General features: G+C 34.7%; 4 protein-coding genes and 1 pseudogene across 4 annotated transcripts; 4 read left to right on the plus strand and 1 right to left on the minus strand.

The window, feature by feature from the left end:
* Window positions 1-4,133: 4,133 nt before the first annotated feature.
* LOC134234609 (uncharacterized) lies at window positions 4,134-6,266 on the minus strand. The gene has a single exon (XM_062716687.1). It carries the CDS (start codon window positions 6,132-6,134, stop codon window positions 4,650-4,652), a length of 1,485 nt encoding a protein of 494 aa, XP_062572671.1. The 5' UTR covers window positions 6,135-6,266; the 3' UTR covers window positions 4,134-4,649.
* Window positions 6,267-6,782: 516 nt separating this feature from the next.
* On the plus strand, window positions 6,783-23,263 carry LOC134234591 (uncharacterized). Its single transcript, XM_062716667.1, has 2 exons — window positions 6,783-6,952; window positions 20,961-23,263. The coding sequence occupies exons 1-2, from the start codon at window positions 6,783-6,785 to the stop codon at window positions 22,972-22,974; spliced, it is 2,184 nt and encodes a 727-aa protein (XP_062572651.1). The 3' UTR covers window positions 22,975-23,263.
* Window positions 23,264-29,057: 5,794 nt separating this feature from the next.
* LOC134234592 (uncharacterized) lies at window positions 29,058-31,130 on the plus strand. Its single transcript, XM_062716668.1, has one exon. It carries the CDS (start codon window positions 29,058-29,060, stop codon window positions 31,128-31,130), a length of 2,073 nt encoding a protein of 690 aa, XP_062572652.1.
* Window positions 31,131-43,247: 12,117 nt separating this feature from the next.
* On the plus strand, window positions 43,248-47,640 carry LOC134234593 (uncharacterized; annotated as a pseudogene).
* Window positions 47,641-55,757: 8,117 nt separating this feature from the next.
* LOC134234594 (uncharacterized) lies at window positions 55,758-58,993 on the plus strand. The gene is made up of 2 exons (XM_062716669.1): window positions 55,758-55,792; window positions 56,676-58,993. Exons 1-2 carry the CDS (start codon window positions 55,758-55,760, stop codon window positions 58,693-58,695), a joined length of 2,055 nt encoding a protein of 684 aa, XP_062572653.1. The 3' UTR covers window positions 58,696-58,993.
* The last annotated feature ends 8,277 nt before the right edge of the window (window positions 58,994-67,270 follow it).

A 67,270-nucleotide genomic window follows, 5' to 3' on the forward strand; every position in this document is an offset into this window, starting at 1 on the left:
TTCTAACATACATAATTTATTCCGTTGTGTTTTTATTTTGATGAATGTTGTTGCCATGGTTACTAACAATCTGATCCTTTGATTCGCTCACATAGATCGCTACACATATGTTTGGAGCTCTAAATCAGTCGTTTATCTTGACAACTAAAATTCAATTTTTGATGATCGTTAGAAACACTTTAGTTAACTATTTGTAAAATGGAATTTTTTTAGCTGAATCTGCACCATGTCCATTTAAAAGTCCATTGAAACAATACAAACCGGGAGAATGCAAACATAAACCTCTTAAACATCAGAGATGGGATTATGTGCCATGAAGGAGTGAGCATCTCATGCCGACCGGTTACACCCGCCGTATGCTCCTTGTCATTGTCGGGCATATAGAAAATCTCCGTAGACAATTTAGTACGTGAACAAAAGTCCAAAATTATTTCAGATCATTTTTCTTCTTCTATTTTTAAATTAAACATGTAAAATTATTAAATAGCTATAGGGTTTAGTATTTTAATCGTAGAACTACTTTGTTCTTCCCTTTCCTTTGTTTTTGTGACTTAATTTCTAGTCATTTCCTAGTTTGACCCGAGGAAGGGGCAAAGAATTGTAATTCTCTTGATAGTAAACAGTACTACTAGTAGTAGCCTTTGTGCTGTTAACACAAATCTCCCTTTTCAGTCAATTGATTGTTGGCATAAAAGGCCAGAAATGAAAACAATGTTCGCACATATCGAATATATTTAATGGGGTTGGTCACGACAAAGTAAGCATCTATTCAAATGACGTATAAACAAAAAGTTATTTTTGACGTATGGAGCAGGTTGAAAAGTTTTTCTGTTGAATTCGATTTTCTATTTAAACAAAACTTAGAACAACACTGAATACATTGATTGATTTATCGACAATTAGTAAAATTAGTTAGCAGAATTACAACTACAAAGAAGATTTGTTTACTTTCATTAGGTTTTTAAAGTTAAGGCAAACAATTAGATTAAAAAGCGCCGCCAAAGTGCACATTCTATATCGAGTGTGTACACATTTAGGAAAAGGATTAGAAAAAAGGGTCGATTTCAAAAACTCCCATATACTGTGGAGATTAGTTTTGATTGGGTTAAGATCCTCCATTTTGAGCACCAACTTCCGGTTTTGTGTGAATTTAAGAAAAGTGAATAAGATAGAAACAAACTTGACATTTTTTATTTCTCAAAAAAGTAAATAAATAAAAATAAAAGAGTAAAAAAAAAATTACAATGGTAACATTTGAGAACAAATAGTTGTATCAAATAGCGAGTGATTAGGTTGTGCTTCAAATGTATAGTACGTCACGTGACACAACACACTTAACTGGGCTATAAAGCAAATACAATAAAACACATAATATACTGAAATTAGTTGACTGAAACATTAAAACTAAAATGCAAATAACATTTTTAAAGTAGAACATGTATACACATTACAATATCTAAAGAAAGTTAAGATTATCGAAAAAAAAATCCGTCAAATAAAGCAAATGACAAGGGGCCACTTTCAGATCATAAACTTAATACAATTACATAAATTTAATTATAATGGACAAATAAAAACCGAAGCAGTGAGATAAAAGACAATGACAACATATTTATTTGTGAACCAACTACATATATCTTTGTTATACAACAAAAGGTTCCAAACAAAAGTGATCTGGAATAAATTATATTTCAAAAAGGTTTTACGAAAAAAACGAGAACTTAATTCATTCAAATAGTAGAAAGTTTGTAACTGAAATAACACACGATTAATTTACATCGATCTTGCTGATTAATGAGCGTGTGAAGAAATAGCTTTTGACTAATTATCTTTCATAAGCTTAAGTCTAAAAAAAGAGAATGTTAATATGATTCTTAGTTTTATAATACATAGTCGGTATTTTTTGTTTTAATTCGTTCCAAGTACAGTGTACAAGTATCTGATAATTTTCGTGATAAATATCTATAAATATCGTAAACAAGCAGTCGTGGGTACAATTAACGCACTTATGAAAATAATACTTTGCCCTACATTTAAACAACAACATATATTTAATACAAAAAATATACTAGTAATGTCTCAATAATTTTTGTTTTGAATAATGAAAATATTAACAAAAATCAACAATTTTGTATGATGAAAAATGTATGCTTTTATAATGATTATTACTTCAGAATGCTTTTCTATTTTTTTTTTATAAGTTCTTCTATTTATTTTTAATAGCTGAAATTATTCTTGAAGAGATAAAACAAGTGTGAAGAGTTTTTTTTGAACAAACAAGATACAAAAAATAAATATAAGTTTTCTACAATTTTTAAACAGTTTTATATAATTAAATATATCTGACCAAAATTAAATTTTTAAATATATAGCCATTTTAATTTTCTGAATTTCTTTTTTTCAGAATATTCAAAAATACACATGCATATATATACTTCTAGACACGATTGGTTTAGAGCAATTGCACTCATAGCAGTTGCATCTATAGTCCTATGAACGCAGTTGATGACTACATGTTCATTGGGAGAGAGCAATCGATATGCAAATATATATATATGCAGTGGGTACAATGCACTTATGAAAAATAATACTTTGCCCTAAAACATTTAAGGAATAATTGTAAAGATAATTTTTCAATTTGATTAACAGAGTAAAAAATAAAAGACATATATCTTTGCAGGTTAATTTTCATACAGCATGTCTCAGCGCACATACCTCTAAAAACTCAACAGCCAAAATTGAACATAGAAAAGTGTGATATCATATTTCTCTCAATTATGCACCAAATCACATCAAATTTATGTTAAAACTTATGAAGATCAAAAATATATATTTGAGAAGAGAATATTTGAAATCTTTTGCAAAACATTAACAAATTGGTGTTGAACATGTCTTTCAGAAAAAAATCTCAAAATATCTTTATTTTTTATACTTCTCAAAAATCAAAATGTTTAGTGCCATTTTTTCTTTAAAACTATTAAGAATTATATCTAATTTTAACAAAAACAGCTACTTTATATTACCAGAGAATTTTCAAAACAGTGAAGACATAAACCCCCATTTTTGGAATATCAATTTTTTCAATCATTCAATGCAAAATTTTTAAAAAGTAAAAATTAAATGGATGATATAGGCTCTAAATCAATAAAAATAAATCTCAGGTTAGTTTGCTTTAAAAGCAATTAAGAATTTTGTGTTTGTGTGTGTACTAAATGACAAATAGATCTTATGGACAGAGTGTAAAGTGTTAATTTCCTAAATAATGTATATTAAATGCTTCATATGCACAATAACACTATAATAAACAAATATATACTTGCTAAATCATTTTCAATCACCCAAAAAGATTTATATCAATAGAAAAGTGCAAATCAGAATTTTATATTGATGTGTAAAATTAGAACCTGATCCGTAAAAGTGTGGGCCTTCCTTAAACAACGACATATATTTAATACAAAAAGATACTAGTAATGTCTCAATAATGGAATAATGAAAATATTAATACATATTTTATAATAAGTAAATAGAAAAGTACTTTTTGACTCGAACAATAAAGAGATAAAACGTTTTTTTAAAAAGTATTAAGTAATATAATTAGATTCTATATATAGATTTTCAACTCAATCGAAAATACACAGCAAGGATTGGGTACTTCTTATTGGATGACTACATTTCAGAATTAAAACTGCGTATGCAGATCGAAAGTACAGGAATAATTGTAAAGCTATTTGATTAAGAGAATAAAATGGACGGGATTGCTTTCTTATACAGTCTCATTAACCAATGCTTGATTAATTTACACGGGACCTTTGCATCAGACATGCACGCATTCTATGCTTCTCATTGAGTGCTTTTTCTTCTGTATATTATGAATATTATCAATTCCAGGGAAGTGTACCCTTTTACATTACGTCACAACCCTGTTTTTATATATTGCGCTCACATTTCTGCAAACTTTATCACTGGTACTCCATTGAACCTTTAGATCAGATGATGTGATACTTTTAGCATATTTAACGCCATATTCGGTCATAAGGTTAATTTTTTCTAAAAAAAAAAAATAATTTCTAGTGTTTAGCTGGTATAGCTCACATTTACATATATTAAATGATGTTGAAAGTTTCAGTCTCAGGATGAAAATTTTACCACTCAATAAAAATATAAAATTTTACACCACACACAAACTGACTAACGTTAACATCCAAAACTCTCATTAATTGATTAACTAATAAAATACAATAATCAAAATGTATACATATAAGATAACACGCTAAATATTCTTTAAATTTCTTGGTTTTGCAAAGTGGGTCTGTAGAATATTTTGCAACCAATAACGTAAAACACAACAATATAAAGCCAAAATAAGATTCTTCGCCGCCATTTCCTTATCATAATATGTGAAGTACATTTTTCCATTTCCCTGGGTATATAATGTAATACTAGAACACCGCTCGTTATCTATTGAATCGGTTATCATGGAAACGGCGTTGGTAATCGTTGATTTCTGCCTTATTGCATAAAATGTAAAGCAAGTAACAAAACTAGAACTGAGACTCGATTTTCTCTTGTGCGATGATAACACTATACTTATAAAGGGACGAGCAGGAGTATTGTGGCTCTCGGTCTAAAACGGTTCGAGGAAATTCTGGCTAAGACAGCTCGGCCATTTCAAAGTTTTTTAGGACATCCTCGGTCAACGTGAATGAATCTAATGAATCGTTGTCTTTGTCGCTGTTTGGCTTGGTGAATTTTTTAATGCGGTCTAAACACGACTCGCTCCTAAAGACCCCTATCAGAGTTTTATACGGCCCGGGTTTACTGTTTCGGATAAACATGCCCCTTTTTCCACTTCTGAGCTGAGTTTGGCATTGGAGATTCTTCTGAGCGGTCACGTTGTCCAGCGTCACCAGCACATGCTTATCGCTGCTTTCCTCGTCACAGAGATCAATGCAGCTTTGTGGGTACAGCCTCCTCTTCATTGTGAGCCCCCGCGTATCTGACCGCGAGAGGTCGCTTGTAAAACTTCTCGAGGATGAAATGTGACCGCTTGAGAACGTTCGACAACTGTCGTCTGTTGTATTACACGATACAGAATGAATAATTTTTCCGTTTGGAATCTCGTGATAATCCACTTGAACCGAGATGTTAGTGAGATCAACTTCCAAAGTATCAGGGGTCGAGGGAGGACTTACCTGAATTTGTGGGGGCAATTTCTCCTGCGGAGGAGAAGTCCTATAAGCAGGGTTATCAAAACACGATCCCCGATCATCTTTGTCCGTGTCCACAGATTTACTCTGCATGTCATGGTGATCACAACTCTTGGAAAGACGATCCTGAAAAACCGCCCGTCTATGAACGCGTCTTTCGTTGCGTAACGCTTGTCGTTGTCCAGCGCGCGCGCGAATATTTGGCAAAGACGAAGTCTTTAACCAAGTGTCGTAGATATATTTCTTCCTTCTTGATCGACTCGGGTTCGGTGACGCTTCACAGCTGTTCTTCCACTTCCGCTGAATTTCAGGTGTGATGATTAGTGCAGGTGTACTGATGCTGAGAGCTTTGAACAAAGTCGGGTATCGTTCTTCCACCGACTTTTGCCTTTTCGTTCGTTTCTGGATCGGAACTTGAATTCCTCTGAAGTAATTCTTCCTGAATTCGTCAATGATCATGTCGTACAGGACATCTTTCTGGACCTGTTTGACATTGACGTTCTGCTGAGGTAGAATGTTACACACGTACTTTTCTTTGATTTCACAATACAATACAACGGCGATAATCATGACAAAGAACCCCACACCCATAAACACTGGGCCTACGTACGCTAAGACCTTTAACCCCTCAACAGACACGGCGGTTGTGTCAGTCACGTTACTTCTGAAGCGATTGGTGTGGTCCTCCTCAGGTATCCCTAGAAACGCTCTGGGGTTATATCCAATAAAACTCATGAGAGTCCCACTGATTAAAATCAGAACTCCTATCGCTGTTCCCACAAGGGTAGGCATCAAACAGGGCATGCGCACACATTCGTACCATTTCAATTTTCGTTGTATTACGTTTCGTCTTGATGGTCGACGGGAAAACCATAATCTCTTAGAATCAGGATTACTGAGGTGGACATGCGCACGAGGCACAAACATTGCGCGTTAAACGTCAGAGTCATATGGGCGCTTTCTTACACCATTTCGAATTTTTCTTGTTGTAGACATTTCTGAATCTGGGATAGATCTCTGATGTTTACAAATTCAAAAACTGAGCTGAATCCAGTGTCGAAACCTAGGAGAAAAAGAAAAAAAAAAGGAATTATCCTTCAGTTTACTGAGTATATTGTAAATATCTACTCACTTTGCTTCAAGCAGTATACCTATTTTTTAATTCATACGTAAGGGTGATCAAATCATAAAATGTTCATCAGCTCAAATTATAGATATGATTTTAGAAATTAAAAATGTCTTTTTTTTAATTTGAGTTAACAATTTATCGTATTGACTTGTTCATGTGGCGCGGTACGTAAAGCGTTAAGTTGACGGAGATTCCGTAATACAATAAATATGTTCGAGACCAGTGAAGCCGCTTCTTTTAACATATTAAATTATCCTGATTATAACTCGTCTCTCGTTAATCGATAGATTTACACCGAGAAATCAAACAAGAGCCAGTTTTTATGTGTTGTTACAATTCGCCACCTTCAACGTGAACAATCAAGACTTGTGAATTATTAATACCACTGTTATGAAACGCCGTCATGAAAAATTTCTATGTTTGTCTGTTAAATGACTAATGATAAAATGGCTCCTGTGAGAAACACAGCAAAGCTGAAACAGACTCTTAACGAATTAGATAACACTGCCTCTCCAAACACAGGAGAAAATCGTTACACAGGGTGTGACATAATGTCTGTTGTCACTGAAAAAAATCTATCAGAACTAAGACAGCTGGAACTTTGGAATCTGCACAAGTATGTACAGTTCTCAAGAAACCCAGCTCCTGGGTGCAAGAATTACTTGCTGAAGTGCATTTAATGGGACACTAATATTTAACACGATCCTCTTCAACTTAATAACAAGATGAATTATGTCATTCATAACACATTAGATTTACTACTGAATGCACTAGTGGATGAGAAGCAACACAAAAGACACACATTAGATGACCGCTAAAAACTACAGCAAGATTAATTCAAAAGAAAACCCGTAGAAAACTGAGATTCTTATCTTTAAAACCACCAGTTTCTTTTGATAGTTTCTTCTGAATCATCAACTGAAAGTTTTAATGCATTTCTCTCAGAACCTGATATTCCAGTCGTTTTTGTTTACATTTGAAAATGGAAAATTCCACGTGATTTGAGAAAAATAATCAGGAACAAAGTTGTGGCAAAATAATAGTGCTTCATAGAACAATATAGTGCTTCATACGGCAGGGGATGCTCACTCCTCCCGGGCACCTGATTCCAACTCTGGGATTTTCAGGGATGGTTGAAAATTTCTTTTGTTTACTTTAAATATATTTTTAGATAGATCACTGTTCATTAGCTTAGGGGCAATAAGATGAAATTCATTCTTATTCCGCAGACACAAAAAACTATTGAATTTGAGAATATGTATTGGAAAAATTAGTTCTAAACCAATGGTTATTAAAGACCTCAATAAACTTAAGTAATGCCTTAACAGCTATATGCATGTAGATTCAAATGACAAAGAACAGCAACATACTCAATTATCTTGCAATGTCTCAAAAAAATTTCAAAAACCTAAAAGCTCTAGCTGAGATTTTAAAAGTACTCAATGTTTGAATGGGGAATACTGATCCACAATCCACGCCGAGCTCGACTAAAAGGTGGGAGTAAGATGGATTAAGAGAAGCTCCACTATACACGCAAAACAGACAAACATTTGGTACCGAGTAATACATGTACTTCTCTGTTTACCGAGTCTAGTAAAGACCTTCAACAACAGTCTGTGATAGAGTCAACTATTTACCACGAAAGACGCATATACGCCCCCAAGTAAAAATGTCACAGCATTAACAAATAATAATGTCAGAACTTATAGATCATTACACGAGTCAAATTTCCCTGACGGAATGTTAAACAATTAATCGTTCTGAACCGTTTCCTGAGCTAGACTGCCATTCAAATACTCCGAAATCCCCGGGGAATGTTTTCACTTGAAAAAATCGACGCCAATTAGTATTTCAGGGAGTAATTTATCAGAAAAGGAGTCTTCATCTGATAATTTGCAACAATGAAAACATCTAATAGATACGTATATACTTTGTGACAGATTACGGTTTCTGAGGAATTATTTTAATTCGCGGAAGTTCAATGGTCGTTAGTAACCAAATTTTTACTGGTTTAAAGGCACTTGATTTCGTTGGCAACTCTCTAATACGAAATATTATATCACCTGTCCCCTGATTTAAATGCTTATTTGTGAGTAAGGGTCCCTTCCCTTGAAGTAATGTTTTCGAAGTATGTTTTATCACATTTAAACCTTCTCTTCTTCTTATTTGTCAGAATGGGAAATACAACAAATTGCGCAAATCTGGAAAACCTTTTTTTAATTTATGATAGACTGCATATACCTATATTATCTCAGGAAAATAGCCTAAGTTTGTCGTACATAATCAAACGTGCCCTGTTTACTGTCTGTCGAAATCTTCAACTGAAGCCGTGTATTTAGCACCCCCTTTGAATCTACGTTATAGGAAAGAGTGCGAAGACCTCTGTAATGAAAAGAAAGTTTAGATGTTTCTATTAATATTACAAATTATTGATGAAACTTTTTAATTTTAATTTTACTCACTGGTTAAAAAAAACCTACTCTGGTGCGTATTAATTTCTATCTCATTACGTTGAGGCTTGAAATTCACTGCGGGACTTGGAGATGGTTCCTTCTCATGAGACCGTACAAACTTAAGTTCAGTAGGTGCTTGCACGAAAAATACACCCCCACTGCTCCAAGGCACCAAGTGCCGAGTATAACTTTAAATTTACAGTCATTCACCCGTAAGTGGTGGCGTCTGAATGTGAGTGAAAAATTCTCAAAGGAACGTAAAACAAACAAAAACAATGCTTTAAATTTGATTATCAGAGCCATTTGTAATATAAATGATATCCCCAAAAGATATTTAAAAATCATCATTATAACACTATGTAGACAGAACACATCTGGTTATACGTGTTGTTGCAAACCTTGACCTTAAACATCCTCAAGGCGCTTGTTTAGGGTACATTACTACGTCATATTTCTCCACAGCTATACATTACTCTAGCATAGCTACCTCTTGTTGTTAGCATCGATGCCTCTAGCATTTAGCAAAGCTACTTCTCGTAGTTAACAGCTTCCTCAAGCAGTAAGCAAAGTTACCTCCAGAAAATAGCACAATTACCTCTAGCTGTTATAACAACCTCAAGAAATTAGCATAGCTTTCACTAGCAGTCTAGAAGTCGACAAAGCTTTCTGTAGTTGTTAGCACAGCTACCTATAGCTACCTCAAGCAGCATGGAGATTCACACACTAAGAAAAGAATTGAGTGCATATCTATTATGGCATAAGATGCTTTGTGGCAACTAAAATCTGTTGGCATTTGCTTACATTGAATCTGGACTATTACATGTCCTCAATGTTACTGTATACAACAAGTCAAGACTATTACATGTCATCAATGTAACTGTATACAGCTAGTCTGGACTATAACATGTCCTCAATATAACCCTATACAGCTAGTCTGGACTATAACATGCCCTCAATATAACCGTATATACAGCTAGTCTGGACTATTACATGTCCTCAATATAACTGTATACAGCTAGTCTTGACTATTACACGTCATCAATGTAACTGTACACAGCTAGTCGAGACTATTACATGTCATCAATGTTACTGTATACAGCTAGTCTGGACTATTACATGTCCTCATTATAACCGTATACAGCTAGTCTGGACTATAACATGTCCTCAATATAACCGTATACAGCTAGTCTGGACTTTAACATGTCCTCAATATATACCGTATATACAGCTAATCGGGACTATTTCATGTCATCAATGTAACTGTATACAGCTAGTCTGGAATATAACATGTCCTCAATATAACCGTATACAGCTAGTCTGGACTATAACATGTCCTCAATATAACCGTATACAGCTAGTCTGGACTATAACATGTCATCAATGTAACTGTATACAGCTAGTCTGAACTATTACGTGACCTCAATATAACCGTATACAGCTAGTCTGGACTATTACATGTCTATAATGTACCGTATACAGCCAGTCTGGACTATTACATGTCCTCAATATAACCGTATACAGCTAGTCTGGACTATTACATGTCCTCAATATAACCGTATACAGCTAGTCTGGACTATTACATGTCCTCAATATAACCGTATACAGCTAGTCTGTACTATTACATGTCATCAATGTAACTGTATACAGCTAGTCTGGAATATAACATGTCCTCAATGTTACCGTTTACAGCTAATCTGGACTATAACATGTCCTCAATATAACCGTATACAGCTAGTCTGGACTATTACACGTCATCAATGTAACTGTACACAGCTAGTCGGGACTATTACATGTCATCAATGTTACTGTATACAGCTAGTCTGGACTATAACATGTCCTCATTATAACCGTATACAGCTAGTCTGGACTATAACATGTCCTCAATATAACCGTATACAGCTAGTCTGGACTATAACATGTCCTCAATATGTATACCGTTTATACAGCTATTCGGGACTATTTCATGTCATCAGTGTAACTGTATACAGCTAGTCTGGAATATAACATGTCCTCAATATAACCGTATACAGCTAGTCTGGACTATAACATGTCCTCAATACCGTAAATCTGGAAAATTTTACGTCGATTTTATTTTGCGAATTCGGATGAAAATGCTGTTGATTAATTTTTACGTTTCAAAATTTTGCGAAGAACCACTGCTTTGTTTACATTTTCTTATTGGCATTTTATTTTTAAGAAAAATATTTCTGCGAATGCAATAAACTCGCAAATTTGCTAAAAATTTATCTACAGCAAAAATTTCCAGATTTACGGTATACCCGTATATACAGCTAATCGGGACTATTTCATGTCATCAATGTAACTGTATACAGCTAGTCTGGAATATAACATGTCCTCAATATAACCGTATACAGCTAGTCTGGACTATAACATGTCCTCATTATAACCGTATACAGCTAGTCTGGACTATAACATGTCCTCAATATAACCGTATACAGCTAGTCTGGACTTTAACATGTCCTCAATACCGGGGTATACCGTATATACAGCTAATCGGGACTATTTCATGTCATCAATGTAACTGTATACAGCTAGTCTGGAATATAACATGTCCTCAATATAACCGTATACAGCTAGTCTGGACTATAACATGTCCTCAATATAACCGTATACAGCTAGTCTGGACTATAACATGTCATCAATGTAACTGTATACAGCTAGTCTGAACTATTACGTCCTCAATATAACCGTATACAGCTAGTCTGGACTATTACATGTCTATAATGTACCGTATACAGCTAGTCTGGACTATAACATGTCCTCAATATAACCGTATACAGCTAGTCTGGACTATAACATGTCCTCAATATAACCGTATACAGCAGTCTGGACTATTACATGTCCTCAATATAACCGTATACAGCTAGTCTGTACTATTACATGTCATCAATGTAACTGTATACAGCTAGTCTGGAATATAACATGTCCTCAATGTTACCGTTTACAGCTAATCTGGACTATAACATGTCCTCAATATAACCGTATACAGCAGTCTGGACTATTACACGTCATCAATGTAACTGTATACAGCAGTCTGGACTATTACATGTCCTCAATGTTACCGTATACAGCCAGTCTGGACTATTAACATGTCCTCAATATAACCGTATACATCTAGTCTGGACTATAACATGTCCTCAATATAACCGTATACAGCTAGTCTGGACTATTACATGTCCTCAATGTATACCGTATATACAGCTAATCTGGACTATTTCATGTCATCAATGTAACTGTATACAGCTAGTCTGGAATATAACATGTCCTCAATATAACCGTATACAGCCAGTCTGGACTATAACATGTCCTCAATACCGTAAATCTGGAAAATTTGTCCTCAATTTTATTTTGCGAATTCAGAAAATGCTGTTGATTAATTTTTACGTTTCAAAATTTTGCGAAGAACCACTGCTTTGTTTACATTTTCCTCATTTTATTTTTAAGAAAAATATTTCTGCGAATGCAATATAACCAAATTTGTATACAGCAAAAATTTCCAGATGTTACGGTATACCCGTATATCTGGACTATTACATGTCCTCAATGTAACTGTATACAGCTAGTCTGGAATATAACATGTCCTCAATATAACCGTATACAGCTAGTCTGGACTATTACATGTCCTCAATATAACCGTATACAGCCAGTCTGGACTATTACATGTCCTCAATGTAACCGTATACAGGCAGTCTGGACTATTACATGTCCTCAATGTTACCGTATACAGTCAGTCTGGACTATTACATGTCCTCAATATAACCGTATACAGCCAGTCTGGACTATTACATGTCCTCAATGTAACCGTATACAGCTAGTCTGGACTATTACATGTCCTCAATGTAACCGTATACAGCTAGTCTGGACTATTACCGTATACAGCTAGTCTGGACTATTACATGTCCTCAATATAACCGTATACAGCCAGTCTGGACTATTACATGTCCTCAATATAACCGTATACAGCTAGTCTGGACTATTACATGTCCTCAATATAACCGTATACAGCCAGTCTGGACTATTACATGTCCTCAATATAACCGTATACAGTCAGTCTGGACTATTACATGTCCTCAATGTTACCGTATACAGCCAGTCTGGACTATTACATGTCCTCAATATAACCGTATACAGTCAGTCTGGACTATTACATGTCATCAATGTTACCGTATACAGTCAGTCTGGACTATTACATGTCCTCAATGTAACCGTATGCAGCTAGTCTGGACTATTACATGTCCTCAATATAACCGTATACAGTCAGTCTGGACTATTACATGTCCTCAATGTTACCGTATACAGCAGTCTGGACTATTACATGTCCTCAATATAACCGTATATACAGCTAGTCTGGACTATTACATGTCTCAATATAACTGTATACAGCTAGTCTGGAATATAACATGTCCTCAATATACCGTATACAGCAGTCTGGACTATTACATGTCCTCTACCGTAAATCTGGAAAATTTATACCGTATACAGAAAATCTGGACTATTTTTACATGTCCTCAAAATTTTGCGTATACAACCACTGCTTTGTTTACATTTTCTTATATGGCATTTTATTTTTAAGAAAAATATTTCTGCGAATGCAATGAACTTGCAAATTTGCAAAAAATTTATCTACAGCAAAAATGCCCAGATTTACAATATAACCGTATACAGCCAGTCTGGACTATTACATGTCCTCAATGTAACCGTATACAGCCAGTCTGGACTATTACATATCCTCAATATAACCGTATACAGTCAGTCTGGACTATTACATGTCCTCAATGTTACCGTATACAGCTAGTCTGGACTATTACATGTCCTCAATATAACCGTATACAGTCAGTCTGGACTATTACATGTCCTCAATGTTACCGTATACAGCCAGTCTGGACTATTACATGTCCTCAATGTAACCGTATGCAGCTAGTCTGGACTATTACATGTCCTCAATATAACCGAATGCAGTTAGTCTGGACTATTACATGTCCTCAATATAACCGTATACAGCTAGTCTGGACTATTACATGTCCTCAATATAACCGTATACAGCCAGTCTGGACTATTACATGTCCTCAATGTTACCGTATACAGTCAGTCTGGACTATTACATGTCCTCAATATAACCGTATACAGCCAGTCTGGACTATTATAACCGTATACAGTCAGTCTGGACTATTACATGTCCTCAATGTTACCGTATACAGCCAGTCTGGACTATTTCATGTCCTCAATGTTACCGTATACAGCCAGTCTGGACTATTACATGTCCTCAATATAACCGTATACAGCTAGTCTGGACTATTTCATGTCCTCAATGTTACTGTACGCAGTTAGTCTGGACTATCACGTGTCATCAATATAACCGTATACAGCTAGTCTGGACTATTACATGTCTACCAATCTGAACATGTTGCTTCATGTCTGCAAAAATCACAAGTTTGACTTTCCAATGTAATTAGTTTACATTATCATGAATTATTAATGAAACACGGAATCTATGAGCATTAACTAGGAATCCCATTCAAAGCAGTGGACGACGGGTAAATTGAATAAACTTGTAGGATGGAGAATCGGAGCTATTGATTCGCTGGGATTAGGGAATTCTGAGAGACCAACGAAAGCTTCTTCCTGAATGTCTGTACACCAAAAATATATATTTTCAAAAAAAACTTCGAGAGGATTTCTTTGGCAGTATATATTTTTGAATACTGCGATTAGTTTTTCATTCAAATTTTGAAATTATATGGAAGTTGTGTCTTCTAAAGAAGTGGTTGTGTGTGTGTTATGGGGAAAGGGGCATGAATTGAATATACTTGAATCTTTAGACCTGGATTACACTTGATTAACCTTGAAACAAAATTCTCATCATTTTTGTTCCGATGGTTTTTAAGATTTTTAAAATATGCCTTTAAATTTCCTCTGATTCCTAATTATCTCTCGTTTAAAGATAATAGAAGGATGTGGCCCTTCATTTGCACACACCTGAATCCTCTAGACGCAAGTTGTGGCATGTCTGCTGAAATTGGCAAAGTATATTAATGGTTCTTAGTCGAAATTGTGAAAAAGTTTACAGACGGGCGGACGGACAGATAACATGTCAGAAAAACCCACTTTAGATTCAGCCCGACAAGTAAAGGGCTTGTTGTTGTAATAGTTATATTAAGTTACACTTATATAAAGCTCGAAACAAAGTTAAATTCACAGACAGGTGTAATATTATTTTCCTTCCATTTAAAAAAAAAATATTGAAATATGTACATGTATTGTGCATCTAAGTATTTTACTTGTTTAATTAATGAAATTACGTAATTAGCCTTTCTTTCATTATTTTTAAACAGGCATGTATATTTTGTGTTTTACCCACCGAAATTCTTCCTTTTATACACGGTATCTTTCCCTTTCATTTTTCTTTATATTTCTTTATTATATTGGTTTATATTCTTAAATAATATTATAATGCTTATGTGCAGTGAAATATTTTAAAAGAATTTCCCTTTGATCCATCGAGGTAGACTGTTAAACAATTCGTGTATAATTAAATTTTCAGCAGTGGGATTCAGGTGAATTTTACATTTTTTAATTAGAAAGACATAGAAACACTCTAATAAATCTTTAAAAGAGGAAGGTTTTTCTATGATGACGGTTTTGGTGACATTCCTACTTTATTGCATTTTTAATATGGTTTTTTGACGTACATTCTCGCCACTGCAGACCACTTTCAGACAATCATCATAAAAAAGTAGGTTTGGGATTTTTATGTCCGAAGGTGATAGTCCGCAATTTAGGAGGACACTGTCCTTTATAAACTCATTTAAGTAGGTTGGCTTTATAATTCTTGAGCATGATGCTAAAAATTTAATTCAATGTTAGAATTTTTTTTAAACAAGACTTCTTTTATCAAAAAAATGTTTAAAATAATAAAAAAAGATTTTATATATAATAAAGCCTGATTAAATATTTCAATTGTTTCTTCCTTTGTGAATAAAAATCTATGTGATCTGATTATTTCTTTTAAGAAAAATTAAATGCATTATGGTAAGTAGTTCTGATCACACAGTTGCAATCATTTCTCGTCAAATAGTACTCACCTCGACGAAATCCTCGATAAGAAGTGATCCTGATAGAAAGGACAAAACACTTGTCACTGGTGTTACCTTTGCTTGTAGTGACATATAATTAAAACAGAGGGCTGAACGCGCCCCTGATTGAGCTAACAAGTATACGATATTTACCGATAACAATCGAACGCACCGAAATCCGATACACGGTCTAGTCTACTCCAAACATTGCGGTAACTAACACATAATTCCACTGCCTCAACATCACTCCAAAATCAATTTAGTATACTTTTGGTAAAAATCAATTACCTTATAATTTTACAGTCTGTATCGTGCTTTACATCACCTAGGAAATGTTCAATTGCGAATTACTAAGCGTATTGCTCCTGAACAACAACTCGAGTACGATTAGATCTTACTATATCAGTACCCCCAACAAAGAGACCCCGCGTCAGCTGGTGGATAGTTACCCCCTCAGCTGCTGGTGGACAGACATCACATACAGCGACGTTCATCGGTGACAATGATCTTTTTTTTTGTAAAAATCGATCTATAATTCGTCAGAGTTAATGATACAAACAGGAATATACCTGCGTTGTCACTCGACTGTAGTAAGTATATACATTATTAACTTGATGACGTCGGTCAAAAAACCTATATGTTATATATTTGTCTATTTTTAGGTGCTGTGTGCGTGGGGAAAACTATATTAGGAAGAATTAAAATTGAAATACCAACACAGGTGGAATAGAACGTAAGATGCTATAAATTTTATAAATAACTTCAAATGAAATGGAATTTAAAAAGAAAGATTTTCCTGGAATCTCTTTGAACCACCTCGTGAATTGCGGGCCGGAAATAAATACTAGTAATCAGTCTGCAACAAAATATAAAAGATACAGAGATGAGGGAGCACACAGTTCATTAACAGCTAATAATTTAATTAAGAGTCAAAAATATTATATATCCATTGGATTTCCCCCACAGTATTACGGAGTGTTATATAATGAAATATATGGAAATATATATGTAATGAAAAGTATTCAAGTCCAGAAGTCCTTTAAACAATATAAAATGGGAGCAAAGCAAACACGGACCTCCAAAATTCCAGAAATGGGATCAGGTGCCATGGACGAGTGAGCATCCCTATACTAGATTAACTTAAACTCATCGGTCTGGTCATACTCAAAACTACAAAACAATGTCACATAGTAAAATTCCTTAATATGTAAGTGAAATCATTAAATGTCGGTATTACTTTAAAATGACCACAAAGTTATCATATTTCATCCAATCATATATTTTAAAAAGCAGAAATCAAAAATATCTTAAAACCTTGTAGAGCAGTTTATTATGACGACGTATATGTCTGCATTAATTAAAAATCAAAAACTGGCGTAGATATGATTGCTAAAACAATAGAAGACTCTACAATACAGTAGGATTTTCCTCTTTTGAATGACGAAAACTGCTTTTGCTTACGCACAATAATTTATTTCAGATACTGATTCCAGATTGGTTTAATGCAAAAATAAATCAATTTTAGATCAGTTATGAAACCTAGCTCAAAAATATATCGACACTCAAAAACATTTCCGTGATATTTATTAATGTACGTCCTTATCTCTTAAAAGTTCTAGGGTTCACAACAAGCTTACAACTGACCTGATCTTCATATAGAATTGAAACTATAGGAAATTTGATTTTATACAACTCTTGTAAGAGACTTGCAGAAACCGGTCTTATAACCTCAGAAACGTGAGTTTGATAATGCATAATTTCTAAAATTCGTCATCGTGTACTTTACCAATATTTTGACCATACCCGGTGTAAGCTGAATACATTGTATTTGGCTGTATTCACTATCATAAAATAAATACGCCTTCTCTATTTTTCACGAATTAATATACTTAAAATTTATTTTAAACATGACTTTGTGTCGTAAATGTCTGTTTATTTTTTATCGATATTTAGTAATGCAACTTCATTGTGAAGAGATAATACAGTAGTCCATCGCATGCGCACAAATGGTTACATTTCCTGAAGAGGAGTCAGTTGTGATCGCCGAAAGCCAGTGATAAAAATCACAAACTACAACTAAAGTGGAATGACCAGTGATAAAGACTGTACACAGACATTTTATATAACGTCAAATATTGCACAAGAAATCTAAGGTTAAAAGACAACTAATCTGAGCTTTAAAACATTAAAATTCAGGCTGTATATTTTGTCTTCTGCCAAACCTCAAACAACACGATGATATCGCAAAATCTCGCAAGCATTCCCGATACAAAGAAAATGGACTAAATCTGAGAGCAACGCAGGTAGTAATAACGATCTTGTATGTAAAATAGGTGGTAAATCTCATCGAAAGCCCAGCACCAAAGTAATTATGCGAAAATAAAGTTCTCGCAAATAAAATGTTATTCTCAGTACTCATTAAAAAGAACTTCCCGAATCGATGGTAATTCGGAAAGGGCTCTAAAACTGAAATCAAACTTTGAAAAGTATAAAGGCAATTATATCATATCAGGAAATAGAAGAAAAAAGTAAAATAAAGAGCACAATTGTACATATAAAATTGCCAAAGACATGAAAACTGGTTGAAGACATTTTGAGATTAATTAAGAATCGAAGCCTTATAGTAGCGAAGTTTAATGTTGAAGACGGAAAACTGATGAAACATTTAAATGACCAAAGAAAATAACTGTAAAAGCAAATTAAACATTAAAAAATCATTAAGCATTGATCAAGAAATGAAATTTGAGAGAAAGAAACTTAGACAAAGGCAATGTTTCCAAAATTAATGCAAACTCGTCGTTGAAAGAGTTGTGCAAGTGGTATTTAAATTTAATTTGAAAATTTATTATTTTTTCAGATAAAATGAATAATAAGTGGCAATTCAAAATTCAAGGAAAGCATGACGGGAAAGAAAATCTCAGATCATCAAATATTTTCTTCCATTTTATATGCAAATCAGTAGGTCTTCTCCCTTCCTAATTCAATCATTGTTACATCTTGATACCTATAGGGATAGTAATACCATATAAAAGATTGATTGTATTTCAATCATCATTTACTTAATAGATTGTATCAAAACGTCATGGCAGTGTGTCTTTGAATTTGATTTTACTGCAATTTGTGTTATGATATTTGGCCTTGTGAAATACGTAATAACTTCATCAAATCATAGTTAACAACATATCCAAATGCCTACGATCTTGACCCTTGCAAAAGCCACATGGTTTCGTGTAATTCTATACCTGTAGTCATTCTTTACCAGAGCCCCCCCCCCCCTTGTAATACCTATTGTGGCTCTGCCATCCCCACCCCCTGGGTTATGATATTTACAATTAGGAATCTACACTAACCAAGGATTAAAGTTTTTTCCTACATATTTCTTTGTTAATTTGGATTCCCTATTGTGGTCCCACCCTACCCCAGGGGGTCATGATTTTAAAAATTTGGAATCTTAACTAACCCAGGATGAATTCCAAATTTTCTGGCCAAGTTGTTCCTGAGAAGTTTTCTTAAGATTTTTTTTCTATATATATTTTAATATAAAAATATGGATTTCCTACGTGGTCCCGCCCTACCCCCGGGGGTCATGATGTTTACAATTTAGAAACTACACTACCTAAGAATGCTTTCACATAAGTTTCAGCTTTTCTGGCTAAATGTTTTGGGAAGATTTCTAAGATTTTTCTTATGTACATTTCTATGTAAAACTTCGTATCCTTTTTGTGGCACTGCTCTACCCAAAAAGGTAATTTGTATTAAATTAATACTTTTTCAGGTACATGTAATAAAATCTTGATGTACATATGGAAAATCAAGCTCAAAAGTCAATTAAAACCTAATAAATCGGTAGCGGAGCATATACGGACCTTTAAATCATCAGAGATGAGATCACATGCCATGGAGGGGTAAGCATCCCCTCTGTAGGTAGTATCCAAACAGTGAGTAAAGAGAACCAGGATATTTGTTAGGAGGGTGGGATTTTCTCAGAAGCAGGGGTCTGGGAAGTCACCTTTAGACCCAAAGTAGGTAGCCCTTGTGGAAGTCAATAGAAAAGGTTTTTGTTCTTCTCTTGATTTAATTCAAACTATTCTGTCTTTATCAAAGCTTGCCTGGTTTCAATTAAAACTAAGACTGTTTTTGTAGACCACAAACAAGCTACAACATGTACATGCATTTCTTGCACATTTTTTGTTCATTGAAATCTATCTCTTAAAAATTAGCTGTCATAAATGCTATTCCATGCAAAAAGGTAATATAAACCAAAACGAAAGTAGATGGATTTTTCTTTACTAAATATAGCACCTGGAACTTTTCAGATCTTATCTTTCAACATGGATTCCATTAGAGGCTCACACAATTATTTAATGTAAGTTTTATTGAAGAAATGTATGACGTATAAAATGCTTACATTATGTTATTCAGTTTCTTCTTTTAAGACTTTGATAAATAAATAATAACCTTAGAACGATTGAAACATGCGAAGCATTTTATAAGGTAAATAATAGGATTATGGCACAACACTGACCTCTTAGCCAATTCGGACCTGCTACTGTAACACTTTTTTTTCCTAAAAAAGTTCGATTCCATGTTTATCCCATCTTAGACCTAGGCATTAAGATTTATGGAATTTTACTAGACATAGAGATACATTTCAATTTCAACCTGACTTAGCTATGACTATGTTTTGCTTTTCGGGAGATGAAAATGTTTTAGTTCATATTTTCTCAAACTTTCTGTTTAATTTCGTGTTTTATGTGATGCTATACAAGAATTTCATACAAAATTATAATAAAATTCTTATTTAAATTTATTGAAAATTCGAATTTCTGATGGTGCTTGGTCGACACGTCCTTGTATTTTCAAATTATTTAACTTTATCAGAGTACTTCAGAAAACTGCTTTTTTATTGTATATTTATGAAAAAAAAATTAAATTATAATTCATAAAATTTAGAGTAGGAATGATGTAGATATTTCTAAACACTCTTAAAATCTGCAGGTATAAGCCTATTTCTTTGGAATATACATAAGTGTTTTTCTGATGATTACTATAGTGATTTTGTTTTTATTTTTACCAGTAAGAGATTAATACAACACATATCAGAGTCAGTGTTTGTGGGACTATGTCGTAAAGTTGGAACCTCACAATTGGTGGCCATGAGGAGAGAAATGATGGACATCAAGGATATGGTGGAAAATCAAGTGTCAAGGGATGACAAAAGTGTGATTTTGAGTGGAAGTTTCAGAGAAGGATTCAGACTGAAAGGATCAGATATAGACTATATGGTTTGGCCAAATAATCACCGTGTGATCTGGGAATTATCTCAGTCTCAATGTTACAACACACACAGACAAACACTGATCCTCTGTGACTGTTCTGATAGTCCACCCGGATTTACTTTGTTATATTTACTGTCACCAAGCATGGACAGAGGTGTCCAGAGAGCTTGCGTTATAATGTATAATAGACAATGTATATCTAGTTCTAAATTCATTCAGATCGTGTGTTCTGCATCAAGTAAGTCGACTCGGCATGGACCTTGTGCAAGTGGAACAATCAGTAAACTAGAATATGATCAGGCCATCTGTTTTGTTTGTGACTTTTGGCCTCCATGTGCCTCCTCATGGATAGACAGATGTCACTCTTGGCCCCCGCTACATTTTGTTGATGATATAGTAAACAATGGATGTCACTTTGTAGCGATCGGACATAAGCTAGGGTGTCATGAAGACCTGGAATGGAGAATTTCTTTTTCTCTAGCAGAGCAAAAACTTGTGTATGCAATGAACCACTGTCAGTTCTTATCATACGGCCTACTAAAATTGTTCTTAACAGAAATAATTAACAATGGAGTAGGTGATGATGATAAATTACTGTGCTCCTATCACATGAAGACAGCAGTTTTCTGGGTGATTCAACAAAACACAGTATTGCGCTGGTGTCCACAAAATCTCCTGGGGTGTTTCTGGGTCTGTTTTAAACTCATCCTCAAATGGGTGTATGAGGGGGTCTGTCCTAACTTTTTCATTCCAGATAACAACATGTTTCTGAGTAAAATTCATGGTGTCAAGCAACATCAGCTATTTACTAGATTGCATGGGTTGTATGAGAAGGGTTTAGCATTTCTGTTATACATTCCTACCATCCGGTCTTGTATTATAAATGTCCTACATAACCCCAGACTCTCTATCTGTACAGATGAACATACTCTGATTTCTGAGGCTGAGTTTGATAAAAACCTATGTATTGAAATACAGGCACATGAAGTACTACAAAATTTAAACATACACAGTTATATGAGATCTCTACAAACAATAGAACAGATGATAGGTTCACCCCTCCTGACACAGAATCAAAACTTAATGCTTCAGAGTCTTACAGCTTTTGTCCTTCGGAGCACTGCTTTTATATTACACATGGAAACTTGCACACATAAAAACAAACTGAGGTATTTAGCTGACAAAATCTCCCGTCACATGCTGAAATTAGCAGCCAAGTTTGGTTGCTTTACTGACATGTTGTACATAGCCATGTATTATTACAAGACACTTAGATACATTGAAGCTTTATCTATTATAGAGATGATCGAGGTCAAGTTAGCACAGCCATATGTGATTTATAGGTATATTGTAGATACAGAGATGTATACTGAGGCTGTAGGGGGACAGTCCTGGTCTACAAAGATGAGACAGGCTGTAGCGATGGATATCAGACTACAAAATGAAATCCTTTATATCAGTGAATTGATACCAGAACAAAAGTTTTCTCTAGAGAATGGATACAGTATGTTATATATCCCATCCTATATACTGTTGTACATGCTAGAGATTTTGTGCTACATACATGTAGACACGATGAGAGTAAAAACAGCTCTAGATGATCTACAGACCCTAGTTCATTATGATCAGGGACAGCTTATACCTTTAATAGACAGAGGCATATCATGGCAGATTCTGGGGATCTGTCAACAGGTGACAGGAAACCTCCAGGCTGCTCTATACTCATACCAACAATCTCTCAGGCAAGTACCATACAACCATATACAAACAGCGACACATATGAGAATGGAGCAGGGAGGGTTCCCTCTATAAGATCACTTTATTAGTAAAATGCATGACATACATCTATGAAAAATTACCTGATAGGGTTAATGTCCATCTATTTCTCTTTTTATTGTTTCTGATTTATTCTTTAATTTAAAAACCGAGGTCCATGGGTATTAATCAATCAATGAGTTTCCTTGGCTCTGCTGCTCTTCAGCAGATTTGTGGAAACAATTATGACATCTTTATTCCAATGAAAATGGTTGGTCTTATATTGTTTTGATAACAAATTCTGCTGTCCAAAACATGGATATTTTGTAACATTATTGTTTAATGTGAGACTTTGAATTTTTCCCGGTAAACAAATCTAGGCTTTAAAATGTAACTTGAAATTATTTCCAACTTTAGTCCTTTTGTGCACAATACAGAAATAAATGAATTTTATTATTCTTATAAATGAATTTCAGTGTTACTTTTAAGAAGAATCTGCTTTAGAAAATAAGGGAGTAATTTTCACTAATTTCACCTAATTTCATCAGTCATCAAGGCAGTTAATATAAGTTTAATTTTCAATGAAATGAAGAAGAAATGTCATCTTTATACCTTACAATATTTGTTTCTATACAAATTTACGCAAAAAAGCCTAACATTTCTAATGTTTTGCTGAGCGGGGATAAGAAATAGACTTTTGCCCATTTAGTGAGATGTTGGACCAGTCGGTGAAATCATAGACCGCATTCGTTGGTGTTCAACAGTGACGGACCTGATGTTACATCGCGGAAGACAGTACAAAATACATGTATGTCAAACAAATAAATTGAAAGGTATAACAAAATATTTATTGACTGAGTTCTCAGACAAAATATGTTTTGTCAATCCTCGAACAAAACTCTTTGGCTTCGGCCTAACGGCCTCGGGTAGACAGTTGTGTTCTTGGGTCTGATGAAACGCAAGTTGCCCTCAAACTCAGTCAATGTATCATATTAAAAACAGAGCTGTTCAAATAACCAGAACAGGTTATTAAGGTCAGAAGTATTTGTCTGAAGTTACTCTGTTATTCCTCACTCTCTGCAGCCTTCTACATGTATATATTTTATTATGCACTACTGTTAGATAAATAAGACTCAAGATGTGGACCAGTTAACTGAAGCATATTTTCCATTTCATAAAACATTGTTCTGCATAATTTGACAAGAGGCCAAGGGGCAACGTCGCACACCTGAGCAACTAGCTACTAAAAGTAAAAATCGATAGAGTATTGAAGTTATGATATAAAAGTGGGTTCAGGGGAGGTGGGGAGGCTCTTACAGAACAATGATCGTTTTTCGAAATGGCGCAGTTCCATCGCGTTCACGCAAATGGTAACATTTCCTGAAGATGAGTCGGTTGTGATCGCCGAAAGCCAGTGATGAAAATCCCAAACTACAACTAAAGTGGAATGACCAGCGATAAAGACTATACACAGAGATTTTATATAACGTAAGATATTGCACAAGAAATCTGAGGTAAACAGACAACTAATCCGGCCTTTAAAATATTATAATCCAGGTTGAATATATTGTCTTCTACTAAACCCCAAACAACGCGACGATATCGCAAAATCTTGCAGGCATTTCCAATACAAAGAAAATGGAGTAAATCTGAGAGCGACACAGGTAGAAATAATGATCTTGTTTGTAAAATAGGTGGTAAAAACCCCAGCATCAAAGTAATTATGCGAAAATAAAGTTCTCGCAAATAAAATTTTCAGCACTCATTAAAAAGAACTCCGGAATCGATGGTCATTCCTCAAGGGGCTCTTAAACTGTAATCAAACTTTTAAAAATACAAAGGTTACTATGTCATAACAGGAAATACAAGAAGTAAAATAAAGAGTGCAATTGTACAAATAAAACTGAAAAAGACATGAAAACTGGTTGAAGACATTTTGAGATTAAAGATCGAAGCCTTGTAGTAGCGAAGTTTAAAGTAGCTGCAGATCGTTAGCTCTCCGAAAAAACAATATTGATAGACCGGAGAGCTACAGTGGCACCCATTGAAAAATCTGTATATTTATTGCGCACAAAAAAGTGCGCTCGGTTCTCAATTTATTTCTACATGTTTTTTAAACTGTAATCTCAAAATATTCCTAACATATTCTTTCGCTGATTCCACAACCAAACATTTCTCATAATTGTTGTTAATAGTCCTCCTGACCCTGATATTGTAATCATCGAACATTTCGCTTATTAGTCCCTTACCGGTGAAACCGGCGGGACTATAGGTTTCCTCTGCGTCCGTCCGTCTGTCTGTCTGTCCCAATCAGTCTGTCCCACTTGGTTTTCCGCACTTTTTTCTAAACGCTTACAGATATTGAGCTGAATTTTGGTATGTGAGTGATACTTAATGAGTTACAGATCAAGTTTGAATTTTGCATCGCTTCATTGATTTTTGACAGAATTATGGCATTTTGAATATTTTTCATAATCGCTAAATTAAGTTTGGGTTTGAATTGCGCTAACTTCCGATTGTCGACAAAAATAAGAAGCGAGGAAAGGACGGTGAAGAAATGAGTTAAATTTTTGTCTTTATGTGGATTATTTTATTAGTTTTAAGGCATTTACAACTTGAAAATCTTTCAGTTTTACCTTGGACATGACTTTTGCTTATTATAAAATGACATCCTGAAGAAAAAGGGGAACCCGGTAGGGGACATGTATTGCTTATGCAATACTCTCAGAATGCTTGTTTATACTGCCAGTTTGGTTTTAAAAGATAATTCGGTCCAATATGCTTCTTTCAGATGTCAACTACGAGAGGACTTGATTTGAAATCTTTCCTAATTTTCAATTGAGGAAAGAATTTGGAGGAAATAATCTAGAACCGAGCGCACTTTTTTGTGCGCAATAAATTTACAGTTTTTACAACGGGTGGCACTGTAGCTCTCCGGTCTATCAATATATTTTTTTCGGAGAGCTAAAGATCTGCAGCTTAGTTTAATGTTGAAAACGGAAACCTGATAAAACATTCAAATGACCAAAGAAAATAACTTTTAAAGTAAATAAAACATTAAAAAGTCATTCAGCGAAGGTTTATTGATCCAGATATGAAATTGGAGAGGAAGAAACTTAGACAAAGGCCATTTTTCAAAATTAAAGCAAATTTGTCGTCGAAAGAATTGTGCACAGCGGTATCTAAATTTAATTTGAAAATTTGTTATTTTTCAGTTAAAATGAATGATAAGTGGAAATTCAAAATTCAAGGAAAGCATCACGGGAAAGAAAATCTCAGAAGATCATCAAATATGTTCTTCCATTTTATATACAAATCAGGAGGCCCCTCCTTTCCTTATTCAATCATTGAACATTACATCTTGATACCTAAAGGGATAGTAATACCATACAAAAGATTGATTGTATGTCAATCATCATTTACTGAATAGATTGTATCAAAACTTCATGGCAGTGTGTCTTTGAATTTGATATTTGGCCTTGTGAAATAATAACTTCATCAAATCATAGTTAACAACATATCTAAATGCCTATGATCTTGACCTTTGCAAGAGCCACATGGTTTCGTGTAAATCTATACCTGCAGTCCACTTCGATTCAGGTCTTTGTTGCTTTTAGCGTAAGCCTGGGGCAGAACAAACATCATAAACAAGAAATATATGGTGATAACGAACAGTACTCAGGATCAAAAAGTCCATTTAAACAATACAAAATAGGAGCAGAGCAAACACAGACTTCCAAAACATCAGAGGTGGGATCAGGTGCCATGGAGGAGAATGTATCCCCTGCCGAGCGGTCACACCCGCCGTGTGCTCCTTATCAATGTCAGGAAATAACGAGAATTTCCGTCGTCGTCATTGTATCGACCATACGGCATAGAACTTACAAATAAATTGACACTTTTTTGAGGGTGGATAATTACTGTAAAAGCAGAAAATTTCGTTGGGAATCAAATTTCGAGTATATTTGAGCAAAATGACAAAAATGATGGCCAAAACTTACAAATTCTGTAGAAATACAACTAAAGTCATAACAAAGACAAGAATCCTATGGCCTCACCTATGTAGCTTGCGTGATGTCATTCTTTACCGGACCCCCCCCCCCCCTTGTAATACCTATTGTGACTCTGCCACCCAACCCCCTGGGTTATGATTTTTCAATTAGGAATCTACACTAACCAAGGGTGCCTCCACATAAGTTTCACCTTCTTCTCTGGACAATTGGTTCTTGAGAAGAAGATTTCTTAAGTTTTTTCATACATATTTCTTTGTTAAAATTGGATTCCCTATTGTGGTCCCACCATATCCTAGGGGTTCATGATTTTAAAAATTTAGAATCTTAATTACCCCAGGCCCAGTGGTTCTTGAGAATTTTTTTTAAAGATTTTTTTTTTCTATTTATTCATTTCAATGTAAAATATGGATTCTCTCTTGTGGCCCCGCCCTACCACCGGGGGTCATGATGTTTACAATTTAGAATCTACACTACCCAAGAATGCTTCGACACGAGTTTCAGCTTTTCTGGCTTATGATTTTTGAGAAGATTTCTAAGATTTTTTTTCGATATACATTTCTATGTAAAATTTCATATCCTTATTGAGGCACTGCTCTACCCGAAGGGGTAATTTGTATTAAATTAATACCTTTTTAGGTACATGTAATAAAATCTTGATGTACAAATGGAAAATCAAGCTCAAAATTCAATTAAAACCTAATAAATTGGTAGGAGAGCAAATACGGACCTCTAAAACATCAGAGATGAGATCACGTGCCATGGAGGGGTAAGCATCCCCTCAATAGGTAGTATCCAGAAAGTTGGTTGAAAAGAACCAGGATATTTGTTCGGAATGCGGGATTTTTTCACAAGCAGGGGTCTGGGAGGTTGCCTTTAGGCCCAAATTAAAGTAGGTAGCCCTAGTGCAGGTCCATAGAAAAGTTTTTTCCTCTCTTGTTTTAATTTAAGTATTTAATCTATTCTACCTTTATCAAAGCTTAACAGGTTTCATTTAAAACTATGACTGTTTTTGTAGACCACAAACAAAATATTATATGTGCATGCATTTCCTACGTATTTTTTGTTCATTGAAATTTATCTCTTAAGGTTCATTGATACTCCGATAAGAGATATAATTCTTAACACTTATTTTTTTATTATTCCTTTATGGATTTGCCAAGTTGGTGTCTTTTTTGCCCAATTTTCCCCGCAAGCTATGCTATAATTCTTTTATTTTATTAAAAGACACATTTTTTGGAAAATCATTAAGGCTCAAGCAACATTTTATATGAGTGAGCAGGGAGTTTATGAACCTTAAATATTAGCTGTCATAAATGCCATTCACTGATTTTATCTTCAATGATACAAAAAGGTAATATAAATCAAAACGAAAGTAGACGGATTTTTTTCTTCTAAATATTTCACCTGGAACTTTTCAGATTTATCTTTTAACATGGACTCCATTAGAGGTTCTCAAAATTATTTAATGTAAGTTTTAATGACGAATGTATGACTTATAAAAATGCTTATATCATGTTAATCAGTTTCTTTTAGGACTTTGATAAATAGATATTAACCTTAGAACGATTGAAACATGCCAAGCATTTTATAAGGTAAATAATAGTGCTATGGCACAGCACTGACCTCTTAGCCAATTTGGACCTGCTATTTTGACATTTATTTTCCTTGAAAAGGTTCGATTCCATGTGTATCCCATCATAGACCTAGGCATTAAGAATTAAGACTACAGTATACATGGAGATACATTTCAATTTCAGCATGACTATGCTATGACTATGTTTTGCTTTTCTGGAGATGAGAATATTTTGGTTCATATTTTCTCAACTTTCTATATAATTTCATGACTTATGGGATGCTATATAAGCATTTCATACAAAAGTTTTTAATAAAATTCTTATTTAAAGTTATTGACAATGCGAATTGTTAATGGTGTTTGATCGACACATCCTTGTACTTTCAAAATATCTCATTTTAACTTTATCAGAATACTTCAGATAACAGCTATTTTATTGTATATTTATGAAAAAATATTAAAACTTTAATTCAGAAAATTTGAGTAGGAATTATGGAGATATTTCTAAACATTCTTAAAATCTGCAGGTATGAGGTTATTTTTTTTTTTGGAATATGAATAAATGTTTTTCTGATGAATACGATATTGATTTTTTTTATTTTACCAGTAAGAGAGCCATACAACAGATATCAGAGTCAGTGTTTGTGGGACTGTGTCGTAAAGTGGGGACCTCACAAGTGGTGGCCATGAGGAGAGATGTGATGGACATCAGTGAGATAGTGGAAAATCAAGTGACAAAAAGTGATGAAGACAGTGTGATGGTGAGTGGAAGTCAAAGAGAAGGATTCAGACTAGAAAGTTCAGATGTAGACTTTATGTTTTGGCCAAATAATCACCGTGTGATCTGGGACTTATCTCAGTCTCAATATTACAACACACGCAGACAAACACTGATCCTCTGTGACTGTTCTAATAGTCCACCAGGATACACTTTGTTATATTTACTGTCACCAAGCATGGATAGAGGAATCCAGAGAGCTTGCAATATAATGTATAATAGACAATACATATCTAGTTCTAATTACATACAGGTGATGTGTTCTGCATTAATAAGCAAGATGAGTCGGCATGGACCTTGTGCAAGTGGGACAATCAGAACAATAGAATATGATACTGCCCACTGTTTTGTATGTGACTTTTGGCCGCCATCTGCCTCCTCATGGATAGACAGATGTCACTCTTGGCCCCCACCTTATTTTGTGGATAACATAATTAAAAAAGGATGTCACTTTGTAGCTATCGGGCATAAGCTAGGATGTCATGAAGACCTTGAATGGAGAATTTCTTTTTCTCTAGCAGAGCAAATACTTGTGTATGCAATGAACCATTGTCAGTTCTTAACATACGGCCTACTAAAATTGTTCTTAACAGAAATATTCAACAATGGAGTAGGTGATGAAGATAAATTACTGTGTTCCTATCACATGAAGACGGCAGTTTTCTGGGTGATTCAACAAAATACAATACCTCACTGGTGTCCACAAAATCTCTTGGAGTGTTTCTGGGTCTGTTTTAAACTCATCCTCAAATGGGTGTATGAGGGGGTCTGTCCCAACTTTTTCATTCCAGATAACAACATGTTTCTGAGTAAAATTCATGGAAAAAAACAATATGAATTATTTATGAGACTGCATGGGTTGTATGAAAAGGGTCTAACATTCCTGCTACACAGTCCGACCATCCGGCCTTATATTATAAATGTCCTTCATAACCCCAGACTCTCCATCTGTACAGATGAACATACTCTGATTTCTGAGGCTGAGTTTGATAACAACCTATACAGTGAAATACAGGCACATGAAGCACTACACAAATTAAACATACATAGTTATATGAGATCTCTAGAAACAAAACAACAGATGATAGGTTTACCCTTCCTGACACAGTATCAAAACTTACTGATTCAGAGTCGTACAGTTTATGTCCTTCGGAGCATTGCTTTTATATTTCACATGGAAACATACACACATAAAAACAAACTGAGGTATAGAGCTGATAAAAATTCCTGTCACATGCTGAAATTAGCAACCAAATTTGGTTGTATTACTGATATGCTGTTCATAGCCATGTATTATTACAAGACACTTAGATACATGGAGGCTTTATCTATTATAGAGATGATAAAGGTCAAGTTAGCAAAGCCATATGTGATGTATATGTTACATGTAGATAAAGAGATGTATAATAAGGCTGTAGGAGGACGGTCCTGGTCTACAAAGATGAGACAGACTGTAGCAAGGAATATCACTCTTGACAATGAAATCCATTATATCAGTGAATTGATACCAGAACAACAGTCTGCTCTACAGAATGAGGAGGCCACCTTATATGTCCCACCCTTTATACTGTTATACATGTTAGAGATTTTGTGCTACAGACATGTAGACACAATGAGAGTACAAACAGCTCTAGATGATCTACAAACCCTAGTTCAATATGATCAGGGACAGCTTATACCTTTACCTTACAGAGACATATCGTGGCAGATTCTGGGGATCTGTCAGCAGGTGACAGGGAACCTCCAGGCTGCTCTATACTCATACCAACAATCTCTCAGACAAGATCCATTCAACTGCATACAAACAGCTACACAAATGAGAATAGAACAGGCAGGATCACTTAATTAGTAAAATAAATACCAAACACTTGTGAAAAATTACCTGACAGTGTTTACATTCTTGTATTTCTCATTTAATTGTCTCTGATTTATTCTTTGATTTAAAATACGAGGTCGTTGGATATCATTGAGTTTCCTTTGCCTAGCTGCTGCTTTTCAGCAGATTTGTTTAAACATTTATCCCATCTTTATTCCAATGAAAATGGTTGTTCTTATACTATGTTAAAAACCAATTCTGTTACCTAAAACATGGAGATGTTGCAATGTCACCGTTTAATGTCAAGCCTTGATGTATTATAGAGATCTTTTGAATTTTTTCCCATTAGACAAATCTGGGCTTTAAAATTTGACTCAAAGTTATGTCTAACTTTAGTTTTATTGTCTATAAGTCAGAAATAAATGAATTTATTATTGTTATAAATGAATTTCAGTGTTTCTTTTAAGAAAAAATCTGCTTTGGAAAATTAGGGAATAATTTTCACTAATTTCACCTTTTGCATCAGTCATCAAGGCAGTTAAAATAAGTTTAATTTTCAATGAAATGAAGAAGAAATATCGTCGTTATACCTTTATTTTTTTTTTAATACAAATTTCTGCGATAAAAGTCTAACATTTCTAATATTTTGATGAGCGGGCATGAGAGATCGATCTTTGACTACTGAGTGAGATGTTGGACCAGTCGTTGGGATGTTTACGTCACAGAATGGGTGGAACTTCATCTCATTTCCATTCGTTGGTGACGGACCTGATGAAATCGACAGTACAAAATACATGTATGTCCAACAAATAAAAACGAAAGGTATAACAAAACATTTATTTCTCAGACAAAATGCGTTTTTTCGACCCTCGAACCAAACTGTCTGCCTTCGGCCTAACGGCTTCAGACAGACAGTTTGGTTCTTGGGTCCGACGAAACGCAAGTTGCCCTCAAATTCAGTCAATAAATGTATCTTATTTAGGAGGCAGGGGGGTCAACAAATTAACTTCTGGAGAGGACTTATATAGGCTGCGTGATGTCCAATCCAATAACTGTATGTAATCTTACTTACATAATAAAATATTGCTTAAATTATTTAACAAATTAACCTCAAATTAACCATCAGATCATTTGGCAAAGAAAAAAAAAATCATACATTTTAGTTTTAAAATTTGATAATTTTTGTATATCTTTAGATGGAGCTCTTCTTTTAAAGGAGATCAAAATAGTTTGAAAATGCTGCCACCCCCAGCCTCTTTAAAAAAAAGAGTTGGTCAAATGACCAGAACAGGTTCTCAAGGTTAGAAGTATTTGCCTGAAGTTAATCTCACTGTTAACCCTAACTATCTGCCTTCAATAATTTTATTGTTCAGTTTACCGTCCACCATCTGCCCCCTCCTGCTGGGTAGATGATTTTGTCCAAGAGTTACAGTGCGCTACCTGCTGTGACGACCAGGAAGTGATTATTGCAGGTGATCTCAATATTGATATGCTTAAAGAACCCCCGCGGAGTTGGTCATCTGCAATTGTAGACTTTGGATTAACACAATTAATTAACACCCCAACAAGAATTACTAATAGCTCTAAAACTCTTATTGACCATTTCTACACTACGCACCCTGCTAACATATGTGAAATAGCAGTACCCCCTGTAATGATGTCTGATCATTATCCTATATGTGCCACACGAAGATCTAACAGCATGCAACGAAAAGGCAAACATATTGAAATACAATACCGTGACTTCAAAAATTTTAATGAAACAAACTTTTTGCATGATTTAAACAATGCAAATTTTGATGAATTAATTCTACTGCATGATCCCAATGACATTTTAAACGGTTTTTATGATATTTTCAATGCTATAATCAATAAGCATGCAAAAGTAAAAACAAAGCGTGTGAAATCAGAATTCCGCACTAAATGGTTAACTCCAGAAATAAATAATGCTAGGAATTTTCGAGATCAATTTCATAAACAGGGAGACATGGATAATTTTAGACTTTGGAGGAACAAAGTCACATCTTTAATAAATAATGCAAAATCTACATATTATAAGGAAGTAATTGAAAATAGTTCTACTTCAAAGGAAATGTGGGGCCACTTAAATCAGTTAGCCTCGAAATCAGACAAAAACTCGTCTCCTTCCAATATAACATATAACGGTTTAGATCTTGATAATCTACAAGATATTGCAAATGCATTTAATGAGCATTTTGCCCAAATTCCAAAAAAATTAATAGATAATCTTTCGTTTTCTGCTTTTAAATCAGAAAAATTGAAAAGATACACGGAGACAAAACTTGGAGATCAAGACTTTTTTGAAATCCCTTTGATTAATGAAGAAAAGGTATTCGAAATGTTAAAAAGACTTGATGTAAACAAATCTGCTGGTATAGACTTTCTTGGACCTAGATTGCTTAAACTGTCAGCTAGTATAATATCCAAACCTCTAACACACTTAATAAATTCTAGCATAATCAATGGATCTTTTCCTTCACAGTTAAAGGTCGCAAAAGTAACTCCCTTGTTTAAAAAGGGCGATAAATCAGACCCAGGAAACTATCGTCCAATCTCGATTTTACCAACGATATCGAAAGTTTTAGAGAAGCATGTAGCAGAAAATATACGCATCTTTACTTCTCACTTTGACTTGCTAATGAAAGCACAATCTGGATTTCGAGAACTTCACTCATGCCAGACAGCTCTCACAAAACTAACTGATGATTGGTTGCATGCAATAGATAAAGGAAATGTTGTAGGTATTACATATCTGGATTTTAGCAAAGCATTTGATCTTGTTAATCATGATATACTAATTAAAAAACTTGAATGCTATCACTTTGATCCAATATCAATTAAATGGTTTAAATCATACTTATATAATCGAACTCAAAGTGTTAAAATTGGTGCGTACACATCTGAATCACTGCCAGTCACAGCAGGTGTGCCTCAGGGCTCTATTTTAGGTCCTTTGTTGTTTCTATTGTATATTAATGATTTACCATTGTCTGTTGAACATTGTAATATTGATATGTTTGCTGATGACACTACAATGCATCTTCATGATAATAGTATTTCGCGTATTGAAACCACTCTTAATCATGAACTCTGTCAAATACAAAAATGGTGTCAACAAAATCAGATGATTATAAATACTGATAAAACAAAGTGTATGTTAATGGGAACACACCAAAAGAAATCTAAATTAGAAAACGTTGATTTTCATTTACAACTTTCCGATCATCCCCTTGAAAATGTAGAAATGCAAAAATTATTAGGTGTTCACATTGATCATAATCTTCAATATACTTGTCATGTAGATGCAGTTTGCAAAACTCTTACATATAAATTATTTACTTTACGAAAAATCAAAAAGTTTCTTCCAATGCGTACTAGAAACTATTTTATAATGCTTTTATCCTTCCATCGATTTTATATTGTCTATCCATTTGGGGCAATTGTCCTCAAACACACATGGACAGAATCTACAGATTACAAAAAAAAGCAGCTAGGATTATTTTAAATGAAAAATATGATACACCTTCAATGCCTTTATCTAGCACTTTAGGTTGGCTAACAGTTTATGAACTTTTATATTTACAGAAAAGCATTTTAATGTACAAAATATTTCATGGAATGTCTCCTGATTATATGCATAATCTTTTTGAATTTCAAAGTTCTGGATCATACACTTTACGCTCAGAAACAAATTCCGAACTTCGACTACCAAAATATAAAACAAACTTATTTAAAAATTCTTTACAATATTCAGGGGTTATTATCTGGAATGAGTTACCAATTAATATCAGAAATTCTCAATCCCCTGCAATATTTAAAAGAAGTGTTGAACATTTTCTGCTTATAAAACGCAATGATTCTGTGTGATTTTTTTTTCTTTCTCTCTATACTGAAATGCTGATGTTTTTATTTGTTTGTAACATACTGGTTGATTTTTTATTGTCTAATAATTGAAATTTTATCTATTGTATATATGCATTGTATATGTGTTTTTTAAAGAAGGCCCCGAGGAAGACTAGTGTTCGCACTAATCGGGTTACCTTCTCTAAATAAAGTATTATTATTATTATTATTATTATTATTATAATGCACTACTGTTAGATGAAGGATATGGAGATAAAGAAACAGTATACAATCTCAAAGTCCATAAAACAATACAAAATAAGAGCAGAGCAAACACGGACTCCCGAAACATCAGAGGTGGGATCAGGTGCCATGGAGGAGTGAGCATCCCCTGCCGACCTGTCACCCCCTGCTGTGTGCTCCTTGTCATGATCAGTAAAATAACGGAAAAAATCCGTCGTCAATTCAGTATATAAATAATAGACAAACAATTGGTATAAAAAACGTCAATCAGCATTTGACTCAATGATAAACTGTATTTGCTGACAAGGTCATTGTATCGACCATAGAACTTACGAAATGATGACTTTAAACGAGACTGCTGATATTCTTGTTTCGTCAATTTGCTTGTCAATAATTTACCTCGTTTTAGAAATTGTTAATACGCAGAGCATGCTCTTGCGTATTGCATCAACTGAGATATATATACTCCGTTTGCAGGTGATATATATAAGACACCGTAGAGATAAGACGTGCTTCAAGTTGCTCCTGATTTTACCTGATATACCTATACAGTTTTTAATGCGCCTTAATTGTTTTTGATTTGGATTATGATTCCTGTGTTAAAAATACAGTGTAATAAATCAAATGATGGATGAAAGCTCAGGTTCAAGCTTTTTCAGACCAATTTTGGATTCTTTTTCTGAATTCACAAATCCAATAAATGACAGTCAGGATAAACTACAAATTAATGTGGACTTACCCAGCTTCCTAAAGGTAACCACCAACAAAAGGAGCATTACTGTGAGTGTTGACCAGGTAAAATATGACACCATTTTCTCATATCTTGAACAGGAACTAACTTTTGAAAAAACTACAAGAGGAGATGGCCATATTTTTAAAACTAATTGTAGATCGGTTACGGCTACAATATACAGAAGCACCTCAGTACTACACATTCAGGGTAGTTCAGCAACAACATGGTGCGAGAAATTCCTTGAATAAATAAGTGTCTATGCCTGTGATATAAACGACTCAAACATTATTCTTTCCCAACCACCACCACATATGGCATCTACTCCTATGAGGAATACATCCAGTATTGTGCAGTGTAATGAATCAAAAGAATGTAGCAAGTGTGGTGATTCAGCTCTACGTTTGGAGGAACTTTCGTTATTTGTTCATCGTCTAACACAAAAAGTTGAGTCCTTAAAAAAGAAACTGGGTGAAAATGTACAGAAAAGCTTAACCAGTTCAAGTACTCAAACAATTCCGAAAGTCTTCAAGAATAAGGGCAATTGTACCGATGATCTGCCGAAGGGATCCCAAATCGTCACTTCTAGACATGTGCAGTGTGACAATGTTCTTACGGAAACATCAAAAAATGAATGTTCAACAAATACGAAACCAGAACCACATGTGTACAGAAAACCAAGAAAGAATTCCCTTCAAAAACCTACTCCAAATTCTGCGCAACTTGAGAAATCAACACTCATCATTGGCACTTCAATTTTGCAAAGAATTAAAACCCGTGGGTTAAATTCAAATATTCGTGTGAATACTAACAGAGGAGCCAGTATCTCATTTATTCGTAAAAAATTACGTCAATACGATGTATCTTCTTTGGAAAATATCATTATCCAGGCCGGAGGAAACGATGTATCAAATCAGCGCGACAAGGAAGCAATAGAAAATGACTTTTGCGAAATAGTAACGGATCTACGGAAGAGGAATTCAAACATTCGTGTTTTCGTATCCGAAGTCATGCCAAGAAAAGATGCAATGGTTACCGGTGTGAATGATATTATCAACTTTGTGTGTGAAGAATACGGTGCAACAGTTATTAAATCAAGTCGGATTTTTAATGACTGGAATTCCTCATTGTACTGGAAGGACGGCATACATTTGTCAGACAAAGGAACCGCCTCTCTGCTGAAACTTTACAATGAACATGTCTCAATTCTATCCGATGCAACCTCCGCCCGTGTCCATGAAGTCTACATCCTGTTACTACTGTGGAGAACAAGGCCACTCATCCCGGAACTGTAGACATGGTAGCAAAGTAGACTGTTGGTATTGTGGGTAACCTGAACATAAACAAAAGTTTTGTCCATACTAGAATAGGGGCAATGAATGTCAGGCCGAATATACAGAGAGTATTTCCTTAAGTCTTCAAAATAATTTTTTACCTCTCCAAACTGTTTGTTCAGAATGTAACCAAATATTATGTATATGCAATGTAAAAAATTCCCCCATCGTTAAACACATTAAAAATCCTCAGGTAAAATATGCACCTCCAAAAAAAAAAAAAAAGAAATTCCCTTAAAGCTGTGCAAATATCTATGTCTGAAAATAAGATTAACAAAAGTCTTGCATGTGAAAATCTTAATTCAAACAAAACTATAAGCACAGCTAATAAATGTACTCCAGTGAACACTGAATTTGGTCTTGTAAAAAAGGGATTGGATGAACAAAATTGGATGAACTGAAATTAATTCTACAAAATGAACGATCTATGGATGTACTGGGGCTTTGTGAGACTTTTTTTACAGGACCATATTAGTGATTCAGATTTGAGTATAGATGGCTATGTACTTGAAAGAAAAGATAGACGAAATAAGGCAGGTGGTGGAATAGTAATTTATATCTCAAATGAATTATCCTATAAACGTCGAAAAGATTTAGAAATCAGTAACATTGAGACAATATGGTTAGAAATTAATTTAAAGAACACAAAACCTATACTTTATTGTTCTGCATACCGCCACCATCTGCCCCTTCCTGCTGGGTGGAAGACCTAGCGAGAGAGCTGAATTGTGCCCCCTGCTGTGATGACCAAGAAATCATACTTACAGGTGATTTTAATGTAGATTTGCTTAAAGACCCCCCTCAATCTTGGACATCTGCTCTTGAAGAATTTGGACTTACTCAACTAATTACCATACCTACTAGAATAACACCTCATGTACCCTTATTGATCATTTTTACACTACCCAACCTGATAACATCTGCAAAATTCAAGTACCACCCATAGCTATCTCTGACCATTACCCTGTTTGTGCAACCCGTAAATCTAACAGCATGCAGCGTAAGGGAAAATACACTGAAATTCAATACAGAGATTTTAAGAATTTTAATGAGGAAGAATTTCTCTCTGATTTACAAAGTGCCAATTTTAATGTTCTTAAAAATTTGCAAAATCCTAATGATATATTGGAAAACATCTATAGCATGTTTAATACCATTCTCAATAAACATGCTACGGTAAAAACTAAACGTGTAAAAACCGAATCTCGTCCGAAATGGTTAACACCAGAAATTAATGATGCTAGACAGTTACGAGATTATTATCATCAACATAAAGACTTTGATAATTTTCGTCATTGGAGAAATAAAGTTACTCTGTTGATTAATAATGCAAAATGTATGTAATACAAATCAGCAATTGACGAGAGCTCTAATCCTAGAGAAATGTGGAACTATCTTAATCATTTAGCTTCCAAGTCGAAAAAATATTTCTCCCACTCTTATTAAAGACAATGAATCAGAAATTGATGATTTACAACTAATCGTAAATGTTTTAAATGAGCATTTCACAAGAATTTCTGACAATTTATTAACTAAAACACAAAATCACAGCTTTAATTCTCAAAATTAAAAAGAATGCACGAAGTCCAAACTCAATGACGAAAATGTGTTTAGCTTACTTCCTATAAGCCAGGACGATGTCTTAACTATGATACGCTCACTTGACATTAATAAATCAGCAGGTGTAGATGTCATTGGTCCCCGTCTCTTAAAACTTTCTGCAAATGTAATTTTTAAACCCATAACTCATCTCATTAATACTAGCATTACTAATGGATCTTCCCTTCCCAGCGGAAACATGCTAAAGTCACCCCCATATATAAGAAAGGCGATAAAAGTGATCCCAGTAATTACCGTCCAATATCTATCCTACCAACTTTGTCAAAAATTTTTGAAAAGCATATTGCTAATCACGTACGTGAATTTACGAGATCTTCTGACCTCATTATGAGCTCACAGTCTGGTTTTAGGGAATTCCACTCTTGCCAAACAGCACTAACCAAACTTACCGATAACTGGTTGCATGAAATGGACCAAGGAAATTTAATTGGCATAGCTTTTCTAGATTTTAGTAAAGCGTTTGATTTAGTCAGTCATGATATCTTCTTAGAGAAATTACGACATTATAATTTTGATTCACTAACAATCAAGTGCACGTGGTTCCAATCATATTTAATCGAAAGGAAGCAAAGTGTAAAAATTGGCGCATGTTCTTCCGATATTTTACCAATCACAGCAGGGGTGCGACAGGGATCCATTTTAGGCCCACTCCTATTTTTATTGTATATAAATGATCTTCCTTTATGTGTAAATTACTCTAATATTGATATGTTTGCGGACGATGCAACTCTGCATTTACCTAACAGCAATGTACATAACATTGAAACACATTTAAATTCTGATTTACGTGAAATTGAAAACTGGTGTTTACAGAATCAAATGATACTGAACACAGACAAATCAAAATGCATGCTTATGTGTACACAACAAAAAAGATCAAGATTAAATAACCCAGTACTTGATGCAAAAATTTCTGGCAAAAACTTGATAAATGTTGAAGTTGAAAAACTCCTAGGTATTCAGATAGATCAATCTCTTCAGTATAATTGTCATGTTGATGCAGTTTGTAAATCCCTGAGATACAAATTATTTACGCTCCGTAAAATTAAGAAATTTCTTCCATTAAGTACAAGAAAATTTTTCTATAATGCATACATTTTGCCTACAATAAACTATTGTCTCACAGTCTGGGGTAATACGTCCAAATGTAACATTGAGAGAATTCATAAGCTTCAGAAACGGGCTGCTATAACCTAAAATATAATTTTTGATGAATTTGCTATTAGAAAATGCATTGCTGATATTTCAATTCGCTTTTCTGCAAATATATTGGAGATTTGACAATTTTCTCTATATAATATGGTTAACTTTATTCTTTAACTTTAAAGAAATACTGTGGATAAATTTACACAACTTTGTGAATTCAGAGACATTTTTATGTGATAAAAATCCCAAACTACAACTAAAGTGGATCAGTGATAAAGACCGTACACAGACATTTTATATAACATAAAATATTGCACAAAAAATGTAAGGTTAAAAGACTATTAATCCGAGCTTTAAAATATTAAAATCCAGGTTGTATATGTTGTCTTCTATATAACCTCAAACAACGCGATGATATCGCAAAATCTCGCAAGCACTTCCAATACAAAGAAAATGGACTAAATCTGAGAGCGATGCAGGTAGTAATAACGATCTTGTATGTAAAAATAGGTGGAAAATCTTATCAAAAGCCCTGCACCAAAGTAATTATGCGAAAATAAAGTTCTCGCAGATGAAATGTGATTTTCAGTACTCATTATCAAGAACCCCCAAATCGCTGGTAATTCGCAAGGGGCTCTAAATCTGAAATCAAACTTTGAAAATATAGAAGTAACTATATCATTTCAGGAAATAGAAGAAAAAAGTAAAATAAAGAGCGCAATTGTACGTACATATAAAATTACCAAAGACATGAAAACTAGTTGAAGATATTTTGAGATTAAAGATCTAAGCCTTGTAGTAGCGAAGTTTAATGTTGAAGACGGAAAACTGATGAAACATTTAAATGACCAAAGAAAATAACTGTAAAAGCAAATTAAACATTAAAAAATCATTAAGCATAAAAGGTTATTGATCAAGAAATGAAATTTGAGAGAAAGAAACTTAGACAAAGGCAATGTTTCACAAATTAATGCAAATTTGTGGTGGAAAGAGTTGTCCACTTGGTATCTAAATTTAATTTGAAAATTTATTATATTTTCAGATAAAATGAATAATAAGTGTCAATTCAAAATTCAAGGAAAGCATGAAGGGAAAGAAAATATCAGAAAACATCATAAACAAGAAATATATGGTGATAATGAACAGCATTCATGATCAAAAAGTCCATTTAAACAAAACAAAATAGGGGCAGAGTAAACACGGACCTCCAAAACATCAGAGGTGGAATCAGGTGCCACGGAGGAGTAAGCATCTACTGCTGACCGGTCACACCGGCCGTGTGTTCCTTGTCATTGTCGGGAAATAACGGAAATTTCCGTCGTCGTCATTGTATCGACCATACGGCATAGAACTTACAAATAAATTTACACTTTTTGGGAGGGTAAATTATTACTGTAAAAGCAGAAAATTTCTTTGGGGATCAAATTTCGAGTATATTTAAGCAAAAGGACAAAAATGGTGGCCAGAACTTACAAATTCTGTAGAAATACAACTAAAGTCGTAACAAAGACAAGAGTCCCATGGCCTCATCAGAGTTACTTGTGTGATGTCATTCTTTAAAGACCTCCCTTGTAATACTTATTGTGGCCCTGGCACCCCTGCCCCCTGGGTCATGATTTTTACAATTAGGAATCTAAACTAACCAAGGATTCTTCCACATAAGTTTCAGCTTCTTCTCTGGCCAATTGGTTCTTGAGAAGATTTCTTAAGTTTTTTTCCTACATATGTCTTTGCTAAAATTGGATTCCTTATTGTGTTCCCACCCTGGCCCAAGGGGTCATGATTTTAAAAATTTTGAATCTTAACTACCCCAGGATGCATTTAACATTTTCTGGCCCAGTTGTTCTTGAGAAGTTTTCTTTCTTAAGATTTTTTTTCTATATATTTCAATATAAAATATGGATTCCCTATTCTGGCCCGCCCTACCCCCGGGAGTCATGATGTTTACCATTTAGAATCTACACTACCCAAGAATGCTTCCACATAAGTTTCTGCTTTTCTTGCTAATTGTTTTTGAGAAGATTTCTAAGATTTATCCTCTATACATTTCTATGTAAAACTTCGTATCCTTATTGTAGCACTGTCCTACCCGAAGGGGTAATTTGTATTACTTAAGATTACTTAGTAAATTCCTATCAAAATATTGTATATGATGTTTGAACATTACTACATTGTTACTTTCTGTAAATTATAATTGTGCTCTTTTTGCCTATCTACATTAGACATGAGGAGGAATACAACCTCTTGTTCATTTTATATAATTATTTGACTAGAATTCATGCATTTCCTGAAGCACCGTCCCTTGATGTATTTTATAGACTGACAACCATCATCTTTTAATATATTTACAATATTTGCACACCACCATGTTAAAATTGGTTTAATCCTTTTATTATGTTCATTAAGGAAAAGTTAATATGGCTTTTTACAATTGAAAATGTGTGAATCTTAAGATTACTAAGTCAATTGATATCAAAATATTGTATATGTGTTTGAATATTTCTATATTGTATTAACAATATTTGCACACCACCATGGTTAATTGGTCTTATCTTTTATTATGTACATTGTCTCTATCATGATTGGAAAAAATATTGTATTGTATTGTATTGACCAGTACTGTTCATTGTATTAAATTAATACTGTTTCAAGTACACGTAATAAAATTTTATGTACATAAGGAAAATCAAGCTCAGAAGTCAATTAAAACCTAATAAATAGGTAGGGGTGTATTTACAGAATTCTAAAACATCAGAGATGAGATCACATGCCATGGAGGGGTAACCATCCCCTCTATAGGTAGTATCCAAAAAATGATTGAATAGAACCAGCATATTTGTTAAGAAGGATTGAATTCCTCACAAACAGGGGTCTGGGATGTGCCTTTAGGCCCGAAGTAGGTATGCCCTTGTGGAAGTCAAGAGAAAAGCATTTGTTCTTCTCTTGATTTAATTTAAAAATGTAATCTATTCTACTTTTATCAAAGCTTGCCTGGTATCAATTAAAACTATGACTGTTTTTGTAGACCACAAAGAAAATATATGTGCGTGCATTTCCTTCACATTTTTTGTTCATTGAAACATATCTCTTAAAATCAGCTGTCAAAAATGCCATCCCATGATTTTAATTTCAATGATACAAAAAGGAAATATAAATCAAAACGAAAGTAGATGGATTTTTGTTAACTAAATATAGCACCTGAAACTTTTCAGATCTTATCTTTCAACATGGACTCCATTAGAGGCTCACAAAATCATTTAATGTAAGTTTTAATGAAGAAACGTATGACGTATAAAATGCTTATATTGTGTAAATCAGTTTCTTTTCAGACTTTGGTAAATAAATAATAACCTTAGAACGAGGGAAACACGTGAAGCAGTTTATAAGGTAAATAATAGGCCTATGGTACAACACTGACATCTTAGACAATTTGGACCTGCTATTAATATGACATTTTTCCCCCTGAAAAAGTTCGATTCCATGTTGATCCCATCGAGGACCTAGGCATTAAGATTTATTGAATTAAATATATTTGGAGATGCATTTCAATTTCAACATGACTACTGGGAGTATGCTATGACTATGTTTTGCTTTTCTGGAGATGAGAAGTTTTTGGTTCATATTTTCTCAAACTCTCTTTTCTGTATAATTTCATGACTTATATGATGACATATAAGCATGCATTTTATACAAAATTATAATAAAATTCTTATTTAAAGTTATTGAAAATTCGAATTTCAGATGATGTTTGATCGATACGTCCATGTACTTTCAAACTATTTAATTTTAACTTTATCAGAATATTTCAGAAAACTGCGATTTTATTGTGTATTTATGAAAAATATACATGTATTAAAACTGTAATTCAGAAAATTTAGAGTAGGAACTATGTAGATATTTCTAAACATTCTTAAAATCTGCAGGTATAAGCCTATTTCTTTGAAATATAGATTAGTGTTTTTCTGATGATAACTACATGTCCTACAGGTATATTGATTTATATTATTTTTACCAGTAAAAGATCCATACAACACATATCAGAGTCAGTGTTTGTGGGACTGTGTCGTAAAGTGGGGACCTCACAACTGGTGGCCATGAGGAGAGATGTGGTGGACATCACGGATATGGTGGAAAATCAAGTGACAACAAGTGATGAGCTTAGTATGATGATGAGTGGAAGTGAAGGAGACGGATTTAGACTGAAAGGATCTGATGTGGACATTATGTTCTGGCCAAATAATCACCGTGTGATCTGGGAATTATCTCAGTCTCAGTATTACAACACACACAGACAAACACTGATCCTCTGTGACTGTTCTCATAGTCCACCAGGATTCACTCTGTTATATTTATTGTCACCAAGCATGTACAGAGAAATCCAGACAGCTTGTGTTACTATGTATAATAGACAATATACACTGGACAAAATTGCTAACGCACCACCTAAAAAAATTAAAATTTATACTCCGAAAACTTGTTTTAGATGTATTTTATGTTTAAATAGGTGGCCTTAGTTTTTAAATAGACATTTAAATGCCCAAACGGATAAATGGATGCAATGTTAACTGAAGCGTAGCTGGTCTTTAGAAATGCTTAAAAATCGTGCTCACGCTTTTTGGAAGAATAAATCGTTACTTTCTTTTTTGTGTTCTTATTATTGTTGCATGAAATCATAAAACCTCAAAAAAAAACCGACGGGGTATGCGGCGTTTGACCACAGAAGAGCGTGGCAGGGCAGTTGGTATGGTCTCTGCAGGGTGTTCCTTTAGAGAGGTAAGTTAAAACCTAAATAATTTAACGATTGCCGATGATATTGGCTAAAACATGATGCAGCAAGCTTATTTAATGACAAAAATATCTTTTCTAGGTAGCCACAGTGTTAAATAAGCACCACACATTAATTGCAAGGTTGTACCGGAAATTCGTGGAAACCGGAAGTGTGGGGGACCGAGCAAGAATTCCAAAGCGCCGGGTAACTACTAGGGGACAGGACAGACACATCGCATTATCTCACCTGAGAGACAGAGGCACCACAGCTGTTGCAACATCAACGATGATCATTGGTAACCATCAATGCAACATCAGTGCGCAAACAGTGCGAAATCGGCTTAAAGAGGTTGGTTTGCGGGCAAGACGGCCATTTGTTGGTGTTGTATTGACTCAAAGACATCGACGGATCCGACTGCAGTGGGCAAGACGACATTTGAGATTTACTCGTGCTGACTGGGCAAATGTCTTATTTACCGACAGGACAAGGTTCAATTTACGGCGTTCAGATGGAAGATTGAGAGTCTATCGCAGGAGAGGTGAAAGGTACAGTGCACCTTGTGTGAAAGAGAAGGGGCAGTTTGGAGGAGGGTCTGTAATGATCTGGGCGGGGATTTCTTTACATACAAAGACTCAGGCCATAATCGTGAATCAAGATTTGAATGCTCAGAGATATCAGGATCTCATCATCCGTCCTTGCCTAATACCACATTTGCGAGCAAATCGCGGGATGATCTTTATGCAGGACAATGCTCCATGTCATACTGCAAGGACGACAAGAGAAATGCTGCAGAGGAACAACATCCGGGTTTTAGAATGGCCGCTGTGTAGTCCAGATCTTAACCCAATTGAGAATTTGTGGGACGAGGTGGATAGGCGAATTCGACGACTTCCTGCTCAACGAAATCTTGCAGAACTACAAAGGGACATTTTGAATGAGTGGAACAATGTGCCACAAAGATTTTTACATAATTACATTTATTCAATGAGGCAAAGATGCCTAGCTGTTATCCGAGCAAATGGAGGCCATACCAGATATTGAAGTGTGAATCTCATAATTGGGGGTACTAATGTTTCATAAACTGTGCTCAGCGCAACTGTTCAATAACTTTGCATCAAATCATGTTTTATTTTCTGTATTATAATAAATTATTAAAATAATATACTAATACGATTTTCTTCCGTTCAAATTTAAAACAAACAAAGAAATATTAAGTGGTGCGTTAGCAATTTTGTCTAGAGTATATCTAGTTCTAAATACATACAGATCATGTGTTCTGGATTAATAAGAAAGTCAACTCGGCATGGACCTTGTGCAAGTGGAAGAATCAGAACACTAGAATATGATCGAGCCATCTGTTTCGTTTGTGACCTTTGGCCTCCATCTGCCTCCTCATGGACAGACAGGTGTCACTCTTGGCCTCCGCCTCATTTTTATGGATGATATAGTTAAAAATGGATGTCACTTTGTAGCAATTGGACATAAGCTAGGCATATACGAAGATCATGAATGGAGAATTTCTTTCTCTCTGGCAGAGCAAAAACTTGTGTATGCAATGAACCACTGTCAGTTCTTGACATACGGCCTACTTAAATTGTTCTTAACAGAAATAATAAACAATGGAGTATGTGATGATGATAAATTATTGTGTTCCTATCACATGAAGACAGCAGTTTTCTGGGTGATTCAACAAAATACAATACCTCACTGGTGTCCACAAAATCTCCTGGGGTGTTTCTGGGTCTGTTTTAAACTCATCCTTAAATGGGTGTATGAGGGGGTCTGTCCTAACTTTTTTATTCCAGACAACAACATGTTTCTGAGTAAAATTCATGGCGCCAAACAACATCAGCTATTTTTTAGACTGTATGGGTTGTATGGGAAGGGTTTAGCATTCCTGTTATACATTCCCACCATCCGGTCTTGTATTATAAATGTTCTACATAACCCCAGACTCTCCATCTGTACAAATGATCATACTCTGATTTCTGAGGCTGAGTTTGATGAAAACGTATATATTGAAATACAGACACATGAAGTACTACGCAAATTCAACATACAAAGTTATATGAGATCTCTACAAACAATAGAACAGATGATAGGTTCACCCCTCCTGACACAGTATCAAAACTTAATGCTTCAGAGACTTACAGCTTTTGTCCTTCGGAGCATTGCTTTTATATTTCACATGGAAACTTGCACACATAAAAACAAACTTAGGTATAGAGCTGACAAAATCTCTTGTCATATGCTGAAATTAGCAGCCAAGTTTGGATTCTTTACTGACATGCTGTACATAGCCATGTTTTATTACAAGACACTTAGATACATGGAAGCTTTATCTATTATACAGATGATCAATGTCAAGTTAGCACAGCCATATGTGATGTATGGGTATAATGTAGATACAGAGATGTATACTGAGGCTGTAGGGGGACAGTCCTGGTCTACAAAGATAGGACAGGCTGTAGTATGGAATATGACTTGACAATGCCATCCATTACATCAGTGAATTGATACCAGAACAACAATCTGATCTTCAGAACGAGGGGCCTACATAATATATCCCACCCTATATACTGTTATACATGCTAGAGTTCTTGTGTTACAAATGTAGACACAATGAGAGCACAGACAGCTCTAGATGATCTACAGACCCTAGTTCACTATGATCAGGGACAGCTTATACGTTTATATTTCAGAGACATACCATGTCAGATTCTGGGGATCTGTCAACAGGTGACAGGGAACCTCCAGGTTGCTCTATACTCATACCAAAATTCTCTCATACAAACAGCTACACAAATGAGAATGGTGCAGGGAGGGTTCCTTCTTTAAAATCACCTAATAAGTAAAAAACGCCAAACATTTATGAAAAATTACCTGGTTAATGTCCCTTTATTTTTATTTTATGGTCTCTGATTTATTCTTTAATTTAAATTAGGAGGTCCATGAGTATTAATGAGTCTTCTTAGGCCTGCTGATCTTCAGCAGATTTGTGGAAACATTTATCCCATCTTTATTCAAATGAAAATCTTTGGTCTTATATTATGTTAAAAATCAATCCTGCCACCAAAAACTTGTGTAAGGTTGTAATATCATTGTTTAATGTCAAGCTTTGATGGATTATGGAGATCTTTTGAATTTTTTCCCGGTAGACAGGCATGTATTAGGAATATTCCTTATTCATGTATAGGGAATACAGCACTTTAAGTAAAGGGAGATATCTCAAGCCATGAACAGGGAAAGTTCGATTCTTATTCTAGAGATCTCCATTTTTTGCAGCACATTTTGAAGAGGTTTATAAATTTGTTTTTTTTTTTTTTACTTCAAACGCATTTAATTCCTCGTCAAACCGTTTTTTACTTGACAACCTGATGATATTCAAATTAGTTTTATTACATAAAATATATACATGTACAAAATATCATTTTCGGGGTGTTTTCAAAGTTTGTATTCGTTTTTCAAAACGGGGTTAATGGTCTTGTTTGAACAGAATTCTGACGGACTGACATATGAAGTAATTTAGATATATTCTACTTATACGCAATCTCTCAATTAATTAAGTTACAAGTTTTGAGGTTGTGTTCTGAATATGTTGGTGAATAAAACAGAAAATGGTAATAAAGCACTCTACATTACTGCCTTAAAATTCTTCGAGCGCCGGAAAAAATAAACATGTACATGTGAACATGTGTAAACAATAATGCTTAAATAAACACAGCTAGATTTAAGTAAACAATGTATGAATATTGTTCTTAATGAGACGTTTTGTTTCAATATAAAGTAAGTGAATACAAGATCCAGCCGGTCGTTAACTTTATCGGTTATATTGGGAAACAAATCACCGCTAGGGGGCGCGAGCTGGACCAACCAGTAACGTTTCAGCAGTATCAAAAACTAACTTACAAGATGTCTGAATTTTCTATTCTACACTGGTTAAGTAGTGATCCATCATGGAAAAAAGCAGAACTGGCATTTAATAAAATTAAATAATAATTTAAGACCTGTGTACGGTGAATTGGAATATGAGAAGGTACATGTACATTCTACATGTAACGAACAGTTTTCCAGTTCAAAACTCCACAAATCAGTACAAAATAGGTGCGTTGCAATCACGGTCCTCCATCTACAACACAAGAGATGGGATCAGGTGCCATGGAAGGGTAAGCATTCCCTGCTGATCGGTCTCACCTGCCGTCTTTGTTCTAGGCACTTCGATTTGTAGCGTTATATATATATATATATTATAACAGTAACTTGATCCGAAGGGTCGTATCACGTCGAGTTGACAGGCGCAGATCATCAGATCTAACGAGACGCGAAGCGTCGAGTTTGATCTGATGATCCGCGCCTGTCATCGAGATGTGATACGGCTCTTCGGATCAAGTTACTGTTATAATGATAAATTTATTATATACCCCCTTATAACTGGCTAAATATATCAAAATAAAACTTTAAAGATCAATTGTATTAATATCTATCCATAAACCAAAGCATAATAACAAGGGACTTTTTAACGCGCAAGAAAAATAACGTCATGTTTTTGCGTACTACGTCATCAGTTTCAGAGAGTGGTGATATGGATTCAGAAAACCACAGTGTGGTGATCCGGAAAATCGGATCAAACTCGGTAAAATTAACAGTAACAAAAACAAGGAAATTGATGGGTATATAATAAATCTCTGTATTGCATAATTTATAAGAACTACACCAAAAATACGACTTCCTTCTTCCGGACATTTTAAGGAATCATTAAACTTCCATAATAATAGCGTACAGAACAATGATCGTTTTTCTACATGGCGTAGTTCCATCGCGGGCGTACAAATGGTTACATTTCCTGAAGAGGAGTGAGTTGTGATCGCCGAAATCCAGTAATAAAATCCTAAATTACAACTAAAGTGGAATGACCAATGATAAAAATCCCAAACTACAACTAAAGTGGAATGACCAGAGATAAAGACTGTACACAGACATTTTGTATAACGTAAAATATTGCAAAGACAACTAACCCAAGCTTTAAAATATTATAATTCAGGTTGTATATTTTGTCTTCTACAAAACCTCAAACAATGCAAGGATATCGCAAAATCTCGCAAGCATTTCCGATACAAAGAAATAAACTAAATCTGAGAGCAACGCAGGTAGTAATGGCGATCTTGTATATGTAAAATAGGTGATAAATCTAATTTAAAGCCCAGTACCAAAGTAAATATGTGAAAATAAAGTTCTCGCAAATAAAATGTGACTTTCAGTAAAAGAAAAACGATGGTAATTCGCAAGGGTCTCTAAAACTGAAATCAAACTTTGAAAAATACCAAGGTAACTATATCATATCAGAAAATATTAGAAAAAAGTAAAATAAAGAGCACAATTGTACAAATAAAATTGACAGACATGAAAACTGGTTGAAGACAATACAGATATTGAAGAATACAACTTAAGTCATAACAAAGACAAGAGTCCCATGCCCTCACCTGGGTAACTTGCATGACAACGAGCACACGGCGGGTGTGCCCGTTCGGCAGGGGATGCTCACTCCTCCATGGCACCTGATCCCACCCCTGTTGTTTCGGGGGTCCGTGTTTGCTCTTCTCTTATTTTGTATTGTTTTATGGACTTTGAGATTGAATACTGTTCGTTATCTCCATATCCTTCTTGCATGGTGTCATTCTTTACCAGACCCCTTCTCCTTGTTATACCTATTGCGGCTGTACCACCCTCACCCCCTGGGTTATGATTTTTACAATTAGGAATGTACACTACCTAAGGATCAACATAAGTTTCAGCTTCTTCTCTGGACAATTGGTTATTAAGAACAAGATTTCTTTAGTTTTTCCCTATATATTTCTTTGTTAAAATTGGATTCCCTATTGTGGCCCCACCCTACCCCAGGGGGTCATGATTTTAAAAATTTAGAATCTTAACTACCCCAGGATGCATTTCACATTTTCTGGCCCAGTGGTTCTTGAGAAGTTTTCTTAAGATTGTTTTCTATATATTTCAATGTAAAATATGGATTCCCTATTGTGCTCCCACTCTACCCCCAGGGGTCATGATGTTTGCAATTTAGAATGTGCATGTACACTACCCTAGAATGCTTCCAAATAAGTTTCAGCTTTTCTGGCTGATAGCTTTTGAGAAGATTTTAAGATTTTTCTTATATACATTTTTATGTAAAACTTTGTATCCTTATTGTGGCACTGCTCTATCCGGAGAGGTAATTTGTATTAAATTAATACTTTTTCAGGTACGACTGTAATAAAATCTTGATGTACATGTGGAAAATCAAGCTCAAAAGTCAAATAAAACCTAATAAATTGGTAGCGGAGCAAATACGGACCTCTAAAGCATCAGGTATAAGATCACGTGCCATGGAGGGGAAAGCATCCCCTCTATAGGGAGTATCCAAAAAGTGAGTAAAGAGAACCAGGATATTTGTTCGGAAGGTCTGATTTTTCTCACAAGCAGGGTCCTAAAAGGTGCATTTAGATAAAAGTAGGTATGCCCTTGTGTAGGTCAAGAGAAAAGCTTTTGTTCTTCTCTTGTTTTAATTCAAGTAATCGATCTATTTACCTTGATCAAAGCTTGCCTGGTTTCAATTAAAACTATGACTGTTTTGTCGACCATAAACAAAATATAACGTAGATGAATTTCCTACACATTTTCAGCTCACCTGAGCCGAAGGCTCAAGTGAGCTTTTCTGATCAAAATTTGTCCGTTGTCTGTCGTTGTCGTCGTTGTTGTAAACTTTTCACATTTTCATCTTCTTATCAAGAACCACTGGACCAATTTCATCCAAACTTGCTAAAAGTATCCTTGGGTAGAGGGGATTCAAGTTTCATCAAATGAAGGACCACGCCATTTTCCAAGGGGAATAATTATGAATAAGTGAAAAATTAACGGCATTTAAAAAAAATCTTCCTCTCAAGAACCACTGGGCCAGAAAAGATAAAACTCATGTGGAATCATCCACAGGAAGTATAGATTCAAGTTTGTTCAAATCATGACCCCCGGAGGTAGGATGGGGCCACAATGTCCGATCAAAGTTTTATATGAAATATATAGGAAAAATCTTTAAAAATCTTCTTCTAAAGATCCGTAGGGACAGGAAAGTTGAAACTCATGTTGAATCATCCTCAGGTAGTATAGATTCAAGTTTGTTCAAATCATGACCCCCGGGGGTAGGGAAGGGCCACAAAGGCCGATCAAACTTTTACATTGGAATATATATAAGAAAAATCTTTGAAAATCCTCTTCTCAAGATCCATAGGGACAGGTAAGATGAAACTCATGTTGAATCACCCTTAGATAGTGTACATTTACGTTTGTTCAAATCAAGACCCCTGGTGGTAGGGTGGAGCCACAATGTCCGATAGAAGTTTTATATAGGAATATATATTGGATCTCCCATGGTTTGTAGCTGGATATGAATTATATCAAATGAGTTGTGTGATTTTTATCCCCGAGCCTTGGCATAGGGATAAAAAAAAACACACATAGAGTTGGATAAAAATCATATCTAACTACAAACCATCGGAGATTCTTTTTATCCTATGTTTATTGTTTCACAACCTATGTTTAACACTATTTTTATATGGGACTCCGCTATATTAACACTATTTTATATGGGACTCCCCTTTATTTTACGTCATCACACTAACGCAAAAGCTATTGTGACGTCATAACTGCACTTAAGTGTGGGATATAAAAACGATATCACTTGAGCTATATCTTCGGGAGGAAGGGGTAAACATGGGATAAATAGGAAAAATCTTTAAAAATCTTCTTCTCAAGAACAACTGAGACAGGAAAGATGAAACTCATGTAGAAGCATCCTCAGGTAGTGTATATTCAAATTTATTCAAATCATGACCCTCGGTGGTAGGGTGAGACCACAATGGCCGATCAAAGTTTTACAAAGGAATACATGTACAGTGTTTATAGAATTTTTTTTAAAATCTTATTCTCCAGAACCACTGTGCGAGGAAATATGAAACTCATGTGGAAGCACCCTCATGCAGACAGTGTAAATTCAAATTTGTTCAAATCATGACCCCCGAGGGCAGGGTGGGGCCACAATGGCCGATCAAAGTTTAACATAGGAATATATACGAAAAATATTTAAAAATCTTCTTCTCAAGAACAATTGGGACAAGAAAGATTAAACTCATGTTGAATCATCCTCAGATAGTGTTCATTCAAGTTTGTTCAAATCATGACCCCTCGGGTTAGGATAGGGTCACAACGGCTGATTAAAGTTTTACATAGGAATATATAGAGAAATCTTTAAAAATTTTCTTCTCAAGTACATGTACTGCAAAGCCACGATCAGTGTTATTTATGTAGAAGCATCCTCAGGTACTGTTGATTCTAGTTTGTTCAAATCATAAAATGGGGGTCCAAGTTTTACATTAAAACATATTTTAAAAAATCGTTTTCTGTGGAATAGCAAAGCCATAGTTAGTGATATTTATATGGAAGCATCCTCAGATAGTGTAGGACTAAATTTGTTCAAATCATAACCTCCAAGGATAAAGAAGGGCCACTATGGTAAATCACAGTTTTTCATAGGAAAATAAAGAGAAAAATCCCAATAACAGAAAAGCTACTTTTAGTCATATTGACATGTAAGCATACTCATCCATTGAATATTTAAATTTGTTCAAATCATGAGTACCCTTTGGGGTAGGGAGGGAAGCAATGGGGAGTCAAGTTCAATTTATTACAAAGTAATATATAATATGTACAAACAAAATGTTAAAAAAAATCTATATTATCTTTTTCTCAAGAAGTTATATGCAATATTGATACGGAGGCATTCTCAAGTAGTATTAGAATTAAAGCCCTCTCACGAGCCCTCACCCTCCCTCTCAGTAAACTTTTCAGTTCTGATCTGATTGATGTGCTTTTTCCTAGCTGATGTGCTCAGGTGAGCGATGTGGCCCATGGGCCTCTTGTTATTGGACGCCAGGAGGCGGTCGGTTATTACTGTCTTCCTTGGAAGACGGTATTGTATAGTTGAAGTTTTTTTACAGTCTTCGGACTATGCACTTCCTCTCTTTTGTGATTGGTAGAAATTGCATGATGAAAAAATTTTCAATTATTTCATTGGTTGAAATGCTGTTCAAGGCAAGGAGATAACTTTCTGATGATCTAATTTTCGTACGACTTAACAATTTTGCAAGATTTTCAATCTTATAAAAATGACAAAACGAACAACAAAATCAGCAGTAATTATTTCTTAATAACATGATATTTTTTATAGCAATAAATAAAAAGGTCTCTATAATTTCATGATAAATATAATAAAATTTTTATTGCTTGCAGGCTTTACAATTTGTTATTATTCTTTTCACCTTTTTGTTTGAAAAAGGAATGGAAGCCGAGGTTTGCCGAAAGCTCTCGGCCAGTCAAAGTTTACGGAGATGACCGAGCGACAACCGTGGTAGGGCTAATGCCCGTTAAAAGCTAATTTAGAAATACAAAAGCAAGAAATTCAAAAGAATTATACGGCCTGATAGGTGTAGATCAGTTTACTGTTTAAGATTGTTGCTAAAGACGGTAAGCTTTTTTAAAAAGCTCTACTTGTTTGATATGAAAGTTTGAAGTCGTCGTGCGTTTCTGCGGAGTTAAAGCAGTTTAAATTAAATTATTGAACATTCATATGATTAAGATAAGCGAACAACAAAATCAGCAGTAATTATTTCTTAATAACATGATATTTTTTATAGCAATAAATAAAAAGGTCTCTATAATTTCATGATAAATATAATAAAATTTTTATTGCTTGCAGGCTTTACAATTTGTTATTATTCTTTTCACCTTTTTGTTTGAAAATGGAATGGAAGCCGAGGTTTGCCGAAAGCTCTCGGCCAGTCAAAGTTTACGGAGATGACCGAGCGACAACCGTGGTAGGGCTAATGCCCGTTAAAAGCTAATTTAGAAATACAAAAGCAAGAAATTCAAAAGAATTATACGGCCTGATAGGTGTAGACCAGTTTACTGTTTAAGATTGTTGCTAAAGACGGTAAGCTTTTTTAAAAAGCTCTACTTGTTTGATATGAAAGTTTGAAGTCGTCGTGCGTTTCTGTGGAGTTAAAGCAGTTTAAATTAAATTATTGAACATTCATATGATTAAGATAAGCTTTTAACCTTTAGTTCTAACCTTTAAATGTAAAAACTACTGTAAGATCACACGACACTTTCCTCAAAAACGTATAACTTTTCCTCAAAATTTGTCATTGAAGTAAAGGTACTTAAACAAGTTTCCTCACGAAAAATGAGGGTAACTTACCAAGCAGAGTCATATTTCTTATATACCCCTTATGGGAAATCTCTTGAATGGCCTTTATCACAATTTTGGGTGTACTTATACCTATAAGAATTTTGAAAACAATGTAGAAATCAGAAGAGAATGACAAATATGAATATAATACCAAGAGTAACAGGACATACCGGTATATTTGAGGAACGTGTCGTATGACCTTAAAGACAAAAACATCAAACTTCCGACAGATCGAGTTGGTTTGTAACAAACTGTGCACGGAGACGCAGCGGACTATGAGTAGTTTGCTTATACATGTATTAATGTATATGTATTATGTGTTGAAGAAAATCCTGTAAAGTCGCAAACAAATGCACAATGTCACTGAGATATATTTATTAACAGATAAATATAAGATATTTTAATAACAGATCAAGCATTCCAGTTTCTAATTGCTTCATTGAAAGGACCAATTGGTTTGCAGCCGAGTTTTGATTCTTGCGTCAATATATGTTAATTGTTTGTTCATTTAATTGTATCTCTTAAAAAGTTAGCTGTCATTAATGCCATTCCATGATTTTATCTTCAATGATACAAAAAGGCAAAATATATCAAAACGAAAGTAGATGGATTTTTCTTTTTACTAAATATAGCACCCGGAACTTTTCAGATCTTACCTCTCAACATGGACTCCATAAGAGGCTCACAAAATTATTTAACGTAAGTTTTCATGTAGAATTGTATGACGTATCAAAATGCTTATGTTATGTTAATCAGTTTTTTTTTAAGATTTTGGTAAATAAATGATAACCTTAGAAAGATTGAAACATGTGAAGCATTTTATGAGGTAAACGATAATCCTATGACACAACACTGACCTCCTAGCCAATTTAGACCTGCTATTATGACATTTTTCCCTAAATAAAATTCGATTCCATGTTTAAGATTTATTGAATTAAACTATACAAGTCATGGAAATACATTTCAATTTCAACATGACTATGCTACTATGTTTTGCTTTTCTGGAGATGAGAATTTTATATTTTCTGTAACTCTCTGTATAATTTCATGACTTATGTGATGCTATATAAGCATGCATTTCATACAAACTTATGTGATGCTATATAAGCATGCATTTCATACAAAATTATTTAAAGTTATAGAAAATTCTAATTTCTGATGGTGTTTGATCGACGCGTCCTTGCACTTTCATAATATTTAATTTTAACTTTATCAAAATACTTCAGAAAACTATTTTATTGTGTATTTAGAGTAGGAACGATTTAGATATTTGTAAACATTCTTTAAATCTGCAGGTATAAACTTATTTTTTGGAATATAGATTAGTATTTTAATGATGATTACTACTGTAAAATCACATGTTTTCGTGGGGTCAAATTTTCGTGGTTTAAGGAAAAAATATTGGTTCGTAGGGATTTGATTTCGTGGATTAGAAGCTTTTTAGTACTTGAGCATATGAAAATTTACATTTAGTGGTGGGCATGAATTCATGGGTCTCCTCATATCTCGAAAACAACGAAAATTAAATCCCCACGAAAGTTAGTGATTTCACAGTATATTGATTTTTTTTTATTTTTACCAGTAAAAGAGCCATACAACACATATCAGAGTCAGTGTTTGTGGGACTGTGTCGTAAAGTGGGAACTTCACAACTGGTGGCCATGAGAAGAGATGTGATGGACATCAGGGAGATGGTGGACAATCAAGTGAGATCAAGTGATGACCACAGTAGCATGAAGAGTGGAAGTGAAAGAGAAGGATTCAGACTGGAAGGATCAGATCATGACTTTATGTACTGGCCAAATGATCACCGTGTGATCTGGGAATTATCTCAGTCTCAGTATTACAACACACACAGACAAACACTGGTCCTCTGTGACTGTTCTAATAGTCCACCAGGATTTACTTTGTTATATTTACTGTCACCAAGCACGGACACTGGAATCCAGACAGCTTGTGTTCAAATTAATAACAGACATTATATATCTAGTTCTAAATTCATACAGTTCATATGCTCAGCATTTATAAGAACGTCAACTCGGCATGGACCTTGTGCAAGTGGAACATTCAGAACACTAGAATATGATCAAGCCATCTGTTTTGTTTGTGACTTTTGGCCTCCATCTGCCTCCTCATGGATAGACAGATGTCACTTTTGGCCCCAGCGTCATGTTGTTGATAATATAGTAAAACAAGGATGTCACTTTGTAGCAATTGGACATAAGCTAGGATGTCATGAACACCTTGAATGGAGAATTTCTTTCTCTCTAGCAGAGCAAAAACTTGTGTATACAATGAACCACTGTCAGTTTTTGACATACGGCTTGCTTAAATTGTTCTTAACAGAAATTATTAACAATGGACTTGGTGGTGATGATAAATTACTGTGTTCATATCACATGAAGACAGTGGTTTTCTGGGTGATTCAACAAAATGTAATACCTCACTGGAGTCCACAAAATCTCCTGGGGTGTTTCTGGGTCTGTTTTAAACTCATCTTGAAATGGGTTTATGAGGGGTTCTGTCCTAACTTTTTCATTCCAGATAACAACATGTTTCTGAGTAAAATTCGTGGCGACAAACAACATCAGCTCTTTATAAGACTGTATGGGTTGTATGAGAAGGGTTTAGCATTCCTGTTACACAGTCCCTCCATTCGGTCTTGTATTACAAATGTTCTACATAACCTCAGGCTCTCCATCTGTACAGATGAACATACTCTGATTTCTGAGGCTGGGTTTGATAAAAACCTATATAAGGAAATTCAGGAACATGAAGCATTACACAAATCAAGCATACAAAGTTATATGAGATCTCTACAAACAATAGAACAGATGATAGGTTCACCACTCCTGACACAGTATCAAGTCATGATGCTACAGAGACTTACAGCTAATGTCCTTAATGAAACTGCTTTTATATTTCACATTGAAACTTGCACACATAAAAACAAACTGATGTATAGATCTCATAAAATCTCCTGTCAAATGCTGAAATTAGCAACCAAGTTTGGTTGTATTACTGACACGCTGTACATAGCTATGTATTATTACAAGACATTTAGATACATGGAAGCTACAACTATTATGGAGATGATCGAGGTCAAGTTAGCACAGCTACATGTGATGTATGGGTATAATGTAGATATAGAGATGTATACTGAGGCTGTAGGAGGACAGTCCTGGTCTACAAAGATGAGACAGGCTGTAGCAAGGAATATCCGACTTGACAATGAAATCCATTACATCAATGAATTGATACCAGAACAACAGTCTGCTCTACAGAATTTCTGGCCTGTATTATACGTCCCACCCTATATACTGTTATACATGCTAGAGATCTTGTGCTACAGACATGTAGACACAATGAGAGTACAAACAGCTCTAGATAATCTACAGACCCTAGTTCTCCATGATCAGGGACAGCTTATACCTTTACATCACAGAGACATATCGTGGCAGATTCTGGGAATCTGTCAACAGGTGACAGGGAACCTACAGGCTGCTCTAAACTCATACCAACAATCCCTCAGACAAGAACCATACAACAAAATACAAACAGCTACACAAATGAGAATAGAGCAGGGAGGGTTCTCTTTATAAAAATCAGTTAAATAAATGCAAAACATTAAAAACAAATTACCTGAGAGTGATAAAGTCTCTTTATATCTTTATTTATGGTCTCTGATTTATTCTTTAATTCAAAATATGCGGTCCATGGATATCAATGAGTTTCCGTAGCCCTGCTGTTCTTCAGCAGATTTGTGGAATATTTATCACATCTTTATTCCAATGAAAATGGTTGGTCTTATTTTGTGTTAATAACCAATCCTGCTACCCAAAACATGGAGATATTGTAATATCATTGTTGAATGTTAGGCTTTGATGTATTATGAAGATCTTTGGAATTTTTTCCCGGTAGAAATATCTGGGCTTTAAAAGTTGACCCAAAGTTATGTTCAACTTCCATCTTATTGTCTTTAATTCGAAAATAAATGAACTTATTATTCTTACAAATGAATTTAATTGTTACTCTTAAGAAGAATCTGCTTTAGAGAATGAAAAAAATAATTTTCATTTATTTGACTTTTTCCATCAGTAAGCAGGGCTGATAATTTTAGTTTAATTTTCAATGATGAAAAAGTAAGAAGAATCAATTGGAAGAGAAATTTTGTCGTTATACCTTAAAAATTGTGTTCCTATACAAAGAACTATATCCGGTATATTGCATATATTTACCCCCACAAAAGTCAAATTTTGAAAAATTCTTGAAATGTACTGAATTCCATAAATTGTATGAAAATAGGAATTAACAAAACATAACATAGTTTCAAGGTAGTTAATTGACTATTTTTGATTTTATGACGCCACAAACTCGTCCGATTTTATATCCTTTTTTTAGAAAAAGGACAAAATGGATAAAATTTCTTCAATTTTAGCTATAAAATTTATAGAACACAAGTTTGCTCAGGAACGATATTCACATATTTCATTGATATTATCAATTTACAAATTATATCAAAACATTGAGCCTGGCCTCAAGACCATAAATTGAGAACAGACTTAAGTCAAAATTTTGATTTTTAATATCTTAAATTTCATTCAATGTACTAAGGGTATTACCTTAAAATTTTGCAATTGTTCGAACCACTTCAATTCAAACATATGATGAAAATTTTATTTTATTATTAAAATTAATTCTAAATTTATATAATTTGAAATTTTGACTTAATTCTGTTCTCAGTTTATGGTCTTGGGGCCTGATCAGACCTGCGCTTGGTGATTTTTACTCAAAATATCGACGTAATATAGATATTTCTGTGGAAATCATGGAAATTTTAAATTTACGTTATTTTTGTGACGTCATTTTAAACATTTGACGTCACTGATGACAAAAATGTTCAGTGCTTTGAAGTCAGCAAATATCCCCCTGTGATAGAACATTATTATAATTTCTCCGTGAAAATTTGAATGGGGGGGGGGGGGGCGAAAATTGGTCATTAATGAATAAAGTCCTTTGTGCGTAAAAGTCTAAAATTTCTAATGTTCTGCTGAGCGGGCATGACAGATCGATGTTTGGACTTTGAATGAGATGTTGGACCAGTTGACGAGATGTTGGACCACTTACGTCACAGAGTGGGTGGAACTTAATCTCATTTTCATTCGTTGGTATTCAACAGTGACGGACCTGATGTTACATCACGGAAGACAGTACAAAAACCATGTATGTCAAACCAAAAAACTGAAAGGTGTAACAAAATATTGTTACACCTTGGAGAGGACTTATATAGGCCATGCCTGATGTCCGATCCAATTATGTACTTTAACATAATAAAATATTGATTAAATAATATATATATATATATATATATTTATTGACCGAGTTCTCAGACAAGAACTCAGACATTCTCAGACAAGAACTCAAAAAAAATGCGTTTTGTCGACCCTCTTCCCAAACTCTCTGGCTTCGGCGTCAGGCAGACAGGTGTGTTCTTGGGTCCGACGAAGCGCAAGTTGCCCTCAAACTACGTCAATAAATGCATCTTTTTAAAAACGGAGTTGGTCAAATAACTAAAACAGGTTATTACGGTCAGAAGTATTTGCCTGAAGTTACTCTGTTAACCCTCACTCTCTGCAGCCTTCTATACCTTTTATTATGCACCCACTGTTAGATAAATAAGATTCAAGATGTGGACCAGTTAACTAAAGCATATTTTCTATCTCATAAACTATTCTTCTGCTTAAATTAATGAGAGGCCCATGGGCCACTTCGCTCACCTGAGCAACTAGCTAGGTAAAAGCAAAAATAGGTACAGTATTGAAGTTTAGATATAAAAGTTAGTTCCAGGGAGGTGGGGAGGGGAGTAAATGAACAAACTTAAATCAATTTTTTTCCACAGAAGCTTTTAAATTAATTCAAATATGGTACATATTGGCTTTTCTGTTCATATGATGATTTTATTGATTTAGCCTTTATATTCCTATGTATAACAATGATCCACTACAGTGGCTCCTCTATTCTCCTGGTTGGTCATAATTTGAACAAATTTCAATCTAAATTACCTTTTTCTCGAGGAGAAGATTTTTAAAGATTTTTCCTATGTTGAACTTTAATACCCCATTGTGGCCCCATCCTACTCACGAAAGTCATGAATTGAATACACCTGAATCAACAATACCAGAGGATACTTCCACTTAAGTTTCATCTTTCCTGGCCCACAGGCTCGAGATTTTTAGATTTTTTCTATACATTCCTATGTTGTACTTTGATTCCCCATGCATTGTTGCCACATCCTACCCCTGGAGTCATGATTTGAACAAATATGAATCTACACTACGTGGGGATGCTTCCTCACGAGTTTCATTTTTCCTGGCCAAGTCGTTCTTGAGAAGAAGATTTTTAAAAGATGCAATTAATTTTCCACTAAATCATAATGATCTCCCCTTCGAAGAGGACATGTCTCTTCATTTAAAAAAAAAACTTGAATTCCCTTTCCCAAAGGTTACTTTGTACTAAATTCGGTTGAAATCGGTCTAGTGGTTCTTGAGCAAATGTGATGGAAATGTGAAAAGTTTACGACGACAACAACGACAGAAAACGGACACATTTTAATCAGAAAAGTTCACTTGAGCCTTCAGCTAAGGTGAGCAAAAAATGAATGAGAAAATGAGCAAGCTCACATACCCCATGCTCCCTAAAAACTCGATGAGCCAGCCCCGTGGGGATCCGGGTTAGAATAGGTCCTCAGTACCCCCTTGCTTGTCGTAAAAGGCGACTAAATGGGGCGGTCCTTCGGATGAGACCGTATAAACCGAGGCCCCGTGTCACATCAGGTGTGGCACGATAAAGATCCCTCCCTGCTCAAAGGCCGTAAGTGCCGAGCATAGGCCTAAATTTGTAGCCCTTCACCGGCAATGGTGACGTCTCCATATCAGTGAAATATTCTGGAGAGGGACGTTAAACAGTATACAATCAATCAGTCAATCGATGAGCCAAAATCCCTGGAAAAAATTAAGGAATTTCCTGTTTTACTAATTATTTGTCCATTATTTATACACTGAATTGACGACGAATTTTCCCGTTATTTCCCGATCATAACAAGGAGCACTCGGGGGGTGTGACCGGTCCGGCAGGGGATGCCCACTCCTCCATGACACCTGATTCCACCTCTGATTATTCGAAGATTTTAAAGAATTTATTTATTTTCAGAATATGTAATCCCCGTCCCCCAGTACCCTGACCCGAGGGCCCTGAAATGAATCATTTTGAATGAGGCATATTTCTCCATCATAAATAAGTACTTAGCTCATTTGCATAATACACATGAGTAAAGGAAAAATGATGGAAAAATTTTTCAAAGAATTCATGTATTTTTACTATGATCATTAGAGTCCCCCTTACAATAAAACCCCTGAACCAAGGGCCATGAATTTCACAATTTGGGAAGAGCTAGGCACTATTGCTCATCATAACTATGTACTTAGTTACCTGGTAGTTTATTAAAAACCCAGGATTAGAGGAAAAGATTTTCAAAGAATTAATATATTTTCACGATATAATTTATAGAGCCCCCCCCCCTTGAACTAGAGCCCATAACACAGGGCTACCGATTTCAAAAAAAGGCACTCTTGTTCACCATAACTATGTATTTTGTTAGTTTGTTTATTACCCAGGAACAGAGAAGATTTTCAAAAAAATAATGTATTTTCACTATATAATCGAAAAATGTTCAAAATAATAAATAATCAATAGACCCCCCCCCCCCTTTCACTAGAACACGTGACCCAGGGGCCAACAATTTCATAAATTTTTGAAGCGGCACTCTTGGTCATAATAATTATGTACTTAGTTTGTTTATTAACCAGGAGTAGAGAAGACAATTTTCAAGAAATAATGCACTTTCAGTCACTATATGATCTATATAGCCACGCCATAACAGCAGAACTCCTGACCCTGGGGCGACATCTTCGCAAGCCAAGGGTTTTCGGTCCGGGGAGTGTTACGGACCGAAAAAACTTGGCTTGCAAAAATGCTGGGGCCATGAATTTCACAATTTTGGTAGATGGCTCACTGCTTATTACAATCATGCCAACAACTTGACAGCTTGATGTCCAGGAGTAAAGAAGAAGATTTTTTAAGACTGCATTTCATTTTGTAGTTTAGGCCCCACCTCTCAGGCCCCAGGGTTGGGGGGGGGGGCAGGGACTCTGAAATTCATAAATTTTATTTCCCTTTACCCATATATGCCATATGCTCAAATTGGCTGAAATTGGTTCAGCTTTTTAGAGAAGAAGTTGAAAATGTTCAAATATGAACGAACAACGCACAACGCACGTCACACGACGCACGCCGACGGACAAAAACGGATAGCAATAGGTCACATGAGTGACTTAGGTGACCTAAAAAGGCGTTTCACCTTTATGAAATATTTTAATGTCATCAAGAATTATTTCTCATATCAGGGTATCATTCAATAAACCTTTGGGAATGCAGCATTTTAAGTAAAGGGAGGTAACTCAAGCCATGAACAGGGAATGTTAGAGATCTCCATTATTATACCCCCCGCTTGAAAAGTGGGAGGGTATACTGTAATCGGTATGTCCATCCGTCAATCGCATTTTATTCCTCGTCAAACTTTTTTTTACTTGACAAACTTATGATATTCAAATTTGTTTTATTACATAAAATCCATACAAAATATTTTTAGGGTGTTTTCAAGTTTGTAATCTTTTTTTTAAAACGGGGTTAATAGTCTTATTCGAACAGAATTCTAATATATGAAGTAATTTAAATATATTCTAAAGAGAAGCAATCTTAATTAATTACTAGTACTTTCTGTAAATAATTAAGTAACAAGTTTTGAAGTTGTGTGCTGAATATGTTGGTTGGTGAATAAAACAGAAAATGGTAAATAAGCAACCTACATTACTGCTTTAACATTCTTCGAACTCCGGAGATTCTTTGTTTAAATAAACACGGAGCGATTTAAGTAAACAATGTGTGTATATTGTTCTTAATGAGACGTTTGGTTTAAAGATGAAGTAAGTGAATACAAGATCCAACCGGTCGTTAACTTTATCGGTTATATTTGGAAACAAATCACCGCTAGGGGACGCGAGCTGGACCAACCAGTGATGTTTTCAGCAGTATCAAAAACTAACTTACAAGATGAGTGAATTTTCTGTTCTACAGATTTCTCAGTTTATAAAAAATGTATACACTATACGACGTGTACTTCAGCGGAAGACAGAGCATTTTCCCTCATTGTTTACAAGGAAAAAAAACATCCTTTCAACGCTAATTTTGTACATGTATATAGATAGAAAGATTCCAATAAAGTTCCAATAGCACAATATAACAATATCAAATAATCATATTAGAAAAAGGTAATACATCTAAGAAATGAGTACAATGAATTAGAATGAGCAATAACATTGTACATGTAAAGAACAGTTTTCGAGTTCAAAAATTCATAAAACATTACAAAATAGCTGTGTAGCAAACATGGACCTCCAGAACACCAGAGGTAGGATGAGATGCCATGGAAGATTAAGCATTCCCTGCCGATCGGTTTGCTCTGAGCACTTCGATTTGTAGCGTTATATATCTCTGTACTGCATATAAGAAACTACACAAAAATAGTTCCTTCTTCAGGATATTTTAAGGAATCATAAAGCTTCCATAATAATAGCGTACAGAACAATGATAGCTTTTCTACATGGCGCAGTACCCCGTCTGGGCAAACATACATACGTCATTTTTAGACAGAACCTACGTCATTAATGGATGTGTTGTCTGCTATTGATGTCTGGTGGTGACAGCGAATACGTGAATAGACTGACCTAGAAGACATTGGCATCAGAAAAGTCTTTGAAATCACTAATATTACCAGCAAAAATCAACACTCTGGTCTCAAACGCTTGATTTAATCACAAAATGAAAAAGAGATCATTGGCTAGCTCTAGAAACCGTCATGTAATCGTCAGGCCAATACGGTACACTTTACATTCTGATAAAACAGTGAATAAAATTACCAAACTTAACATAACTAAACCAATCAAACACTAAAGAAAAAATAAAATTTCAATGAGCAAAAAAATATATGAAATAACCATACTAACAACCTACTGAATGCGAAATATCACTGCTAAACTAAAATATACTATAACTTGTATATCCACTGACATATTTAATAACAATTACCCACTAAAACCGAGTAAATCTGTTCCACTAAAGCTTTGAAAACTAAGTAAAACTGCTCTTCTAAAACATAAAAACAAACTGATTCACTAAAACATACAATCAAACTACTCCACTAAAACATACACTTAAACTGGTCCATTAAATCGTTAGTTACACACTGTTATCATTTTGAATGTGTCTTCTCTTCTTGCAGTTGAAGAATGTTTATTTATACATTTTACATATACTTGTGACAGTTAAATAGATATTTTTTATCATATTCCTCATGAAACATTAAAATCTATTGTTTGAACAAAGTAAATAAAACTGCACAAACTGATCTTTTAAAGTTTGAGTGAACTGATATTTTTGTGAAATCATGGTTTTATTGATTCTTTCATCTCATTCAAGTATGTTTACACGGCGATGTTTAGAAAAACAACTCTTCTGGACCTGACCTTAATAGCGGAAACGAAATTAAAAAGACCAATAATTTCAATATCTAGTATTGCTGATATAATGTAAACAAAGTCTACTGTAAAATCCCATACAGATCATACACTAAAGAAGTGACGGAGAAATAATATTGAACTTTCCTGTCACACTTATTTTGATATTAAGGGATACTGGAGTAAGTGCTAAGTAAGGTAAAATTTTATATATGAGATTTCAATTTTAACCTGTTTTGATCTTATCAGTTTCTGCAGTTGTAAAATATAATGCCAAACCAATTTTATTATTTTTCCAGAGGATGTCTGGTGCGGTAGTGGACCACAAGATACTATAGAAACCAGAAGTCTCTGTCGAGACTGAAGCTCTACTGGTTTGTACTTATTATATAGCAAAGGAAGAGAAAAGTACTTAAGCAGTTGGGAATTGAAACTTTACAACAGTAATAAATAGAATAATGATCCTTGATTAAGTCTCATTATGTTCTTAGTGTACTCTACTTGCATGCCACATTATATTATAATCAGACTAAAACTGTATTTGGAGTAGCATTTTGAGAGTATATAACAGAAATTTCTATTTTTTGTAACTGTGGCAACACCGTTCATTGAAGTGAAAAACCGATACACAGAATTATGTACCTAATTGTAGTCTACTTGTGTGCCAAGTTATATTAAAATCACACCAAAACTGTAGGAGGTGTAGCATTTTAAAAGAATTTCACAGAAATTTCTATTTTTAGTAACCATGTCAACACCGTTCATCAAAATCAAAAACAGATAAACAGAATTATGTATCTTGGTGTAGTCTACTTGTGTGCCAAGTTATATTGAAATCAGACCAAAACTGTAGGAGAAGTAGCATTTTGAAAAATTTCACAAAAAAAATCTATTTTTAGTAACCACGGCAACACCATTCATTGAAGTGAAAAACCGATACACAGAATTATGTACCTTAGTGTAGTCTACGTGTGTGCCAAGTAATATTGAAATAAAACCAAAACTGTAGGAGGAGTAGCATTTTGAAATATTTTACAGAAATTTCTATTTTTAGTAACCACGTCAACACCTTTCATCAAAATCAAAAACAGATACTCAGAATTATGTATCTTGGTGTAGTCTACTTGTGTGCCAAGTTATATTGAAATCAGACCAAAACTGTAGGAGGAGTAGCATTTTGAAAGAATTTCACAGAAATTTCTATTTTTAATAACCACGTCAACACCTTTCATCAAAATCAAAAACAGATTCTCAGAATTATGTATCTTGGTGTAGTCTACTTGTGTGCCAAGTTATATTGAAATCAGACCAAAACTGTAGGAGGAGTAGCATTTTGAAAAATTGTTTACAGACAGACAGACGGACGGACGACGGACGCATTACTATCGCATTTTTATTTATAAGCTCTTCTGGTCTCTGACCAGTAGAGCTAAAAAGGAAGGAGTGCGACTCAAGAAAAATGCAGCGAAAAATTTAAGACAGTGCCCCACTCTTAGATAATACTTCCCTCTAAATAAGGGAAATACAATCCCACTTAACGATTTAA

Source organism: Saccostrea cucullata, unplaced genomic scaffold (genome assembly GCF_032062105.1).
Source record: "Saccostrea cucullata isolate Sc308-1 unplaced genomic scaffold, CSIRO_AGI_Scuc_v1 ctg571, whole genome shotgun sequence".
Taxonomy (NCBI): domain Eukaryota; kingdom Metazoa; phylum Mollusca; class Bivalvia; order Ostreida; family Ostreidae; genus Saccostrea; species Saccostrea cuccullata.

Excerpts from the sequence above, each read along its gene's own strand:
- LOC134234609 (XM_062716687.1), bottom strand. The coding sequence starts at position 6,134 with ATGTTTGTGCCTCGTGCGCATGTCCACCTCAGTAATCCTGATTCTAAG.
- LOC134234591 (XM_062716667.1), top strand. The coding sequence starts at position 6,783 with ATGGCTCCTGTGAGAAACACAGCAAAGCTGAAACAGACTCTTAACGAA. Across the intron at positions 6,953-20,960 it reads GAACTTTGGAATCTGCACAA|TAAGAGATTAATACAACACA; the intron begins GTATGTACAGTT and ends TATTTTTACCAG.
- LOC134234592 (XM_062716668.1), top strand. The coding sequence starts at position 29,058 with ATGAATAAATGTTTTTCTGATGAATACGATATTGATTTTTTTTATTTT.
- LOC134234594 (XM_062716669.1), top strand. The coding sequence starts at position 55,758 with ATGGACTCCATAAGAGGCTCACAAAATTATTTAAC. Across the intron at positions 55,793-56,675 it reads GGCTCACAAAATTATTTAAC|TAAAAGAGCCATACAACACA; the intron begins GTAAGTTTTCAT and ends TATTTTTACCAG.